This window comes from Dermacentor silvarum, chromosome 3 (genome assembly GCF_013339745.2).
Source record: "Dermacentor silvarum isolate Dsil-2018 chromosome 3, BIME_Dsil_1.4, whole genome shotgun sequence".
In the NCBI taxonomy this organism is placed as follows: domain Eukaryota; kingdom Metazoa; phylum Arthropoda; class Arachnida; order Ixodida; family Ixodidae; genus Dermacentor; species Dermacentor silvarum.
The window spans coordinates 200,606,348-200,677,552 of NC_051156.1; the positions used below are offsets into that span (position 1 = coordinate 200,606,348).

Genomic DNA, 71,205 nt, shown 5'->3' on the forward strand with positions numbered 1-71,205 from the left:
ACATGAAACACCACAAGCGTCTCGTCTTATTTGAGGCATAGCATCTAGATGTGCTATGTACCAATTAGCGCAAGTAACAGTACGATGTGTTAACAGTCATCGCAAAAAAAAAAAAAAAGAAACAAAATGAAGCAATCGCGTCATGCCGCGGGAAGGACGAAATGTTGGCCATGTGGACAGGGCGCCGATGTGTAGAACGACAGCTCCGAATCTGCGCCACGCAAGCAGACGCCTGCGAAAGCATCGCACGGCTGTCGAAAAAAAAAAAAAAAAATCGCGCGACACACAACGGCGGTATCGTGTCGCCTGTCCCGTCCGCTCGCAGAAGCGCCTCAGAGGCTACAACGTACGGCTTAACAACAAAAGCAAGAAAAAGAAAGGTGAAGAGGGGGGGGGGGGGGGGGGAGAGGCAGAAAATAAAATGCCCCCAACAAGTCTACCAAGAGAAATCGTTATTTCGCATCGGATTGGTGAAAGTGATGCACGCGACAAGTGCCACAAATTAATGTGCAGCTACGAGGCATGCGGACGGACGTCGCGATTCCCGCGATTTCGCTTTCAACCCTTTCGGCGACATTGGAGGAAGAAAGAAAATATAAACGAAAAAAAAAATTAGGCTTCACATTTAGGCCTAACTGTTTTAGGCTTAGTCCACCGCTCAGCGCGAGCAAGAGAGCTCCGATCTGAACACCAGCGCTAGAACCCGTTGTGCATGTTCGATTAGGCCTAATTGCTCTGGCTGTCCGGCAGTAGCATTCCCGCCAGCTGAGCGTGTTGGCTGGCGGCTACCTTGATCGCGGGACCGGCAGAACACACCGCGAGAGAAACCCAACAAGCCGAAGAAAAAAAAAAAAAGATGAAGAAACAGCCAGCTGAACACCAATCGGGAAAAGAAAGAGAAACGGACACTAAACTATCAGAAAGCGTCATCGCTTCTCATTTCCAAATCGCGCCGAGACCTTCGCGAACTACGAAAATGCCGTGCTTTTCTTTTAAATATCAAACGGCGGCGTCGGGCTGCGGGCGACGCGGCGGCGACGGCGGCGACGAGAGAGAGAAGAACTGTTTAGGGTTGTTATCTTTGTGCGATTGCTTCTCTTTTCTCCTCGCCGCCGTCTGCGCGCTCAATGGCAGCGCGAAAAAGCGCACTAAAAAAAGAGCACAGCAAAGCGTGGCGGCGGCATAAACAACAAGAAAGCCAGCCGGCTGGCTGGCTCTCTTTATTTTATTTTTTCGCCGTTTCTTTTTTTCTTTCGCTCTCGCGCTCGCCGCTGCCGGTCGGCTGTCTGACCTACTTGGTATTATTCTCGCGTCTTGAGGAGCAGACTTCCTACATCGGAAACCCGGTGCGCTCTTGAAGCTCGTCTCTCTCGGGAACCACTCCGAACGCCTCGAACTTGGAGCGAAGAAAAATGGCCGAGAATAATAATTAAAAAGAACGCCTCGCGGTTCTTTTTTTTTTTTTTTTTTCCTCTCTCTCGCGTCGCTATGCACGCGCTCGTGCCGCTAGGCTCGTGAAATGCAGAGCCTCTCGCCGCCAAAGTCAACGACACGCGCGATTTATCTTTCTTCCCTCTATCTTATTTTTTTTTTTCTTTCGCAGATTTTTTATCGCATCGAGGATTGGTCCGTTTCCAAGCGGAGACGGACGCTTGTCAGAAATAGAGGGAAAAGAAGGGGGGTGCTGACTGACTTGCGTGCGAGGCGCGCTAAACTCTCCGCGCAGACACGCAGGCCGGCCTGGGGTCTCGCCGATAACGTGATCAAAAATAGAAAAAGACGGTCGGCTCGTGCCGTGCTACTCACCTGTTCGAAGATCGAGCGCCAATCCGTCGGTGGCAGCCAGCGGCGGGGCTGAGCAGGGCCGGGGTGGGTTGAGGCGAGTTTAAAAAAAAATAATAGCAAGACAACAAGCGTCTCTTGCTGCTCTCCTGCGACGGACGCTCGTGTGGGACGACAAACGCCGCGTTCACCTCTCGTTCCGGCACCGTTTTTTCACCATGGAGACGGTTGGAGACTTCGCACGCTGACAGATGAGTTGGCGAGCTGGGCTCGAAGCGGTAGGCCTAATCACCTCCTCGCTTTTAATCATTCGTAGCGCTTGAAGAGAAACCACTCGCGATGCACAAAAAAAGCGCCATTCCTGGCCAGGTCCGCAGACGGCATTACCACCACCGGGTCTGTCCGTCGGCAGGCGCTTCGGGAGACGCTCCATGTCGGGAGATGCTGTCACATTTTAATTCCACTCGCCGATGTCCCGCACAGGCCCGAAACACGGCTCACGTATATCGAAAACGCGAGGAAAAGCACTGAAAAGGAAAATTTTTTTCATCGATGTAGGGAAGGTAGGGGGGGCCAACCACGTTACAATCTCGACGAAGCGCGCGTCGTCGCCGGGCCCCTCTCGCGGCGCCCGCGGCTCCCTCTAGGCAGGAGCAGCCGCCGCTGCCGCGTCGTCTGCCGGCAGGAGATGCCGCCTGTGCCGACGCTGGGCGCGAACACGCCACCAGTCTCAACCATGTTTCAAAAGCTCGCACGCTGGCTGATACTGCATGCGTGTGAACAAATTGTAGCACCACCTTCGACAAAAATGAACTAAACAGGCGTATTAATTGCGCCATTATTTAAGTTTCACCTGGTAGCAGATTACACCCATAGATGGCGCAAGAATCTGTAACGTCCCAATGTTAGCTCTAAAAACGTTCATTAAAAATGTCGGACTTGAAGCGGAGTTTTGCAACTAAATAAGTAGACTCCGCAGTACGGCGCGGAGGGCGCGCCGACGTAAACGCCGACGCTGCTAGCTGCTGCTGCCACCACGGCGACCGGAACGCGCGCGCGCCAGCGGTGGGCACGGCTTGAGCTGGGCTGCAAGTGCAGGCAAAAGGAGCAATGACGCCGGGAGATAGATTAGGGAGCCGCCGGCTCCTCTTGCTTTTGCGCCGATTTGCGTCAGGGATAAGCTTCTTACGCGCTTGATCCAGGCGACTGCACTCTACGGTAGAGGCATCCCCCCTGGGGGGTTGGCCCCTGCTTTCGTTCCCCAATCTTCCGCTCGAGTTGGACACACGAAAGACCTTTTTCTTTTTCCAGAGAGCAGACAACACGACCGATTAGCGAGAAAAATTGCCTTTTTTTGCCCCCCTCTTACGACAAATAAATATAAATAAAAAAAAATAGCAGGCTAATGGAAGACGCGCGCGGATTACGGACAGCTAGGAACTTTTGCATGCCAAAGGACAAGATGTGAACTTTGTGGTAAGAGGTTTAAGATGAGGTCTCCAAACTTTCTCTCGCAGTCTATTTTCGTCTCGGCGCCCCTGATGTGGTGGTATTAAGCTTGCACTACATAATCGCATGTCACAGCGTAGCTCGTAATGGGCAAGCAACTCAAATCAACAGCCACTCTTTTCGAAGGTTGCCAGAGCACACAATCAAGAGCAGTCAGTTTTTTTAAGCCAAACTGTAAGCAGAATTCTTTGATAAGCTGACATTTGGGGAATGTTAGATGTACATGCCCCATACACACAAATTGTGTGTGAGGGGGGGACAACCTTGGATCTGTTTGTGACACTGCATACAGTTGAAAGCAGAAAATCTGTTCTATCCTATCCCTAATAACACGCAATTGTGTAGGATTTCCAGTGCTAAGGCAACCATTGCTTCTGTTCTATTATTTTTGAAACCTATAAGCAGCTGGAAATGTACCTGCCAATATGCTTTTACTTAATACAGTGCGGTCCATTGTTACAGGGAACACTCAAATGTGCAGCACTCACATTGCTGGCACCCTAGCTGCAAGTGCCCGCAGAAGCAATGTCAGTGCACTGCACAGGTGTGTCAAAAGGGGTCAGAGCTACCAACCACAAGTTATCTACTGCAAATCTAGGAGATTGTACACTTGCAAGAGATGAAAATCCAGACATGCTCTGCACTCAAGTGTTCCCTTTAACAGTGAACCGCTCTGTACATTCTTGCAGTTTGTACTGCCTAAAGGTGGTGACATTAGTTACATACAGAGAATGCCAAAGGCCACGCAATACACATTTAACAGATATTTGCTGCAAGATCTAGTTAACACAAATCACTTCACTTGAGTACAATGTTCAGCACAGATTCGTGCAGTGCTGTGCAGACTTAGCACTGCATTGCACCAATGCAAGTTAATACCCAAGAAGAGCAAGACAAGTCAACTAAACCATTACACAGAAAGAAAAAAAGTGCCAAGAGCAGTAATCTCACTGCAAAAGACCATTTTCCCAGTTCGCTTCCAGTTCCCAGTGCACTTCCCCACATTGTGAACTTGCCCAACTAATGATGGCATTGGTTGTGGCTCGTCTCTTGTGCATGGTTTTGTCACCAATGTCATGTCTTCATTTTCCATGTCATAAGACAAGCAAACAGCTTCAGTAAACGTCAAGTGCAAAAGTGACTACACCAGAGTTTGCTTGGGCAAACTGCCTCACTGGAAAGCTAGCTTTACAATTGTGAAAAGGGCCCATTACAGATATCGATCCATCCCGCCAAGGGTGTTGGTAAACTACAGAGGGTCCTTCAAGCGAAGCATGTAATGAGTTGCATTCTATGAAAACTAAATCATACAACTCTTTCGGAAATGCATTGGCTTTGTGCAACTGGCCAAGTAGCAGAGAGCTCTTGACAACACAAACGGCATTTGTGCTATCCTTTTCGTTCCTTTTGTGTTCGTGTTTTGTACTCTTGTACACCTGTCTTTTCAAATTGCAAATTTCTGCAAACTTGCTTAACTGCCATTCTGAACAATGCAACCTTTCATTTCTCGCAACTAGTCTATTCACGAAGTGGTCAGCAGATACAGGACACCACACGGTCAATAAAACATGGGCACATCCTTGCATTTATTGAAAAAGAGTTTCGCTTTACAATGATCTAGTGAAGATCACAAGTTGCTACCAACCAATGTAAAGAAAGAAAAAAAAATCATTACACGCAAAAGGATCTGTACACTGCAACACAATATTATATATAGTACTTGTAGGTCCTCAGACAACAAACCAAACAAGGTAAAATATGAGCCCTAATGGCTACATAAAAGCTAGAAGAAGAAAAGAAGGAAAGGAGGCAAAAGAATACCTGTAGCCCACGCACAAGTGTAATTTCAGTTTGCGGCACTGACGATGAAAAGAATGACATGACCCAGCTGGGAAAGTGGCGCAACAATCTTTTTGTTGTTCTCGTGGTGGGCGCACTTCCGGGCTGTGTTAAGCCAAGAAAGGAGGATCTTCGACCTTTCTATATGGGAGAGCACTGATAACTTGGGAAGGAACCGGTACAGAGACAAGCCGATGGCTGTCATCTTGCAAGAAAGGGGAGGCCATGTACTATTTTTCATGCTGATGTCGATGTGAACAAGACGTGTTGTCTTCGGTTTGAGAGAAGAAGTCTTTCTCTTATGACACAGGTGTACAACATTTGGGTGCAATAATAATAATAATAAAAAAAAAAGGAAGCCGGAAGCAGGAGTGCTTGTCACAGGAAGTAATCCGGCTGTGGTTTCTTGGTCGGGATCCCTCTGCTTTCCTGCGAGGCGAGATGATAAAGAAGGATTTGAAGGCGACCATCGCACCAAGCAATGACAACTCATCTGCAAGTTACAAGTGCTGAACTCAAGAAAAGAAGAAGAAAAAAAAAATGCAGCAGATCCAATGAGTTGGAACCTATATACAGCGAAGCGTTGTGTGAGTGCATAAAGAGTCGAAACACAAGTTCCATTATGCCAATGTAATGCCACTGCTGCAGATGTAGAAAGGCGAGCTTTCTGGTTCTTTTTTTTTCTTCTTTCCCTCGCACGGCCAGTGCTTCCACTGCCATAGATGCGAGCGCTATCTATTTATTGGTGGTGCAAGGACCCAGAGGTACGCGCGGCACGCGTCCTCCGCTATGATTGGTTGGCCTATTCTGCTACAGAACAGCCAGGCCGCAGTGCCCATGGTCACGAAGCCCAGCGAGGTTTGCAAAGAAAAGCTTTGCTTTTAAAAGAGTCCTGCAGTCCTGTGCTAATCTGCAGTACTGTAACAGGAACTGCCTTAACAGCACCTTACCGAACACTCAGTTGTCCTTAACTATTTTTATTTTGTGTTTAACCTGTGATCACTTATGGTAACAAGACAACATTGTCATTAGGTAATCTGTGAACACCAATGTCACTGCACCAGACCACCAACCAATTTTGGTTGCACTCACTGTCCTACCATCATTTCGGGTCAGGTGTGTGGGATCGCACGCGCATCCCGATGTCTTCGGAGCGGCCGCGCGGTTATCATGCGATGATCACGTGCTCGCTCGCGGAGGGTAGCGGGGAAAGAGCACGTTTCGCCGCTCCCGCTGCTTTTCGCGCCTGGCCGCGAGACCGCATCCGAGGCACCCCCCCGTTCCCTCCTTTCCCCTTTCTTGGGACCGGGGATACTCCCTCTCCGTCGCTCGGGGAGAAGCGCTATTCCCCCGAGGTGTTTTTGTCTTTTGGCTGACGAGCTTGCGACTGGCCGCATCTCAATTCAGCCGCGGAGACTGCCGCACGCCGTCCCCCTGCAACGCCCGGCTTTTGTGAGCGACTGACCGCCCCAGGGCCGAGCGCGGATCCACGCTAGGTGAGCTGAACCCTTATCAGCCTCTCGTGTGTTTCCACTATTGTGTGGTTTTTGTCACCTCAGTCGTGCGGAACGCTCCGCCGCTGTGGTTGCCGTTTTATTTTGTGTACCTGTTGTTGCCTCAGTTGGTGTGTCAGCCGCGTATGCTGCCATGGTTCGTTCGTGTGGTAGCAGTCACTCACACAAACAGACTCAACCTGTCACACCTCTGGCCCCACGTTGGGCGCCAAATATAGGGGTATTTACTCAAGTTCGCTCGTGCGCACCTGACCCTTCTCTGGATCGCACCGCGCCGGCGGAGCGGCAGTCGCTCGCAAGCACTTTCACAGGCAGCCCTAACAGTCAGAGCTGTGACCCCTAACCCGCGGTTCGCACTGAGTTGCGACCACGGCGGGTTCAGGCCAGGGGGAACAGGGTGAGTCTTTGACTTAAGGTGTTTATTCACCTTGAGTTTACACACCAACTGAGGCAACAACAGGTACACAAAATAAAACGGCAACCACAGCGGCGGAGCGTTCCGCACGACTGAGGTGACAAAAACCACACAATAGTGGAAACACACGAGAGGCTGATAAGGGTTCAGCTCACCTAGCGTGGATCCGCGCTCGGCCCTGGGGCGGTCAGTCGCTCACAAAAGCCGGGCGTTCCAGGGGGACGGCGTGCGGCAGTCTCCGCGGCTGAATTGAGATGCGGCCAGTCGCAAGCTCGTCAGCCGAAAGACAAAAACACCTCGGGGGAATAGCGCTTCTCCCCGAGCGACGGAGAGGGAGTATCCCCGGTCCCAAGAAAGGGGAAAGGAGGGAACGGGGTGCCTCGGATGCGGTCTCGCGGCCAGGCGCGAAGAGCAGCGGGAGCGGCGAAACGTGCTCTCTCCCCGCTACCCTCCGCGAGCGAGCATGTGATCATCGCATGATAACCGCGCGGCCGCTCCGAAGACATCGGGATGCGCGTGCGATCCCACAGGTGGTAGAAGAGCTCGTTAACACCTACATGCAAGTAAATGGCAGTACCGTTGCCTTAGTTTGTCTAATAGGCTGGCAGTTTCCAAAACCATGTTGCACCAGTTGTGCTCAGCCACCCTTCCACTGAGGCTGCAAAAGTAAACACCCTTTAATCATGGTGACAAAGTATGATACTGAGTAGCGTATCAAAATCATACTGTCCAACCAACTAGCTCAGTCTTCTACTTTGGATGTAAATTGTTTGTAGTATTAAATAGGAAGGTCACCTCAATTTCTTTCGCAGCAGTATTTCTGTTCCTTGACTCGGCAAGAAAAAAAACCAGGCTACAACTGCCTGCCCACCAAGTGATGTGAAGTACAAATAGGACAAAATTTTACTCGAAGAAGGAAGCTTGAAGTGATTCCTTAAGGGCGCATACACACTAGCGGCAAAACGCAGCTGCGGCAGGGCGGCCACACCAACCGGCGGGGCACTGCTGCGGCAGTCACGCGACAGCATAGACCTCTCCCCCTTCTCGAACTATCCGTCCGCTTCGTCCAGGAGCTGACGCATACAGACGATAGTGCGAAACGATTTTCCAACTGACACCGACCGCGAGTACGAAACAAGCGATCGGGCGGGTCTGCATGAAACCAGTTTCCCACACGCGTGTCACGGAAGCGGCTGCTCTCATTGATGGCCTACATCTGCGGCACGCGGCAAACCGAAAAAAAAAAAAAAAAAGTCCAGGACCGATCCCTCCTGTGGCAAGAAAAAGCTGCCGTGTGACTGCTTGCGCGGCGCGCGTTTTGCTGCTAGTGTGTACGAGCCTTAAGAGTGGAAGAACACTGAATGTGTAGTCAATGTTGGACTTGTCTTCGTCAGGGCAGCAACTGCTTTCCTTAGGAATGTTTATATCTACACAGAGCTCACTCTCCCCCAACATATACGGGGGAGGAGGAGGAGAATAATAAGCTGGGGAATACGGTGAGGGAAGTGTAAGCGTTAAAAAGAATGAAAGAAAAAGAATGGAGTTCGGCATCTCACTGTTATTTGATTGGTGCTACTACGTTTCATTGAGTGGTGCTACTGATGAATTGTGATTTGGAAAAATTTTTGGAGCAGCAACATTTGCCTTTCGAAGAACCTTGGAACAGAAACGTGTGCATTTCTCTTGCATCGTGCAGCTAAGAAGAAACGAGGGTTTTGGGTGCAAGGGAAGACCATTCAGCATGAAGGGAATTTAAAACAACTTGAAACATGAAGGGAAAAAAATGAAGGAAAATAAAAAAAAAGGAGATAGAGAGAGAGAGAAAGAAAACCTTTATATCGCAAAACCTTGTCCACATGTTTTGGGGGGGGAAATGCGCTAGAAGAAATGTACAAACCAGAAAAAGCGTATGACCCGGAGTCACTAAAAAATTCGGCAGACTCTACTGTAGTTAACATCTACGTAAAGCGAAGCATTGTATGAATCGTTGCAGCATGAGATGCCAACACGCGCTGATCTGGTGGGGCCCAAGTGGTCCGAGACATGCGTTGTAACTTTTGCTGCTTCGGCAAGCTTACGTTCGCGATCCTCGAATTTGGCCTGGGTCAACTGGGCCACAATTTTGTAGCGATGCCGGGCGGAATGCCGCATTGACCACTCACGAACGCGAGGAGTGAGAAAGAGCATTAGCGCCAGAGAAAGGCATCGCTACAATATAGCAGCCCATCTTCTTCGGGTGAAATATTTTAGCGGAAAGTTTTGACGTGCCCACTCATTGAGAATCGTTGTGGCATGAGACACCAAAGCGCATTGAGCTCATGAGTGCCGAGCGGCCCGAGACGTGCATTGTCGCTTTAACACAGAGATGGAAAAACGAAACAAAATTGAACTGGTGGGCAACGCCGGAATAAAATGCCATGATGCCGCCAGAGCAAAATATGACCCTCACTTTGCGCTGCCTGCAAACTTGCAGCAGGTAACAGCCGCAAGTTTGGGTTATCGCCTATTAAAATCGCGCAGCACGCTTCCAATGGTACTATGCCACATGCGCTGTGAAACCGATGTGTGAAGATGCTCATCACAATAGGTTGGCGGCGATGGAGGGAATGGCGATGTGCGGTGACCCACGAGGAGATTTGCTGGTACTGGAATTAGGAAACTGAGTGCACGGCAGCATTTTCACATGACACGGGTGGGTGAGTACTGTGGGGAAGCTGGCATTGCTGGCACCTACTGCTCTCAATCGCGTTTGCCTGACTCCTTTTTTATTTACATGGGATCTAACGGCCGGAAAACCTATCACGTCATCGCAGTTTGGCGATATACTGAACGCTAGTGCCGAAAGACATTTTTCTGGGTACGTGCTAAATGGTAAAGAAAGAAGCGTAACTGAGTTGGATTATTTTTTAGAGCGCAGCTCTTAAGCGCCCGTTCCTGCAACAAGCGTCGGCGTTCCAGCGTAAATGAGCGAACGAGCACAGTGAAAGATGAGAGCAAACGCAGGGCACAGCAGGGGATGAAAACGGAGGAGGGTATGGCAAAAGCGTGAGAAGAAAAGCGTAGTGCGGCGATGATGGCTATGAGATGGCGCCAGAGTAGCACACGTCTTCTGGGAGGTTGGTCGGTCGGCGGCGGCTTTTGTGAATCACACCCACGCGTCACCCACGTGCTGTTGGCTCTCACCATCTCGAGATTAGTGAGGCAGTCGCGCCACACTTGCTCCGTTTGCAACGTGCCGCACAAGACCAATTGTCAGTGCCAGCCAATATATAGCGAAATGAAAACACGTATAGAGCTGCGCTCAAATTTCACACGAGGGAGTATCGTAATCATCGGTGATTTTTTTTCGCCCATTCTCGATCACGAACGTTGCCGCCGAGAAATCGATATTGTGTCAATCAAGTTCTACTGCATCTGGCCATGGAGAGTACATTAGCATAAAACATTAGCATAAAAAAGGTTATTTGAGCTATAAATTAATTAGTAAAGTAATTATGAATTCATTGGTTTGCAGAGCTATCCACAACGGAGATTCTGCTTCAGCATGTAAGGAAATGCTAATATGGGTTTTGTGGTTCCCAGCAGGTAATTTGGCATTTTGAGGTACCAAACTCAGCATATCTAAAATGATTTGTTGAGCGTTGTGGTGCTAATGAGCTTGGATGTGCCACATATCCTGCTCATTTCTTGCTGCTTCCACAAAAACTCGAAACTGAGATCAACACAGAGCACAAAGGCACCACTTCATAGCCTCCGAGATGTGTACCGGCCGTCCGTGGCTTCTGGCTGCCTATTCGGGAGTGCCAAATAATTCGAAAATATGGAACACCTGAACTCGAATCGAAGCGAATAACGAATATAGAATTATTCAATCGAATATTCAACAATACCGAATATTTGCCCATCCCTAAAAATCTTTCTAGAGTGTCATAGTACTCAATTCTAATTACAGCTGTATTGGTGAAGAAGACCAAAGCCTGCCAACCATAACCCACTGATGGACATGTTTCATTCTTTGAGCTACAGCCACATTAACCCTGTAATACCCAAACACAGTTCCACACTTGTTTACTTTATTTCTGGTCATGAAAAAAACATTTGTACAAAAAAAAAATTCACCGACGATTACGATACTTCCTAATGCGAAATTTGAGCACAGCTCTATATGTGTTTTAATTTCGTTATATTATTGGCTGGCGTGGACTGTCTGTCTCGTGCGGCACAATGCAAAAGGAGCGAAGTGTGGCGCGACTGCCTCGCTAATCAGGAGAGGTCACGCGTGGGCGCGATTCACAGCAGCCACCGCTGACAGACCTCCCAGACGACGCACACTACTCTGGCAACATCTCGCAGCCATCGCCACCACAGCGTGCGTCTTGCGCGGCACTAGGCTTTTTTTCTCACGCTTTCGCCATACCCTCCTCCTACGCTTTCCTCCTTGTGCTCTTGCCGCTTTTTTTCCTCCCCCGCTGTGCTCGGCGTTCGCTTTCATTTGCGCAATTAACCTGATGCTTGCCGCAGGAACGGGAGCCTAAGAGCTGCGCTCTAAAAAAAAAAATTCCGAGTTTAACTTAGGGCAATAATTAACCCATTAGTAATTGATTCACTGAACTACCCACAATTGAAGACTCTCTCCAGCGTATCAAAAACGCACAGACAGGCTTATGCTTTATGTTTTCTCTTCTTCGTTATGTTTTCCAAATCATGTTTGCTGATTCCCGGCTATCTGCTGTTTCCCAAATCAGAATTTCGAGGCGCCAAAATGGCATATAGCACACATGTTGGGCATTGCAGGGTTTTAAGTACAGATTCATATTAGCGAGAAAGCTGTTGCAAGTGCAGTGCCATGTTTGCTGCGGCAAGCAGTGCACGTCTGACGTTTCGCTGCCCGACGAAGATGCACAATGTCGCTCCTTCAGTTCCACTGTCATGGAGACTCCTCACAGCAGCTTTATACACAGGCACAAGTTCAAGCAAGCTGCTGAGCTAACATCATGCATCACTGCCACAAACTCTACGCCTGATACACAAGGAAACCAACCTGGGGTGCAGCTTCAAATATAGTAAAGTCCCGTTGTAAATGCTCGTCCAGTTCCAAGATGGCGGCGACGTTACCGCACCTATGGGAAAGTAAGAACATTTCAGGTGTGAATGCACAGTAGTAGTGTGGAGAAAGAGGTCTTAAGGATCGACTGCAACATACTCTTTGTGTCAAAAGTTTTAAGGCCACTAAGTGCACTAGTACTAGAGCTGTAGGCAGGCTGCATATTCATTCATTAATTGGGTTTTAACAACGCAGGCATTAAGAGATGTAGTAGGGAGCTCTGGATAAATTTTTGACCACTTGGGGGGGGGGGGTCTCTTAGAGTTCGGATGCACGAATCATCCACATCCATGGAGCATATATAGTTACACTTCTCGAGAGGAGATGGCTCTCCAAAAGTGAAGCCAGTTGCCGCCATTTTCCTAGAGGCAATAAGCCCGAAGGCGGGCATGGCGATGGGTGGCAAACACCGCCGGGGCAAGTTTGCCACTTACTGGTGATCAGGCCTGACATCATGTGTGGGGGGCTAAACTGAGGACTGCAAAAGCGGGGAGCGTAAAAATTGTAAAGATTCGTCCATGTGGAAGTTGGGGTTGGATTCGTTTTGGCCGCTTGCAGAACTTTAAAATCCCGTTCGCAGAAAGCCCTTGTCTACAAGAAGACAAACCCGGTGGTGCAGCATCTCCAGTTCAGCATCCCATGTTCAGTGCCACTTAGTGAAAAAGATAGAGTGTCATCCAGGCTTTCTAGTGGAGCGCGTATCGGACTGGGAGGCCTTCCGCGTTCTTGGAGCAGAGTGACGATCTGCTCTTGCCAATAACAAACGACCGCAGCTTTCACGAGCCATCCATATATATGCAACGAACAAAACTAAAGCACCCTGCTGCTCATTTTCTCTCCCTGGCATGTAGTACCCTTTAGATTCAATCCCTTGTTTGACAGCATCTGCCAAAACAGTGTTGTTTCAAATATGTTGGCATTAAATATTTCTGACGGCACGAGAAGTGCACTTTCAGGGGCGAGGCACAGAGCAGCGCTCAATATTTTGAATGTGGCGGTGAATGCGAGTTCGATGTACACATAGTAAATTGCCATACATATGCATGGGATTTTCAAGGGGATCTTACACCTGTTCGATATAGACAATTCAACATATCCGAGCTAAATATATCCAGGATCAACAGTATATATGAAAGCTCTTTCAAGGTCTCCCACATTGGCAAAAAGGATATAGAAGTTATACTTCAGAAAGTACGAGTACATCTGATTATCTTTTAAATAAGAAGAACAAATGTCTACATTTGTGTTTGGACCAAGTTCAGAACCAGTGGATGAATTGTAATGTCCAAAGAGGCAGAATGTGATCAGTCACCTGTAGCAGTAGTTTGGTGCAGACCAGACGGTGAGGACGGTCTCGTTGAAGTGCCACTTGTAACCTTCCATGACAAGTTGGTGGGCGCGGCAGATCATGTCGATGTGGTTGGTCGCATTGAATTGCGAGACCACGTCGCTGCCGAACAGGTAGCCTGCACCTCGCGGGCTCACTCCCCAGCCCTGCGTGTCTGCGAGCAAAAATAGTTCATTCATTATTTCAATCAAGAAACCAAGATTGTTGCTTACAGTTACATAAAAATACTTATTATTTATTATTATTATTTACAGGCAGTACCTCAGAACACTTCCGAGGTTTGCAACAGGTATCCATTTATTAGCATATAGGACTGTCAAGGCACTGCAAGAGAAATACCATATTTACTGTAATGTAACGCGACCACGACTGTAACACGAGGGTAGACTTTTCAATCAGCGAAAAAAAAAAAAAAAACACACAACCTCAAATGCAACGCAAGATAAACGGTAAGGGAAATGGTACCTTTATTCAAGGAATTCATTTGGAAACGAGTTCTCTTCACTTATCCTCGTCGTCTCAGAAGGAGACTGAGCTTTCCTTGGGTGGTATTCTCGTGTGATTGCTTTGGTCGATAGTTTCACTTTCACAAAATTTTGCTCGACTCGGCACCGAAAGCATCCCCGACAAGTGGTTCTGGTGCTGTGCCAAGTTCGTTATCAGTGCCAAGAGCATTGTCAGCCGTATACCGCGATAGGTTAGGTGCGGAAACGAGCCAAGTCGCGTGAAAGCGAAACCATTTCCGAAAGCGATTGCCTGAGAATCAAGCCATCCGTGCCGTCGAGCTCATTTAATATTGAGCACTTCTTAAAAGACCGCACAACCATTTCATTCAGGAACAGTACTAGTCTACTACGAGGCCCTTCCAACCGGCCCTGCATTTATAAAGGGCCTCCTGCCACCATCCAAGAGTAGTTGACTCATTGACGTCGAGCTGCCGAGGAGTTTCCCAGTTCCTCGGCCATCAAAATTAATTGTTTCTCGAAGTAGCCGTCATACTGAACGCTCTGCATGAAAGGCTGCAGGGTAATGAAGCACCGTAACCACATCAGTCACAAGAACAGCGAAAATGCCGTCGATTCTAAAAAAAAGAAGTTTTGACTTCGGTTGACATGCCTATGGATTGAGTCGCGACATACAGTTACAGGTTGACAATGTAACGTTAAAAACAGTGGAATTTAGAATATTTGTTTTCAAATTGTAAATTTTGCCATTACTCGAATGTAACGAGTGTAATGTAAGGTTAAATGTTTGACCCAGGAAAAGAAAGTGTTTGATGGCATGGGACAAGAACACATTACCTAATATTTCTACGCGGCTCTCTTCGGTAATGTAGCCAAATCTACAGAAGAGGGTGCCCACATGCGAGGATGGTTGCACAACTGCTATAGTTATGCCTCTTGTTTTCTGTGATTTGAAACTGAGACAATAAAAGGGATACGGCGGCATGCACTCTACCTTCAGTTGTGCTTCAGGAATGTGCTTCACTGTTCGCATTTCATTTGATGCCATTGGTAAACAGGCAAACAACAATCTTCTAAAGATGTGTTCCACTACAGATGGTATCAATATTGAGCATTATTGGGTGAGCAGATAATCAGAATTCACTAAAAGGAACTTGTAACCTTGCAAACTTTATGGCATCTTGCAGTGTGTACAGTGTTTCTAGCGATGACTTTTGTACAGAAAGTATAATATAGAATGTTCTAGTAATGTATTTTCACCTTCTTGCTGATAAAAATAGCATTTATAGAGTTGTTGGCTCATCACATGCTGAAGTCGTCTGCTGCACCGATACCTGCACTTCCCAACATTTTCCACGCTGGTTAAAGCACTAATGAAGAAAACAGCATAGACACTACAGAACCCTTAGCATGCCCGAGTCGAGCCCAGATGTAACAATCCTATTTGGAGCAAATACTTGGCTACTGTGAACAGTTTTTCGAAAGCCGAAATGTTGCACAAGAAGTCTGTGAGAGAGTGGTCCACTTATAATGACCCAGTGCTCCACTCATTTTGGTTACAATGAATGGAATGAACCATAGCACAGCATCATATTGTTATGAGCTGGAAGAGGACAGCTCCCCAGCGAATGCCACATGATGCAGCCAACCATTGCAGTGCAGCACTTCCCTTGCCGACTGCAGACAAACATGGGAAGATATTTTTACTGCTGACGACGCCTTGGAGAGCATCTCTGATGACGCGTTTCTTTGAGAGGTGTGACAACTACCGAATCTGGGTCTTTACTACTTGCAACAAAAAATGCTTCAATGCGTTCAGCAGAAACAGAGTTATTAGCAATCAAACATGGCCTCCGCTGTGCTCCCATTCCTTCTTCAATGCCTTGCACTGCAGAAGCTACGCTGAGGCGTGGGCCACAACGCTCTGCCTTCTAAATGTCACCATGGTGTGCAGTTCAAATTTCATTTTGGGTGTTAACGTAAGCGCCACGACTTCCAATTGTGGTGCCTACGACGTGCTAAACGTAAGCCAAACATGGTTGTTCTCAACAAGCCGCAGTGCGCTTAGCCAGTAGACTCATGGCGGCACCTCGTGGCGGACACGGTGTGAATGCTACGTAGCCGACTGCAGCTACCAATAGAAGCCGCGTGTTGGAATGCGCTTTATTACGAAATAAAGCGTCCAGAAAAGCGTTAGGATCATGGTTTCATTTGAAAAGACAGTGTTTGAGAGAAAGGTGACTTTGTGCTCTGCTTGCGAGCACCGCGTACGACAGCAAAACTTGGCTGAGATGTTGACAACAGCGTATGCTACCCGCGGACTATGTTATTTCACCAAGCCCAAGGGTTGGTTCAGGGCCCCTTTAAGCTTCACAGCTCACTCAAGCATTTTGTATACGCCAGGGGTTCGACTTACGACCACGTCGAGAGCTTGATAAAGTTGGAGTACCATTGCCGGGTCACCATTGTTTGAAACAGACCTTAATCACAGACTTCTGCTGGTAAGAGCAGTGTGCGTCATTGTTGTAATAAACCGTCTTTTCTGCACGTTCAGTTCATTATCAGCAATTTCGAGGGTAACTTCAAATATAACAAACTTATAATATAGTGAACCGATTTTGTGCAATGAAAGTGCTCATTGTACACAGGCTCAGCTGTATACATATCACAATTCTCCAGAACACTACAGATGTAAATGACAAAAGCAATGCTAGTAGTGGCATCTTGTGATGCTGTGCTCTACCACAAAGAATTAGAAATGCTTTTGTGGAGCATAAGTATTCTTGACGAGAAGGAAAGGCAGGGGGTGGGGGGAGCCATTTTACATTCATGAAGATTATGCTGCTGCTGCCAATTCATTTATGCCAGTAATGCTATGCAGAACACTGTCATATGTTGCAGTTAGGTTCTGTGCACTCCATGCTCTGGTTCAACTCGGTCAATGCCATAGATTCTGCCACAAGTGCAGATGCCCACATCTATGTCTACAATATTTTGTAAGCCAGCATTTACTGACCAAGAATGGAGTACAGTGGAATCTCGATGATACGAACCTCACGGGGTCACGAAAAATATTCGTATTAGCCGAAATTCGTATCATCGAAACTCAATGAAATCTAGCTAAATGAAAGGGGACCCGGGGATCAGATCGCAAAAGTCGCGAGAAAAATGATTTTTCAAAACCACGCGTTTGGGTATCTGCAACACCTAATCTACACTGCATCAAAATGGTTTGGCTGAAAAAGCACAAAAAGTGCCCGAAAACGTTTAATTCGACAGTGCGCAGGGCGAGAAAACAGCTTTAAATTGCGCAAAATCACTGCAGTTCACGGAGCCATATCTCGTATTTCCCGCCACCGAGTGCCGCCATCTTGGTATCGTTCGAAAGCTCAAAGTTTGGCCGTTCCGCTTCTCAATTTGTCCGTCGTCGCCATATTGTAACAAACGCACAAACACAAAAGAAGCGCGGGTCTGCGATAAGTAGTCACACGGGCCCTCCGATGAAAGCGGGCCTCCGATTGGCTGCCGTGCTGAAAGGCGTCTCTCCATTGGTTGCTGCTCTGGCAGGGGCAAGATGGTAACCGCAGTTGTCTGCTTCGTAAACCACGCCGGCATCTTCACATGAGATACGGATTACTGAGAGCTCCCAGGTTAGTGATGGAACGATGGTGGCTAATAAACTTTGGACGAAGCACGCCTTCGGAATACGGAAGCGCTCCTACGGCAAGAAAAATACGGCGATTAGCGGAGGGGCACCGGACTGAGCGAGTGCACCCTTGCACCGTGGATTACGTGCCGCGCTATCTTGCACCGTGTGACTCCAGCAGCGAAACCGACAATCGCCCTGTGCCATCGGCACCGATAACGCAGCCGACGGAAGACACGCCAATGGAGGCTCCCGCGCCTCGGCGTACAGCCGTGCGAATCAGCCGAGATCGTATCTCGGTAGACATAGCTCGCTGCGACCAGGCAAAATGGCGCAAACACAAAGAACGCGGCCCGAAGCACGGCAGCCACTCCGTCCGATGGCACACGGAAAAGGAGGAAAAGCACAAAAGCAACAAAAGCGCCACCGCTTCGAACTCTTCGCCCCCTGTTGCAGCCTCCGCGCTGTCCGGCGTCGCGTCCATGCCTCCACACCAATCGAGAAAGGGAGAAAGCGCTTGAGTGCGCGCTGTTCTCTTTCGCGGCCGTCGGTGGGGCGGCGTTTATTCGTATCAACCGACGCGGGTCAAAAATCGATTCGTAACAACCGTTTTCTAACACGTTGCAAAGTAATGGGGCTCGGCCGGGACCGCAGAAAAATTCGTATAATCCGGAAATTCGTATTAGCCGTGTTCGTATCATCGAGATTCCACTGTACTGGGAGAGTAGGAAGAGATTTGTGACTTACAGCAGAAAAAACGGAGACGAGAAAATAGGCTTCGCTACTTTCAGTTTTGGGGAGGTGCTAGAGACAAATCAAAACAAAAACACTGTTCTTTAAGCTCAACTCGGTGGCCAAATTAGCACGCAGTAGTGTAGCCAGAGTCTGAATGATTAAATGGCACACTGTAGGGCATCTTGAAATTTGATTGTCCTTACGTTACATCTATGGTGCAAGGGGCGGTGCCGTGAAGAAAAAAAAATTTTTTCTTGTCATGTTCCAGTATTGAGTACGAAGTTTCTGGCTAAATGTCCTTGGCCAACACTTAATGACAGGCAGCAAGCTGCATTTGTTGGTTTTGAGGAGAAACACTGGACGAGAAAGAATAAGTTTGGCACGTGACTCACTTATGAAAGCAAGGTCAGAGGAAACAGGCTGATGCAAGATATCCAGCTGCAGTGGTGTCACACATCTGATGTAAAGCAAATAAAATGTACACCTCTGGTTCACATATAATGAGAGCTGTCTATACAAATTGGAAATGAAGCCATAGGTAGCTTGGGGTGAAGACCACCTCCAGTTTCCTGTCTGGAGTTTTCCCCCTATTGCTGAAAAAATTTCTGTAAATTTTTTTTTGATTATGCTTATTCTTGATGTGTTTTGCACATTTTGATAGAAAATAAACATTTCTTCTAGGCATTTATATGCCTCATCCTTATAAAGGGTTAAAAGATCTCTTATACCACAGTATTTCCCTCTGGGTTACACCAAGCTTGTACTGCGCAAGCTGCTGCCCACAGGGAATATAAGAGCTCACCTTCAGGGTCTGACCAGAGCAGATCGCACATGGGGCCATCATGAGGCACCTCCTGCTTGCGGTCAATGGTGCGAATCTGGTCCAGGGTTTGAATGGATGGAGACAGGCCCCCGTGAACGCAGAAGATCTGCACGTGTCAGGAGCGAAGAAACCGTTGAGAACACTTCACAAACCTTGTTCGACAAGCAACGTCCAAAACAGAGGCTGCCAGAAGCTAAAGGAGAGCACACAGTATAAGCAGTGTCAAAACAATTCCCCCAGAAACCATCAATGATACAGCTGTTTGCTTTAGCAAAAGAATGGCGCGCTTAAAGGCATATATTTATTGCAGCAAGGATATTTAGGTAGCATTAGTAGTTTCATTGCATCATTCCGCAGAGCACAGATCTGCTAAACAGCCCATCTGATGCGGTTTTTGTAGGTGGACAGCATGTCTGAAAGTACGTGTGTTTTAAAGAGCCATAATATGTGCTCAGCGACTAACGTTACCTGCAACACAGTTGGGTGGATCGCACACCCTGTACAAGCCATCACCACCAACCTCCGACTACAAAAACAGGCGAAAGGTCCAAACAAAGCTATTTGCTTAGAAAATCGTGCAGATACCATCGAGGATGACTGTTAATGCAAGCGAATAGCCAACTGCTTTTACAAAGCTATTCGCTTTATTATACAGAATGATGTGCTTGAAGGTGCTTAACCATAGTGGTGACAGATGGCACCAGTTCTGTTTCCGCAATATCTATGTTTCTGGAGTGGCGTCGCTGCAGATCCAAGTGTACTTTGGTTCTACAGAGATTAAAACAGGCAAGTACTGCCTGCAAATCAGCCAGCGGCTCAAAGAGTCATGTATACCCGGTGCTCCTAGTTATGCAACACTAAGTAGTATATATTGTGTGCTCTGGTTGACGTCATCCAGGCTAAAACTCTTCATCTTGCGATCCACATTAAATTTATCTCTCCAGCCAGGAATAAGTACCTCAATATTGCAGAGCCCAGTTTTTAGTCTGAATACCGAAATCACACTAGCTTGCCAATTTTCCTACGTGTGCTACTCTCTGCCGGCATTCTGGCTTCAATCTGCCGCAACGTACCTTGCCATCGATGACAGCAGACAGGGAAAGGTAGTCGAAGATCTCCGTGCAGTAGCGCCAGACGGTGATAGAGCCATACTTGCGCAGACACTCGTCATAGAAGCCGTACACCTGTGTGATTTGTCGACTCTCGTGGTTGCCCCGGATCAGCGTGATGCGGTCAGGATAGCGCACCTGCACACATCAGCACAGGCTCACAAAGGCTGAAACACACTCGCAGGTGGTCAATCATTAAGACACTAGAAACAACGGGGCGTCCTGCAGCACACGTATAACCTTGTATGTGGCCCTCTTTAGTATTTAGCAAATGCCATATCTTGCACTGTCTCATACTGCCTCACTTGTCATGGGCAATTTTAATTGCGCTGGAGGAATGCGGCTGCTTCAGTAGTGATGTCCTCTGCAACAAAGTTATTTCCTGGCCGAAAACAAGTGCTACAAGGTTTCTGCAAGAGTACTTCAACAGTGTATGTCAACTTAATGTGCACCTTTAGAGTCCCTTCAAGTATTCGATAGGATAGCAGTAGGGGGTGTGGAAAGAGGGTACGGGGGTAAACGGGATGTGCTACGTTGCGAGAAGCGACAATACAGCAGGTTTATCCAGTGTCAAATACAAAGAAACGCATACTGGAGAAGAGAATGGTCAATGTGGGGGAGCACGCTCACAACAGGGGTGGCCACTCGCGGCTGGAGATTCCCTGCAGACTCCCTAGAAGGTGCTGCTGGCACTGTTTGAAGGGAAAAGTTGGAGAGAGGGAGATGGCACTACTTTGGTTTGTCTCTGGATTTTACAGTGAATAGACGTTTCTTCAGCAACTTTGCATCATGATTGTTGCCGAGAATCTTTACGAAAACACCTCATTTGATTGGAAACATTGCCCTGTGATTGGTAAGCTTGAGGAGAAGCTTCGAGTCGTGGCGAATCTCTCGACGTGGGGGTAAGAGCTCAAAAGGGCATTTTATGAAGTACTTACCTTCAGTGCAAGGAGTAAAAGGAACGTCTCGACGCTGTAGAAGCCCCGGTCGACAAAGTCTCCCATGAAGAGGTAGTTAGTGTCGGGCACATCTCCACCCACCTTGAACAGCTCTTTTAGGTCATAGAACTGGCCGTGGATATCACCACATACCTGCAAATAATAGGCAACATGTTGCAGAAAGTGACATGGTTGAGTGACTGATCCTTTTTGTGTCTCCAAATTAAACAAGGGCTCAGGAGGTGTCATAGCAGAGGGGCCCAGATCAAACATCAATGTTAGTGGCGCAGAAGGTCAGCAGAAGAATGAAGAAACAGACAGAAAAAAGTATATCTGCATACTTGCCAAGTTCGGAGAAACTAAATCCGGGAAATCTTCCGACCTTCCGATCGGAGGGGGGTCAGTCAGTTACACAACCACCCCCCTCCCCCCACATCGATATTTTTAAGTACTGCCAGGAGAACTTATTTTATTTACATATATACAAATGACCACATGAACATCAATGTCTCACTTTTGCAGGCATTTCGTTGTTGCTAATTTTGCCTTCAAAAATTCTTTTAAAAATAATGAAATTCTTGGGTCTTAGGTCCCACAACCACCATCCGATTATGAGGCACGCCGTAGCGTGGAACTCGGGATTAATTTCGACCACTTGGGGTTCTTTAACGTGCGCCCAATGGACGGCACACGTGCGTTTTTGCATTTCGCCGCCAACGAAATGCGGCCGCCGCGGCCTAGATTTGATTCTGCGAACTCGTGCTTAGCAGCGCAATGCCAATGCCACTGCAAGCACGGCAGGTGTTCAAAAATTCTTCAGATGAAGTTTGATTGCAAGAAATTCCATTTCTTTCACATTTTGCGAGGTTGGCATTTCCCGGCATTTGAACGAGCGACACATGAATGAGCGGCACTGCGTCCTTGTATTTTTCACAATGTTAAATTGCCGCTTGCACTCTGCATTGCTCTGTGGTATCAACAAAATACCCAGCGTCACTTCGGCTGAGCACTACATTAAAAATACTTGAAGATACTTTTTGTGCTAGCGCTACTTGCTTTTAAAGCCATGACTGACCGTAGGCCTACGCAATGCCAGAGCTGCTGACGCCGAGGAGAACGATGGAGAGTCTAGTGTTGCTAGTTGCGGAAGGCGGCATTCACTGGCTCGCTTAATTGGACTGGGGCCACTATGGCACTCAACAACTCGGTCAGCGTAAGGAGCGGCTCTGCAGTTAACGAAATGGCACATGTATAGGGTTTCCCTACCACTTCCTTAACAATCTGAGTAGCCAACCGGACACTTGACCTGGTTAACCTCTCTGCCTTTCACCTCTTATTTTCCTTCCTTCCTTCCTTTGCGCGATGAACTTCTAACTGGATTAGATTGGGCTGGATTCTTTTTTGCCAATGTGGCTTGACAAAGCGCTGGACGCAGGAATGGGACACAACAGCAATTTCCGGGAGATTTTCCTGTCAACCGTACAACCGGAAGAAATGGTCCAAATCCGGGAGACTTGGCAGGTATGCACCTGCTTCGTGCCATGCAAGGTTCATTGTGTGTGGCCTCAGAAAAAGCATAGTGCCCCAGAGCGTTCTTGTGCTGTTTCAATTTGGTGTAGTGCAGGCCATCTTTAGGTCACGTGAAGCGCATCTGCAAAATTATCAAGCTCGAGCTTTGGAAGCGAGTCTGGTTCTACGTTTCCCGCAGTAGATGGTGGACTCTCAGTTGCGAACCATTTGCCGAATAGACACAACCGAGTTTTGGTGCTGTGTCTGTCCGTTTATTTCCTCTGCTAACCTTTTGCACCACAAACATTGACAGCTATGCACTAAGTAGCCCAACATCATACTGTGTTGGGCTACAGGTCAATTTTGACCACCTGTGATTCTACTGTAACACTTATTGAACATGTTAAGAAAATGTTTACGATCTGGTGACGATGCTGTCATGAGCCAAAATTTGTTTCGCTGCGTGGAGCAGGAAACCTTTGATCTTGCATAATACATTGCTCTCCTGCAGCTTTCAAAATTCCTGCATTCTTTTTTTCACACAACGCGATGTCAGACATTATGTGGGAAGCGATGGCCTGTAGACATCAGTCATGAACACACACATGCATGCACACCCTTCCAGATTTTCTAAGAAATTAGGAAGTGCTGGTTGTCAAGCAATGCGCACTGCCATCCTGTCGACACTCCTTTGTCACTCTCAAGCATCTTTGTCAGGCACCAGCCTCAAAGTTTCTGAAACAAAAAGGGAGCGATATGTAGGGCCTTGCTACTGGCATTATATTGGCTGGGGGGGAACCAATGAACAGAAGGGGATGGTGAAAAGTAAACATTTAGCTAGATGGACAAGCAGGCTAGTTGGCTGACATTCACTTTCAGAACTTACTAAAGCGCAATGAAAAGACACAAGACAGAGGAATGACAGGCACTCACTCAGTTGCGAGTACCTAAGCGCCTTGTCCTGTCGTTCCTGCCTTTCGTCTTTTTATTGCACTTTAAATTTAAAGTTCTGAAGATGAAAGTAAACATTGCACTCGTTATATCACCTTCATATCAGGTTCTTTTAAAAAAATTCTTCGGGAACATCTTCCCTGAATGACATCGCACCCATTCAAGCATGCTGCCTAGTTTCAAGAAAGAGATGCTTCAGGACCCTTTTAACAAGCAAGAATATTTCAATATGCAAAAACACTTGCTTTCCGCCTCCACCAGAATGGCGCCATGGCATCTAGGTGTCGGAACAGTGAGTTTGTGCTTCACAGCAGTTTGCCATCGCCAACTGTAACCCAGACACTATGACTATGGCAAGACACCATGGCCGAAATCAAAAAATGCTTGCAAAAATAACTGAACACACTTTCAGAAAGTTGGTCTAGCTGAAAAAACTAAGTGTTACCCTGGCACGTACAATAATTCTTTTTTTTTTAATCATACAGTCAATTATGCTTAGGGGCTAAGCAATTTTAAGTTTCATTGCACCGAAAGAGAACAGCCTTGCGTGGAATTGGCATGCAGTAATGTTGAACTATCAAGAGTACATTTTCACTTTAGCAATCATAACATGGTTATGACGGGGGTGAAAGCAGTGACATCACAGGAGTGCTGGCGTCGTGGCAAAGCGAAGCCTTAGCTTTATATTGCATTCTGCACGTATATAAACCGCCTGTATGTTTGTATAACTGAAACGCATTTTTAAGAAATTGCCTGTGGTAGGCAGTCAAATTTCATGCTTGCATATCACTTAGCTGCGATCGATGGTTTGATGCCTGAACAGTGCTGCGTATATCATGTGCCCAAACACGCTAAGAAAATGCCCTACTACCTTTTGTATGTAGTGCACCTGATTAGATTGACTTTCAAAGAGATTGTCACTCGAAGTAGCAATCTACTTCACTTGCGACCAATGCGCTCAAATTAAAAAAGTATTGCGAGCTACTACGTAGTTTCTGTGGATCGCGGCACATGAACACAACATTGGGAGTAGCCCGGCCATAACTTTGATCCTAGCGCAATGTTTTCTTATGAAAGAGATGGGGAGCATACGCAAATTTCTTCCTTTAAAAAAAATTTTTTTTTTTTTAGACATAAGAATACATGAGCACCCAGCCTATGAGCAACCAACCGCTGAGCACCCTTGGCCCACTTCTAAAACCTCATAACATATATGCACTACTCTTATCAGACCACTGTGGCAGCAGAAGAGGCAGAAACACAGTTTCTTTTAGAAAGCCATGGTCTCTGTTTACGCGCTGCGTCGTAAAAAGAGACAATGCGGCATTTTGTAAAAGATGGAGGCAATAAGTTTACGGCAAAGCTTAGCTCTCCGCGAAAGGGCGGCAGCTCGGTGATAACTGCACGGACTGCATGATTTCTTTCCAATTTCTTGCTAGAGATACATATGTACGAGATGCTTGTGGACGTGTCGTAGTTATGTCGTGAGGAGCGTCAAGAAAGAAGCGGCGCTTTGTTCTCTCTCTCTGTCTTTTTTTGTTTTGTATTCCCACGGCGCCAACGCGGCAGCCGGTCGAGCCTACTTGCTCGCTCGACGTACACTCTTTCCCCATAGCACACCGCCTGCCCACGCGGCACTGTGGGATTGCTTGAAAAAGGTCTATTGGTTGTTCAATAATGTGAACAGCGTAGATATGGGACAGTGACATACGAACAGAATAAATATGCTGATTAGTATCAAGTGAATTTTATTTGTAGTCACACAGTATATTAACAAACAGGAAAGACAAAAAAAAAAAATTTTTTTAAAGCATGCTATATGTCTGTCCCTCATATATACTCTGATTCCTAATAAACCTCAGTGCAACTGTCCTGTTTGTATATCCCTGTTCGATAATCTGTTCGCCATACTGGACATTGTTATTCGTTGTGCAAGTAACATCTGCCTCTTTAAGTAGTAATCTATTTGCAGTGGTGGAATAGTGCTATCTGCGACAGACCTCTGAACAATCACAACTAACTGCTGTGGTAGCTTAGTGGCTAGGGCATTGTACTGCTAAGATAAGCACAGGGTCATGGCATCAAATCCCGGCCACGGCGGCCACATTTCGATGTGGGTGGAATGTAAAAACATTCGTGTACCGTGTCTTGGGCACACGTTACGGAACCCCAGGTGGTCAAAATTAATCCAGAGTCCCCCACTACAGCGTATCTTATAATCAGATTGTGGTTTTGCCAAGATGAATCCCAGCATTTAATTTTTCTTTAACAATCACAACATATTTTTTGGAGCTTATGAGGGCAGTGCGCACCTTTCATTCTCACCAAACACTGTCTCCTAGTAAGTGGCAGAGTTCGTTCACACTTCAGCGACAGAGCATGTTAACAGCTTGTCTGAGTGCAAGAGAATGAATGACACAAAGAGCTGAAAAAGATTTCCATTATGAGTGTGAACATTTAAAGGTAACACAGGGTGAACTGCGTTAAGAAATCTAGTTAATGTTGATTTCGTGGTAATAGGTTGATCATTGAAACAGAAAATTAATGACAAAGGCCCTTTTCTTAAATTTCGCGCCAGAACACCAGCGCTGGTAAGTCAGTGTGACGGCTGATTTCAAAGCACCTTTTCGAATTTGGGCAGTTGTGGCTCCATAAAGGATCTTAAAACTTTCTAAGCTCAGTTTTTTCTGACAAAGGATTAACCAAGCTCGAGCAGACGCCTTCAAAATTCATGACGTCACAGCAAGCTTAGGTGGAAACTTTACGACGGCAGCGCCACCTGCCTTTTGTTTTTGCATCTTATTTGGCTTACCGAGCATCTTCTTGCAGTAAGAGTGGCTTTTTTGGTATTGTTGATGAGTGATCTACTAATACAGATAAAAAAAAGTTTTCGCTTCAATGTACTTTTAATTTTGGCACACATCTAGTTCTTTAATGTGCTCACAAAGTATGGTACACGAGCGTCTTTGCACTCAGCCACTGGTGAAATGCAGTTCCCACGACGAAAGTCAGACCGGTCAACACATTTCCTTGGTAATGAGTAACATGCTCAATACAGATGCATTGCAGAAGGATATGCTACAGAGTCCCTGGTCACTACGGACAGTAGTGCATACCTTTTGCTAGGTATCCATCCGAAAATACAGACTCAACCAGAACACACTGAATTTGTAAGCCAAGGACACTTCAATGTGTGAAGATTGCAAACAAACATCCTCCTTTTTGCATTTACAATCTTACTATCTGCATACTTAAAGGTGACTGCTAAGGCACAAAAAAGTTGCTTCACAAGAATGTGCAACATGTGGGACATAAAGTAAAAATGCTCTTAGATTCTTCTTTTTACGAAACATTGCCAGCTACTTACCCTCATAAATTTACACCTCCGGTGTAATCGCTATGCGAGATATACGCCTATACATAAGCTGAAACACTTAGGCACTGCATTAGAGTAAGTCGCGAGTATTCAAGTCACGATTTAACTCAGAGCTCGACCCGATGCAGAACATCCTGAAAGCAATCTTAAGCTTGTTCACATACAATGAAACGGGAGGTCACTCTCCCCTCAACCAAAACGTGTTTACCTACTTGGCGCGTTAAAGACTCTTTCTGGAGTATACACAGGCCACCGCGTGTATAATCCAGAAGGAAGATCCAGAATACGAGGACAGCACCGAAGGAAAGCAAATCACCACATGCATCCCACTTTCCACGGGAACACAGTAATCAGGAGATTCGGGGTGACTCAAAAACACAAAAGATACTGACGCAGAGTAACAGGCCAGTGGCGGTATCAAAACCACTGAAGTGAAACTCACGGTGACCGGAGAGTCCACCCTCTGGACGTTGCTCTCTTCGACGAGGATTTCCCGGGCTTTTGCGCAGAGTGACTTGACTTCCGACTCCTTGATGATTTCGCACCTTCGCAGCTGCTCGATCTGGCGATCGAGATCGCTGCAATCGCCCATGCCTCCATCCTGAGATTACGCGAGAATGCGAAACATAATTAGAGCAACCGAACGGTTCCGAGGTAAGAGGCGATCGCCGACTTCCCGGCGCAATGCATACGCGAGTCATCGGATGTTCCGCCCGCAGGAAGACCAGATACATCACTGCCTTTCAGTACTTGATTATCGCCAACTTGATATTCTCGAGTAGATAAGAAACGACGCAACTTAGTGAAAGAAAGTCTAGACACACGAGTAAACCAGCGCGAAAGGGCTCCCGTAACGCTACACCAACTTAGCTGCACGGTTGACAGGCACTGGTGGCTACTGTGCTGGCATCGCTGCCACATTCCAGCAAGGCGTTACGAACACAAGCTGCTAACTGTAGACAAAACAGGCGCGTATTGGGCAGGAAGAGACTTGCCATTTCGTCCACAGCGTGCTTGAAGTCAGCTTGCCGGGTGAAGAGAGAGAAAAAAAATTACAAATATCGATTCTGGACCATCGTCGCACCGCCTCGGCGCCTGGACGCACCACGAAACAAGGGACGGAAGAATAACGACACGTGACCAGATTCGGCCGATTCTAGTGAGCACGCAGTTGCGGAGTTGTGTAAAAAACAGAACTTTACAGCCTGCTAGTTGGCTTTTCACAAAATAAAGCGGTTATTCGCGACAAAGAACAAAATAACAGCGGCCTTAAGCTGTAATGCATACACTAACGTGGGATGGTGCTTGCCTAACAACCGTTGCTACCGTACGCCGGTCCACACGCACGTAAGCCAGCGCACCCCTCGCCCGCGCGCTCTCTCGCCGGAGTGGGAGTTGTCCTGGCGCTTGCGACCACCGCTATCATCTTTGGGAAATACCTGCAGGAACGCCCATTAGCGCCCTTTCGCCGCATCGGACACGCAAACGAACGAGTGCTTAATCGACACGCTCAACTCGCGGCGCATTTCGACGCCGGATTACTCCATGGTGGGATTCGGCAAAGCGCGTTTCCACTGGCTCCACTGAGTGGCGGCGACGGCGTCTTTTGTCCCTTCACTGCAACACGATCCCTGCTGCACGCGGCGTGCGACTAGTTCGAAGGATAAGCGGATAAATCATGGGCAACATACAGACTGTTGGCCCCAACGAGGCCCTCATAGTGTCCGGTGAGTGCGCTTATTCATTATTACTTTCTTTTTTTCTTGCACTGGTTCGGCCCGCGGTGCTGCCCGCTCGTTCTCCGTGCCTCCGATGCTCCGGGGAACCGCATAGCCGCATCCACACACACGAAAACAGCCGCTCCGCCTAGGCCTACTCGTAAAATAAACAGCATATTTCGGTTTCGCTCTTGCTTTTGCTTCATTCTGTCGCTTGTTTTTCCCTCGTCGAGACGTCGCGGTGACGAAAGCGCGGTACGTCAGAGCAGGCGCTGACCGAGCATGACCGACACCGGCGCCAACAAAAAACGGGCGCAGAGCGCGCGCCCGGCAAATCGCACGGGCACTCAGCACGCGCTGATAATCTTGCGCCCCTGTTTTGCCCTACATGTATTTTGTTTCGCACGCGTCGCGCAGCTTTACAGAGAAATAGGGAGATAGAAACCTTGCTCGCCGTAGCACTAAACTGCTGTACAAGCGGATTCTCAATATGTTGTTTGAGTATTGATGATCTGTTTGTACGGCGAAATGTAGGACTTCGTTGTAGGAAAATAACAAAAATGTGCTTTTTCGCTTGCAACGAAACTTGGCGAAACGCTGTTTGATCCCGAGATAGACCGGCCGAAGCTCTAGTTTCGAAGTTTTACAACTTCCCAAAACTACCGACATTAAGCTTTCCCTTTTATTTGCCCACCTGCTGGGTGCACATTCACCTGGATCGACCGTCGTCACGCCCCGCTCACAGCTTGCACGATTAGCAGTTGCGGTTCTCTTTCTTTTTTGCCTGTAACGTGATGCGCAATTACAAAGAAAAAATGTCGGTGAAGGACGCGCGCGCGCGGGCGAAAACACACTAGAGGCTATCAAGGCGGAGCCGGGCTGCCGGGCCTCGGCACGTGGACGTATTTTTGTTGTGCTTTTCCTTTCCGACTCGCGTTAGCACACGGCGAAGCTGGTACGCCGTTTAAAAAAAAAACGCACCCCAGGAAATATTTGTCGCGTTGTATTTATTCGATGAAGTGCAGATGACCAACATTAGACTCGGCAGACTTTGAGCATGAAATGCACTTCATTCGAAGGACCTCACTAGCAGACTGTCCGTTCATCACACGGTTCCAGAAGTACACTATCACAGTTGAAGCTCTGTCTGGAGCTTTAAATAGATGGCATGTCAAAGAGGCTTTGTGGCATGATTTCATTATTTGATCAGTTTCATCTAAGGAGTGGTGTAAATAACTGTTCCGTATAACTTATTCTGCTACAGCATGTGATTTTTCTGCAGCGTCTGTGTGGCTGCACAACTCTTGACTGGGGTTATTTAGGTGCAGTAGCACTGAGATGTATGGATAACTGCGCAAGAACTCTGCCCTTGAAATAAAGGATGTTGTTTAAATCGTGGATGTGTAGTAGTGCACCTATAATTTTGTGCATGCACATGTTTGCAGGAATGAGATTTACCGTAGTTTTTGTCTTTTTAATTAACTGTGTGTAGAGGGCTTCAGTGAAAACTTGGCTGATGTAAGCAAAATAAATGTTCTCGGGCCTACATCTAGAGCAGGCAAAAAATGTAGGGTGACTTAGCTTCTCACACTGTGTACTGCTCCTTTGACTGTTTCATTCCTTGCTGTAGTGCTAATGTGTTATGCAAGACTTTAACCTGCGACAGCCCCAGATGTCGAATGCTCCGACATTGTTCTTGGCGTTCTGCCCGAGTGAAGCCATACAGACAATGGCTGCATTCATTTTGCTGTCATACCTGCCCTCTTCAAAGTCACATGAAAGGAACCAATTAGTGAAAAATGCTAAAATTTCGAACTTTGGAAAAATTCTGAAGTACAGATCCCATGTACTGCTGAAGCGCAGATGGCCCTTTTATGAGAAGCTACCTGCCAACCTCTATAGTTGCTTCTAGCACAATACCATGATCTGTGCTATGTTTAGGTGGAGTAGTATCTAACTGGCTTACTATTAAAATGATTCAGTACAGAAGAAAAAAAAATGAGCATGTCGACATATGCTTAAAACGAAAAACGGGAATGTGTTTACTGTCGAGTAAGAATTTCTCGGCGAGCACAAGTATGCAGATGAGTAGACATAAGGGAACAAGTTCTGGATCTTGCTCCTGCCTTCCTTTTTTTTTCATGTTCTTAATGGTGAAGTTGAAGATGCAGGTTCAATTTGAAACACAGCCTCAAGGTTGCACCACATGGTCTTTTTGCAACTTAGTATGTTGCTCCATTATAGCTTAGACTTAGTTGCTTCCCGCTGGGATTTTCTTATACTGAAGCAAGAAGTGCATTCCACTGGTCTTGAAAGGCGGGTTTCGCTGGTCTTGTCATTGATTTGCTCTTCTTTGAACAATATATGTTGAACTAGGGCATGTGCTTGTTCTACAGCTATGTTGGTTTGTGTTAGGTGGATGCTGTGGGAATGCTGGCAAAAAGATGGTCGTTGGTGGCTGGGCTTGGGCATGGTGGCTGGTCACTGACGTACAAAGGTGAGTACTGTAAACTACAAAAATCTGTCGTTGTCATAGGTTGGCACGATAAACCGGTACTGACTCGACAATATTTTTGCAGGCTTTGTGCTCACTCACACTCGTTCGCACTAGCTACAGCTACGTTCCTACAGACGCCTTTTGATAATCACCAACACTCGCTTGCATTCATAGTCACTTCCATTCACACTTACTGACAGCCGCTCATACTCTTGTTCACTCAAAATCTGTCCGTGATTTTCGTTCGTACTTGCATTAATCAGGACGATGCGTTATGCTTTATTCTATGCTAGTCTTATCATCCACCGCTCATGGCCGGCTGATCCGGTTGATAATGTCAGCGGACCGTCGCTCTGACCACTGACCAAGCGCGAAAAGGCATTGGCATCGGAAAGGAATCGCTAAAAAATACTGGCCCAGAACTCACTTCTGTTCACACTTGCATGAACTCGCTCATTGACACTCAGTCCCTTTCATACTCTTGTCCACTCACACACTTTCTCACTAACTAATGCTCTTTCTCCCGCCTGTGAAACCAGTGTATAGCGAGCATGAGTCAGTGTATTCATGAGTGAGTATGCCGATCTATGGCACTTGTGGATCAATATGTGAACTTCTGGGGAAAATTGGCATTTTGGTAACCTTGCCTTTTATTAAAAATTGTTGCTGTTTTTACAAAATAACACAGTATACATTATCCATCATGTCATCAACACTAAAATGGAGAGTTGTGAATAATGTGGGTGTGTTGGCATTTTGCGCCCCATTTGTCAGAGGGAGACAGAAGAGAAATGCCAAGTTAAGCTACATTAGTGGACGTCCTAAATTGCTGGAAAATCTGTCTTATTGCGAGTCAAGACTTGATAAGCCAGCAGATACTCAGAAGTGAACACAGGTGTCGCACTCCCCGATGGAGGTTCTGCACTAGTTTCCCGTAACATCACCGATTCTGACAACACCTTGTATTGTGTCATGTTTATCAACAAGGTAGGATTAGTGCATTGCATTCTAAGAGAATGGAAGACAACTTGGAAAGTTTGAATAGCCTTTGCTGTGCTAAAGTGGTTTAAATACAAGAAAACATTTTAAATCTGCCAAGTCACTTTGACACAGTGGCGCTGCCATTCAGGCACGGAATTTAAGGAAGGCAAGTTTGGTCTTCATTTTATGTACTACTAACCAATATTTTGCTTCATGGGAAAGAAAAAAATATCACTTTGGCGTAAGTTTATTGATTGGAAAATGGAGAGAGGTTGGCCGGAAAATCGAGTATCTGTCCTGCTACTCTACATAAGGGAAGGGGAAGAAAGAGGGTCGCAATGGGGGATGATGATGAGAGAAATGAGGTAACAGAACACAACGCATAAGTGATACAATCACAAGCATGAGTCCGGGCCTGTGTCGCCTGAGAAACGTGACAAAGCATGCATTGCCTCTATCATCTGCCAACTCTCTGGCCATGCACCTAACAGGAGGTCATCTGACAGTGGTCTATTGTGTAAATGCCTCATGCCTAGTGCCAGTCTTTTGCATGCATATACAGGGCACACCATGAGCACATGGTCTATAGTCTCAACAACACCACACGCTGAACAGTCCGAGGAGTCTGCCAGTCCAATGATGCGCAAGTACTTACGCGTGAAAGCGATGCCTAATCGTAGTCTGTGTATCAGGCAGATATGAGGGCCTGGAATTCCACGCAGAACAGAAACATGCATAGCGAGATTCTGCCTTTTAAGGTGGACGTGGCGAGCATCTGGCTGGGCCCAATAGCTTCTCATCGCACTCCTCATTAATTCCTACAGGAGGCACGTGATGTCCGGTCCAGAGAACGGCACAACAGCTCGCAGGCCATTGCTGAGGCCGTGCTTTACTTTGCCACTATATATGGGCTTATTGTTTCTTTTAGCATCCTTTTAACACGTTCACTGCAGCAGCACATTTTGAAGTCCCAATTCCTGTGCGCTGGTGACCCACCGGTGGGTCATTGCATATTCCTCTGGTGCGCAGTGACCCACTGGTGAACCACCAGGGAGTTGTGTTCCTTTGAAACTTCCTCAAGGTGCACAGAGATGGCGCCACAACGCCTCAACGCGGGGCCAGAGCTCGTGCATCGATTATGCCCATGTGTCGCTGAACCTCGGCAAAACCCTCCACGATATCCACATATCATGATGAGGAAGGCCGGTACAGTTTGGGGAGCGACCACAACCACATCAGGCTGCAGTTTAAGGCATCCCCTTGGTGCCGACAGTCGAAGAAACGTGAACTCGCAGTCCGGTTTCTTCCCGAAGCGGCATATGAAGAAGTGCCCAACGAATTTGAACTAAGTCCCAGCCGCAAAGAAGCGGAGACCTATGAGCAGTACATTGACCAGCTCCGTCGGATCATGCGGAAACACGAGAAGATTGTCAACGCGCATCAAGGGGTTAGAAGGAAAAGCTGGTGGGACGGGGAGGTCCAGGCAGCACTGAAGGCTCGCCGAGCTGCCAACCGGTACCACCGCCATGCGGTCAGTCCTCACAGCGAGGATGTCCAGGGGACATGGCAGGAATATCTGCACCGAAAATGGGAGATGCAGACTATCACGCAGCGGAAGATAGCAGCGGCCAACCACAAGACGCTCCAAGCAATCAAATCTGCAGGCAGAGGAGCAGCAGCCAAATTCTGGACGTATGTGCCTCGCCTTGATGGCAAAGCTGCGCAGCCTGAAGTTCGCACAGAGTCAACGGGGGCCAAAGAGAATGATCTCCACCGAGCCTTAACTGACCATCTCCGGCAGCTATATGCACCGCCACCACAGGGTGCACCCGCTGGGCCCCTCCCTGCCCCAGATCGCTCAGGCTTGACGGGTACCGACCATCAAACGTGGACAGTGTCGCGGAGTGCCATTGATAGGGCAATCACGAGAATAAGTGCGCGCACTGCTCGAGGCCTGGGCGGTATCCCGGCAGGGCTTGTGAAATGTCTCGGTGCTGAATCACGGTCACAGCTGGCTGATTTTTTCAACAGAATTTTGGCCGGTGGACCAATACCTATCGACTGGCACGTGGCAAGGTGATCCTGCTCCCCTAAAGAGGTGGCGACCCCGGCCTTCTATGTGATTACCGGCCACTTACAATCGCTAGCGTAGTGTATCGTGTGTTCGCCCAAGTGATAAAGGCTTGGATGACCGCGGGGGCCGAAGCAGGCGGACACCTCACTGAGTTACAGAATGGTTTTCGGCGCAACCAACGGCTCGAGGACAACTTGTTTGTCCTGAGCCAATGCATAGAGGTTGCACGAAAGGAGGAACATGGGCTGATTAGCTGCTTTCTTGATGTGACGAAGGCATACGACAGTGTCCCGCACGAGCTATTGCTGAGGCATTTTGAGGTGCTTGGGATGACGCCCACATGGACTGGGCTTATCAGATACCTGTATGCAGACAGCACAGTTATAGCTACCCTGAACGTGCATACTCGAGCGAGGTAGTGGTGGGCAAGGGGTTAAAACAGGATTACCCACTCTCGCCCCTACTCTATATGCTGTATACTGCGTGTGTAGAGCGCACGCTATTGGCCTCCAGGGTGGGCTTTGTGGTAGAGAGAACTGATGATGGGCTCAGGGAGCAGCAAGTGTTGCCGGGTCTGGTATTTGCAGGTGACATAGTGCTGCTGGCGGGGAGCACTGGCGATTTGCAGACCCTCATCACGAACTGTGTCAATGCCATGGCACCACTGGGGCTACAGTTCAATACAAAGAAATTGGCAGTGATCGTCTTCTCTGGCCCAGAGACACCAAGCTCGCTGACACTACCATGCGGGGAGGGCTATTGCCCCAGGCGGCCGAGTACAGATACCTCGGTGTGAATTTCAGCGCGCAACGCGATTATACGGCAAACCAGGAAAAGCACCTGAGAGGAGCATCCCAGCGGGCCAGCCAAATACTCCGGAGGAAGTGCCTGTGGGGATTCAATCGCTTCACTATGGTGCGAGAGCTGTGGAAAACCATCCACATGCCTGCACTGACATTTGCTAATGCAGTTGTATGCCCCACAGCGCAAACCCGAGAATGGCTGGAACGCAGCTGTAGGGAGACTGGCTGTAGGGAGACTGGCTGTAGGGAGACAGCTGTAGGGAGACTGGCTCTGGGCTGCCATGGCAACGTGGCAAACGAGGCAATACAAGGTGACCTCGGTTGGTCCCGTTTTGAAGCGCGCGAGGCACGCAGCAAGCTGGCGTACGAGGGCAGGTTGCGCCTGATGCAGCCACATCGCTGGGCACAGCGTATGTTCGATTATACACCGCAATGGCATCCGCACCAGGTGGACAAAAAGGCTCCAGCAGCTCTCCAAAAAATACGGCTTCTTCGCGAGCCCTGTGCAGGAGACCGAACGAAAGTGGGCCAAAGCAGTCGAGACCCTGGTGCGACAGACTGAGGCGGACACTTGGCGGCGAGACATGGAGGGGAAGTCCACACTGAAACTCTATAGGGAACACAAGCAATAGATCCGTGTAGAACCCCTCTACGACAACAGTGTAGCCAGCAGCCTCCTCTTCGAGGCACAGGCCGGAGCTCTCAGAACTCTGGTTTACCGCTGGCGCTTTGATGGCAACGTGGGAAGCGTCATGTGCAGAGTGTGCAATGTGGACCAAGAGACAATTGAACATTTGGTCCTGCATTGCGCGAGCCTCACACCAACGCCCATAGATGGCACAACGCTACCGCTAGCGCTTGGCTTCTCCCCCCGCGTTCCATCTGGCGGTGGCGGCGGTGACCTTGTCAACCAAGTGGCCACAACCAAGAGTCGGCTTCAGGAGTGGTGGGCCATAGTGCGCGCACATTAACGGCCAAACTTGGCGTGTGCTTGATATTGATAGTGTGTGTGAATGCATTTGTGACTCTGCGTATGTGTGCATGTAGCTTATATTTGTTACCTACTAAGGCCATGGCATCCCTACTTTTTCACGGCGATGCCCACCCATTACAAAGGTTGAGGCCAATAAATCCAATCCAATCCAATTAAAAGCAGCCAGAATTTTTTCTCTCTGTTGATTCCTAGCAAAGACATCGCTTGTGCACTGCAAGGAAGCCCTGCACAGTCGCACTGTGGGAATAAGTGCCATGACCCACGTCACAGTGAACATGTTAAGCAGACTCTTTCCTGAAAGGTGCTGTCTAGTACTTCCCTAAATGCACTTGATTCCAGAGGGATGAGAACCAGAGCCACAGCGATGGATCTTTGCCTTTTGTTATTGCGTTTGAGGAGACCATTGCTTGGCATCTTCTTTTTCAGGTTGTCGCTACAAGTGATGACACTGACACCCCGTTGTGAACATGTGGAGACATCGCAAGGTGTGCCCCTCACTGTGACTGGAGTGGCACAGTGCAAGGTGATGACGGAGAAAGAGTTCCTCTCAACAGCTGCCGAGCAGTTTCTGGGCAAGGACGTTGACCACATCAAGTCAGTTATCCTGCAGACGCTTGAAGGTCATCTGCGTGCAATCTTGGGTGTGTGTTTTCCTGTTGTTGCTGTTATAACAGAGAATGAAAGGAGATGGAGAAACAGCAATACCTAGTGTTACATTGGGCTGTGAAAACGTGATGATTCAATTCAGATTATCAACATCTGCTGTTGGATTCAGATTTTCTTGCGTATACCCTTTGTTAGTGGGTCAGTCGGTACTCTATTTACGTTGCCAATTAATCCATCTTACTTATAATAGTAATAATAATAATAATAATAATAATAATGGTTACACATAGAATATTCAGGCAGTAACGTGTTTAGAAACGAGGTAGAACCTTCTGCATTAATATAATTAGAAAAGTAACATGGCAAACAAAAACTCAAACTACAATCAAGGTTTTTGCAGCTGCAAAAACAACTTAGCAAATTTCAGTGGCTGGCACGAAAAGCACCATCATTGGCCGATTGGTATTGTTGTCATGATTGGCCAGTCATAAGTGGTGAATAAGAAAGGAATACAATCAATCAAAAGAAATTGCTATATTATGCCACAACCACATATTTCCACAACCTTGTTCCAGTCACGAAGAAGTGTGACCATCGTTTTTTGGTTTTACAGTAGATGCAGGCACCAGGAGTGTTCCCTTGGCAGCTAGCTCCTTATTACAGTGATAAGAACCTGTATTCAGACATATTTAGTTGTGCCCAGTATTTTGGGGGGGCAAGTACACTAGCACAGCTTCCACTTACTGTTCTGCTTTCCTTCACATTTTGTGAGATAACGGTTGCAAAGACAAAATGTGCTAAACTTTTGCTTTGAATAACTGCTGGGCTTATCTTTTAAAATGATCTGCTCCACCAGGGCACCTTGAGCTAGCCAGGACATTTCTACTGCTTATTTAAAATGAAGTTTAAAAGGGAAGCTTGTTCACAGAGGCGATGTATTGGACAAAACAAGTCTCCACACATGAGTGACACAGGCTTGTGACAGTCTCACGGGACACAGCGTCTCCATCAACCCTCATATTCTGAATGAAATTTGGCCCGGAGGCTTACAATAATTGTATAAACGTGCCCTTTAAACTTTATTCAGGTGTGACCATTGCTTCAAAACTAATTTTTATGCCATCATGTCCCTTCTTAACATTGAAATGCTCCTTGGCTATTTACATCAACAAACATTCATATTAAGCGCTCTATTATTTTTATCCCTGCTGTCTGGTTTGCTCTTTTATTTATTGTTTTTTCTTGCTGTGGTATTTACCTTTCGAGGTTAATAAAACAGCTTGAGAAGGTGACGATTGTACAGCGAGCAATCGCCAATCGTCAGAAAAATTATAGGCTTAATGTAAACTGGGGTAGCTGATATTATAGTTGGCATTAACAGGAAGAAATGAAGTTGGGTGGGACATCTGACACGTATAGCTGATAATTGGTGGTCTATCAGAGTTACAGAATGGGTGCCACGAGAAGAGAAGCACAGTTGAGGACGACAGAGAACTAGGTATTGTGATGAAATTAGGAAATTTTTAAGCATAAGATGGGGTCAAGTGGTAAAAGCCAGGGGTAAATGGAGATCGTTATGAGAGGCCGTTGTCCTGCAGTGAACGTAAACAGGCTGCTGCTGCTGCTGACAGTGATATATTACATCGCTCCCACCTTACTCATAGAAAGACCTTGTATAAAGGCTTCAGTTGAGCAAACATCCACTTGCGTGAATATATTCACGGTTCCTTTAAGTTGGTTCAAGTGTTAGCTCAAGTTCTCTGTATTTTTGCACGCTCGTGTTCAGTCAGTGTTGGTCACACCTGTCTCTGTGGCGTGCAGGCACACTCACAGTGGAAGAGGTGTACCGGGACAGGGACCAGTTCGCCTCGCTTGTTCGGGAGGTTGCTGCACCAGACATTGGCCGCATGGGCATCGAGATTCTCAGCTTCACCATCAAGGATGTCTTCGACCGGGTCGAGTACCTCACCTCGCTGGGACGTGCCCGCACTGCGGCCGTCAAGCGAGACGCCGACATCGGCGTGGCCCAGGCTGAGCGGGACGCTGGCATTAGGGTGCGTCGTTGCATTGTCTTGCATCCCTTGGCTTTGTGCTAACGCGTTCATCTGGGGCTTGTGTAAACTAGTGCTATGAAAAATCTGTTCTCGGAAAACAATCTTTCAGTATGTCTCCAAACTGTGATCATTTGAAATGTCTTACGGCCGGCCGCTTGTTCCTATGTGTACAAGAAAACGTGCAAGGCAAGAGCTTCCCCGCAGTACTCACTCACCCGTGTCACGTGAAAACGCCAGCACGCACCCAGTTCTCTATTCCGTTACTAGCAAATCTCCTCACTGGCCATTGCACGCCACATTCAATGTTATCACCGCTAACCCTATCACGATAAACATCTTCACTTATCTGTTTGACAGCACGTGTTTCTGTGCGGCAAAGCGCCGTTGGAAGCATACTGCACGCTTTTAATAGGTGATAACCCTAACGCTCCCCCATTCCCTGCTGCAGGAGATGCGAAATGAGCATGTTTCCTTCTGGTGACATCATATTTCAGCTCGATTTCATTTTGGTTTTCTCGTCGCCGCCTTAAAACAATACGTGGTAGGAAAATGACATAGCATGTCTCGGGCCACTCGGACGACCCCACCTGCTTGACACGCATTTGCATCTTGTGCCTCAGTGATTCTTGCCCAACGGGCACGTTAAAACTTCTTGCCAGAATGCCCCACTCTAAGAAGCTGCTGACCGAGGCCGAATTCAAGGAATGCGAATGTAAGCCAGCCGAAGCCGCAAAAATGACAATGTACTTCTTGAGTCACTCGGAACCCACCCGTCGTCTCGTGCTGCAACTATTCATGCAACGCTCCGCATTACATGGATGTCAACTACCGTTGAGTCTGCCAAATTTTTTAGTGACTAGGCGTATCTTATGTTTTTCTGGTTAGTATGTTTTTTTTTTGTTTTTTTCACGCTTTTTCCCACAACGAAGAAAGAGTTTCTACTGTAAATGTCTTAAGCTGGTTTGGTAGGCTAACCACTTATTGAACTTGACTGGTTACTCCATTCTTTTCTTTCTTGTTATTTTCTATTGCAGGAGGCGGAATGTGAGAAGTCTGCCATGGATGTGAAGTATGGGGCCAACACCAAAATTGAGGACTCCAACCGGATGTACTCACTGCAGAAGGCCAATTTTGACGGTGAAGTCAATGCACGGGTAAGAGGGAGCTAGCTGCCTGTTTCATTCTACACGTCTCTGTTGTACAGTCAGTTAATAATTTTTGAAATGTTCTGTTTGTTTTATTTGTGTATCTCTTGTGCCTTGGCTTGTTTGTCTAACATCATTGGATTTATTGTCCACATCGTAGATTCCTGTGTGACTTTATTGAAGAAAGCCAGCTGTACATGTTTATATGAGAGGCCCCACTCAAGTTATTCTGCAGCCCAACCATTGAATTAAAATATATATATCCTCTATATTAAATGGGAGAAAATCACTTCTGAAGCCTGCGCCTAACAGCGTTGTACATATTCATGACATCTCTCCTGGTCTTTGTTTATTTTCAAAGATGTTGTACTTTAGTTTTGGGTTGGAGAAGCATGCTAGGTGGGATGATTGGGAGCTTTCATGGTTAAAATATGCTCAGTACAGAATAGAGTAGTCGGCACTCGTTCATACAGCCTACGTTCATAAATTGTTGAGTAGATGTGGCATTTTTCTCTCTATACAAGGCCTCATTAAACTTCATGAAGAAGCTGGGCTATTTTTCAGATTTTTCTTTATTCTGATAGAAGGCCGGAGAAGGCCATGTTTAAGATCTCTTCAATTTTTTCATCCCGAACTGCCCAAGAACACGGCTTTAACCAATGAGTGTTGCTGTATGCAGTATCTCGGGCAGTTCTGAGCTTTCCAGAACGACAAATCAAAGAGACCCCTAGTCACTTTTTAAAATATTGCTACATTTTGCTCCACTGCTGTGTTTAACCATGGCACTTTATTCCACAGCGTGTTTTAAATGGTTGTGTGTGCCTTTTTTTTTTTTTTTGTCTTGTTTTTGCAGAAAGCAGAGGCGCAGTTAGCATATGAGCTCCAGGCAGCCAAGATGAAGCAGAAGATTCGTAACGAGGAAATCGAGATCGACGTTGTGGAGCGGCGCAAGCAAATCACTATTGAGGAGAAAGAGATATTGCGTCGAGAAAAGGAGCTCACTGCCACTATCCGGTTGCCTGCCGAGGCTGAAGCCTATCGTATGGAAATGATAGCCCAAGGAAAGAGGTGTAGTACCTGCTGTTACTGTGCTCTCATCATGGGGCCTTTCGCGGTCAACTTGGGTGACCTTGAAAGTCCCATGGCAATCTTGTAGCCTTTGCAGATGAGGACGTTCGCCTTGTTGCGCTTTAAGGTGCACGGATTTAAACAAAATTGGTAGCATAACTTCTGGGAACTTTGGTCATGTGCATCAAACGGCGTGACAGAGTTACGTAGTTTTTCTGTGAATTGGTAACCTTGGAAGATCAGCACGCTTACCTGCAGTACTTTTCCTTGAAAGTAGGATTTATAACCATGACGACCCTATGCTTGCTGTTTGTTATGTCGGCACAAAAGCAGCAGCAATGGTGCCGACATCTTGCGAAGCTGTCTTTAAAAAGCACTTTTAAGGACTCTTATCCTAACTCATCATAACAGCTGGCATATAAAATTTCTTAATGATGTGGCTCTTACAGAACAGTCTTTCTCTACTTTTTTTTTCCCCCGGTAAGAATTGCGTGGCAGGAAAACTTTAAATAAAATTATTTATAATTGAGCGCATTGCTTAGTATCACTTTTGTTTTGGTGCATTCCTACTTCAACATTGCCACCGATGCCACCAGAATCAGTGCTCTGTGTTGCCCAGTCCAGTTTCAGGTTTGATGTGTTTTTTGCTTCTTAAAAGTTGTGGGCTCTCAAGCGCTCTATGAACGAAGGGCGCAGTACACAGCTGTGCAAGCAAACAAAAGGGCATTTATTGCACCTTCTGTACAATAAGCCAGGTAGCCTTAAAGATACCGGACGAATATGTTGGCCCTATGTCGGACACCCCCTAAATCATTCGCGGGTGCAGTCATGCAAACAGACGCATTCGAACGATCTGGAAGGCCTTTGCGGGTCAGCCCCGCAAAACGGATGACTGTGCAGTTGGTCTGTGCACACCAATGTCCTGCAGCGAAAGCGGAGTAAACAAGTTCCTCTAGCGACTGAATATCCACACCGTCAGGTGCCACTAGCATCGGAACACTAGTGCAATCTCTCTCGCTATACTCCACAACTACACTGACCCCTGGCGCAGCAGGTACCACGTGGGGAAGCTGGATTCCAGAAGACATGATAGCCACGAGGGGCAAACATTAGGGAACGGAGGAGTGGAGCATTCCTGCAAAGTATTTGTGCATTTTTGTATGGTTTGGACTCTCTTATGCCTGACAGGAGGCACAAGAAACCTAGAAACACTTCTCCAACGTGACAAAATTGCCAGTGTTGCCCTGTTAATCATGTTTTGACATATAATGCTTTTTTATTGGCACTTCTAAAGCGGCCATCGAATTAGCTGTTAGAAATTCTTTAAAGGGTAATTTTAGAATAATGCTTTGTGATGCAGATTCACGGTGGTGTGCTTCAGTTCAAAAATTAGCACTGAGAGTAGTGTTGCTGACCGAGTACGCGAAACAAAAAATAGTCTTTGGAGATCTGTGTGTCAAATGCGCATTATGCAGACATCTTCATCGTGGCAGGGTACCTTCATTTCTGCTTTCATTGTGTGGCATGTCTACATTCAAAGCTGTAGCAGTTTCACGTGTTGTCATCGCTGACATCACGGTGTTCCTTGCAAAAACTAGCAGCATGCTGTATCACTGATGTCAGTCGCATACACTCGCAACATTGCCAATGGCAAATTGGGGGACGGAGGGCTTGTTTGATTGCTCTGCACGAACATTTCAAAGTGTTGTGTTGAGTGACATTTGGGGTGGCCAGGCAAATCTCCAGACTGTCCTTGTCTCTTCAAATTGTCCTACCTTGCTTATGGCCTCTCCAGAAGTTTTATCTGAGATCTCCCCTAAATTTTTTTTTTTTCGACAGAGCTGGCTTCTGGTCTCTATTATATTCATTTGTAGCTGTCATTTGCTGCCAGCAGATGTAGTGCTACCACAGCATTCAACTGCTCGCTTGTGCATGTCACGCACTTCCCTCATCAGAACCATCACTCGACCACGATTCATTGGTGTTCGGTACATTCCTGTTCAGCCATAGTTGTGGTTCAGTGGCTATAGTTTTCTGCTGTTTAGCCCGAGGTTGCAGGTTTGATTCTCGGGAACCGCAGCCACACACTAATTTGGGTGGAATGCGATAACGGTCGCGTACTACACTTTGTGTGTATCTAAAGAACCCATTGGTCCAATGCATTCCTGTTTAAATGTTTTAAATGCTCTTGCATTTCCTGACTGCAGAACACAGACAGTCGATGTGGCTCGTGCCGACGCAGAGCGGATCAAGATGATTGGTGCCGCGGAAGGGTACGCCATTGAAGCCGTGGGAAAGGCTGACGCCGAGCGGATGCGTATGAAGGCTGCTGCATACAAGCAGTTTGGAGATGCTGCCATCCTGAGTCTTGTGCTGGACACCTTACCAAAGGTGAGTTGCCGTCCAGATGTCTGCACTGGAGGTGCCCAGCTGTAATGGTCATTACCGCAGTACATTGCTGTATTTTCGCATGTATTACGCACGTTGGAAATTGAAATAGTTGCAACTACAATGTAGGTAATAAGGAAATTTTTCTTTGCTGCGCGACTTCGCTACAGTGCGCAACGCACTGCTGTGATGCCGAAGCATACTTGACACATTGTAATAAACAGATCAGCAGAGAATGTGCTGGTGAAAATAGTTACTGGGATTTTGCTCAGTGCAAAGGATGGTTCAAGGTTGGTTTTAGAGATGAGCTTTATCAGTGTTTATCTGGGTACAATTTACATTAGATTTTTTTTCTTTTCTTTCAAGGGGGCGTGGAAGGGTCCTTGTTTGAACCCATTATTTTTTTCACTGTGATCTTATTGGCACCATATCTGTAATTTAATTTTCCATGCCTTTTGAATTTTTGATGCATTATCAGAATCCTTTTTCTGGTTTGAAATTTAAGAATATCATTTGTTAGTGCTTGATCTTTTGACATGTTTATCAAATGATTGAGAGGTAATAAAAGAAAAAGTCACCTAGCATGGTTATGTGCGAGGCAACAGAAATGGAGGAAGCTGTTCCTCCAAACGAAACTTCAATTGCCCTATAGTAGAACCTGATAGGTAATGAAGCAGTAGTTGTACCAGCTGTTGTTGGGAAACCTTTGTTTTTAGACTTGCCTGTATTGCTGTTGTTGAGCTGCCTGTCATCGGCCATGTTTGTTTACACATGCAGCTTGCAGCAGAAGTGGCAGCACCACTGGCGAAGACTGAGGAGATTGTGATGACCAGTGGAGAAGACCGCACCACTGCCGAGGTGACCAAGCTGGTCAGCCAGATACCTCCCACCGTCCAAGCCCTTACGGGCATAGACCTCACCAAGGTGAGCAGCTTGGTGGTACTGCTGCTTGGCTGTAGCAATGCTCTTGCAGAACGAGACACTAAATTAGGGGCACCAACGAGGAAGGCTGAGTCAGGTAGACGTAAAGATAATTATTTCAAGGTCCATTTGCTTTTTGGTAGAAAAAGGTTGACTTGTTAGTGGGCAATATGGTTTGCCTTTTAGACTTCATAATGCTTACATGTTGGTGAAACATCTAACATTTTGTGGTATTTTTGCATATTCATTTGGTTTTACTTCATAGGGAAAGTGCACCAACGCTTTCAGGCTGAGCCTTTTTTTAAACAATTTAAAATAAAGCCTGTAATATTACGCTTTGCTTTACCTTCAAATGCACTGTCTTTCTTTTCTTTCTGATTAAGTGACCAGCACTGAGCAGGCATTGACAAAGGCTAAACTGTTGGAAAGTTGATGCATTAACTTTAAGGTGGCAGTGCCACCTGCATTTTTCTTGTTTTTGCTTGCCAAGGCTTTGGTTATGGCAAGGTAAGATAGGTTTGTTTACAGTTTGGGAAGTATGCTCTGCAAATGAAGCTTAGCTGAATACCAGATGTTGTGTAAACAATGATGAGAGATACAGCATGAGTCTTCCAGCTTAACTGCTGGCCCATTCAGTTTCGGACTTTGCACCGGTGTGGCATTTTGTAGTGGATTCTGTTTAATGTGGCAAAAGCTAACACTGCAGATGATGCATAGGTCTCGCTTATCGAAAAAGTCAAGTTCTGCGTACAAACATTATAATAAACAGAATGCACCACGAAGTGCCACCTCGGTGTGAAATTCGCGCATGGACAAGCTAGTGGTTGAGCTGACATATTTTGTTTCGTTGGTGTCCCTTTAAGCATTAACAGGCATCAGTTCCTACTGATCAAGACAGAAGATGCACTATGTCTTATAAAGATATCAATTATGAATTATCTGCAGGTGAGTAGTATGTTGTCCAGGACTAAGCTAGTGTTGTAGATATTGTCACATTTAATAGACAGGCGACTTCTAAAAGAGGCTGTTAAAGTAAGTCCGAGTCGTCGAAGGGGCAGCGCAGCACCGACAAAGGACCAAGGCGCTAGCTCGTGAACTAGACCGTCCTCGTCTTCATCTGGGAGCAAATGGCACAAGCGCGTGGCAATATTACTCTCAAGTTGTATGCCAGTGAACTTGTCAAGGAGAGACTATCACTTGGTAGACCTTGCATGTTCTTCTGGGGCGCATGAGTATTAAAAAAATTACAATTGTTACTACAACTGACTGCTTGGCAAACACAAGAGATCGAAGAGAATTTGAAACACGGGATTACGTTCGATTATTCTGTTGTTCTTGAGTGCAGCAGCCTCTGTATTAGGTGCAGTTTTATTGCATAATTATCTCTTCGCTATTTTCATGTTTTATTGCCTACTGCATCAACTGGACAGTAGTAGGACCGTTGTGGTACAGTCGATCTGTAAAACACGGACATAAACACTTTGTTGTCATGGAACAGCCATAACATCCATTTTAAAATTCCATGCAAAACTATGCATGGAATTTTAAAATGGATGTTGCTGTACTATGCATGTATTGAACTCCCATTCACCATCACATTCAACATATCGTATTTACTCGCCCAATGTGGGGGGTGCGAGAATTATGCATCAAAAATTAGAATTTTTTTCTTTCCTCGAGTAATTGTCACACCCTAGAAAATTTGCGCAACAACTGTCGTCTGCTTGTTTCAGCAGGTGATAATGATAGTGCATGGCAGCCGTGCACACAGTGTGCGTACACAACCCAATCCAAATCGCAAGTGGTGAGGTTTCTGCGATTTCGTGAAATTTCTGATTTGCATGTGGAAAGCTCACAGCATAGTTTGTCTTCATGATGCTTCGCCATACGGCGATATGGCAGCTACATGGCTCGTTTCAAGCTGAAGGCCATGCCAGTGTTGACAGTGGTGACACAGCTAGTGATGAGGAAGTGATAAGTAACGTCAGTGTTGACACTGACTCTAAATAGGTCAGCTCAGAATCACATTATTTATTCGTTTAGTGACTCTAGGTTCAGATACTGTTTGCAAATAAAGCGCATTTGCTATTCCTGCTAGTGTAGACTCTATGCTCTTATTACTAAGGTAAATGTTGCTGAGTGGTAATATTTCGTATGAGCTTACAATGGCTGGCACGGGAACTGCAATATACAGCCTCCTCATTTTCCATTTTTCTTCTTAGCACCTAGAACCTTCCCTCAGAAAACTTTCCCTGCGTAATTATCGCACCCCCCAACTTCAGATCAATTTTCTATGAAAAAAAGTGCGAGCATTATGCGAGTAAAGACAGTATCGAACATTGCGCCACGCCTTGCCCCTGAAAGTGCGCTTCTCCCAATGGGGCCGTGATCACCTTTTGCACCGTCGGAAATATTCAGTGCGGTAACTTAACACCATGCGCATTTCTCCCCTTTGTAGTTATAGGTGGCAAAAGCGTGTGCGCTGACGTATACGTCGGAGGACTTAAAAATAAATAATTGCGCAGAGCAGCGCATTCCAGTTGGTTCTTGTAGGATAGCTCGGCGAGTGCGGAGCACTGCAAATGCGCTATGCAAAAGGACAAACGGTTCTAGCGTTTAACCGAAACAAAGTGGCGGAGTCCACATTGCCTTGTTCAATGCCGGAACGCTTCATGCCTAATTGTGCCCTTAAAGCCTTTTATATTGCGTTTATTGCCGCGCGTAACACTGCGTTGGCACAGCGTTACGCGGCTTGCTGCGTGCGTCGCGTCGATAGCCACTACGGTTTCGTCCGCAGCTGTTGCCGCAAACATTAGTTTTGTTTTGACAGTGCGCGCGTCGGCCGCATGCCTTCAAGCATGCCTTCAAAACTGTGTAGTCGCCATCGCGTCGATAGCGACCGCGGTATTTTTTTCGTCCGCACTTGTTGCAGCAAACGGTAGTTTCATTTTGACTTGGTGCGTGAGTCAGCCGCCTGCCTTCATAACCGCATGGTCACCGTCCATGATCGGGTCAATCACGGCCGCGGTTTCGTCCACAGCGGTTGCAGCAAACAGTACTTTCACTTTGACTCGGTGCAAAGCTGTCAACGATGAAGAGCACCGGCTACATCGCGATGGACGGACGATTTGTTTGCGACCAGCTCACTGGTGAAAAAATAATCGGGATGTGCACGCGGTAGTGAAAATTCTGTCACTTCATGGCACTTGGCTGTAAAATCCTTGGCACTTCATGTAGCTTAGCATGGTCCCCTGGGACCAACATGCTTGAGAACCCCTGTGCCAGTGGGTAAGTTCTGTCACTTCATGGCACTTGGCTGTAAAATCCTTGGCACTTCATGGAGCTTAGCATGGTCGCCTGGGACCAACATGCTTGAGAACCCCTGTGCCAGTGGGTAAAATGAATCCAACTGTAACACCCACTTCGACAGATTTTTAGATTGCAGTTTGGATTTAACAAAGCCACCGCACGCCAAATCTGCGCTTCGGTAGCCGTCGCAATGACATGGCAACAGCATGCAAGACTCATTGCTGTGCAATGTACGGGTCCGTGTTGAATGCATTTCATTCCTTCTCACCGGGTTACGCATGAGTGGGAGCGGGGCACGTTCAGGCATAATTTGCAGTACAAGTGTGCTGGGCACAGCATGGTGCACATTGATATATAGGCCGATTTGCTTTTGGGATTAGTGTTGGGATCAGTAGTAGTATATTAAATACCATTCCACAGCTCGAATAATTTGGAGCATTTATCTGGCAAAATATAAATTGTTGTGCATTTGACACGGCCTTGGAGAAACAATTTGGCAAATTCCTGCTTTTCATAACCTCGGGGAACTGTCCGAGACATGCGGAGTTTTCAGATGAGCTCCAGATAGGAACATTTTATATATATAATTTGTTTATGTGAAACTATTTCGTGATGCCCTTTGAGTTCTATACGTCTGGGATCCACTGTATTAGCATACGAATCTCACTGCATCAAGACATATTGCAGGTCATACGCAGAAACTATTGCAACAGTCATACCATCTCAGTTGTGAAAGTGTTGCCAAAAAGTGAATCTTGAACTTGCCTTCGTTGGTCGTCGCCTGTTTTTGACCCTTGGCCTTCCATCCTTCCGCAGATGATGTCTAAGATCCCTGGAGTGGCGAAATAACCTCTCGGGGGCGCAAAAAGAGGCAAGGAAGGAACATAGGGTGCCGGAACACACGGAAGCTTGGGGGTTCCTGCTGTAGCATCATCTGTCACAGTGTGTTTGTGCGTGAGCGTGTGTGTATGTGCATGTGTGCACACGTGTGCTTGCAGTGTCGCTTCATTAGCTTTGCCCCCTCTTTGAGGGTGACCCAGCTAGTCAGGCTCCCCCCCACGGTCAGCTTACTATAAATCAGAGGGAGCCAAGGCGGGGGGAAGGCTAGGTGCGCATAATATACACTTCTATTTTGGACAGTGAAAAGGGAGAGTGTGAAGAAAGAAAAATGACATGGTGCGCCCCCTGCAGGCAAGTTGTCTGAAACTGCAGCGAACCAGAGAAAAAAAAACCGTCTAGTGCCTCCGAACTTTTTGATTGGAAGAAATCTTTGCCCAATCTTGTGCGTGGCTGCAGCACACGCACATAATGTGTCCGAGCAGATGCAGAATGTCATCAGAGACAGTGTTTCCTTTTGTTCTCTATTTCGAAGCTTTAAGTTTTTTATTTTTCACCTTTGTCACTTTCTTTCGAAAATGGCATTCACGACTCTGTGTTTTAGGATGTTCTCAACTTTCCATCTTTGTTTTACTAACTCTACTGTGCGGTTGTACATGCTTATTGGAGAACAGCCACGAGCTGTCTATGCAAGTCTGCGCGATGTTCTTTTCGATAGGCCACACATTCAAGAAAGGGTCACGTTTACGTTTTAACACCCCGTGTGACACTGTTGATTCCAAGCATGCAGTCTTCATGTAACATAAGCCGCAGTTTTGTCATTGAGAAGTGTTGCATCTGCCTGCTTTCGGTCGTGCCAGTAATTCGCATTGGTACGTGCTCATGTGCAAAAGAAAGTGGCAAATTGAAACACGCTGTGTGATGTACTGCAGCGACGCACACCCTTGTAGCGCTAGACGTTTCTTTCATAGCTGTGTCGTCTACGAACTGTATGCAATCATTAGAACAAAGATGTTCCTTTCAAGATAATGACGCGAGGTTGTTGCAGCGGCTTTCACGCTAATGGTAGTCGAGACTGACAATGAGCGTTTTCATCGAAAGCATAGTCATTATTCTGATACAGGCAGTTGAGTTAACACACCAGCAAATGTCAACTAGCAAAGATCACATTACCTGGATCGATTAGCGACAAGCTGTATTTTTAAGGCAAGTGTTGACAATTCGTCTATGTAAAATGATTTCCCACTCCAATGCTTTTACTTAAATACAGGAAATGGCGTGCGAGTAATATGTGAGTAATTTTACTTGTACTTTTTCGTTCATTGCAAGGATACCTGAGTAACTGAAATGCAATACTCTCGAGAGCAGCACAATGTCAAGAGTCATTTGTTAGTGCTAACGAGAGCATTGTCACAGCTTTTATTGGGGATAGCAACTCTTTTTAAGCCATAAAGACAATTGTCACAACAGAGTCGAAGCTTTTAATGCTAGCTTTGCATTATTCTTTTGAAACCAATATATTTGTAGATACAATCTGTATTCTTATTTGTATCTCGACATGTGTGTTCTCATTTTAGAAATCTCTCATCACTCTATTGCTTGTGGATAGCAGTTCAGTGATCCGCTTTTGTAACTTTGTGTTCTACATTTTAAGTTGCTGAAATTGTGGGAGTCTTTTTCTGACATTTAAGGCACTGTATAGATAGCTAGCTAGCTGTGCTGTTTTTCGCACATTCTTCACGTGTTTTACAGTACGCAATGTTTTTGTTACGTTTTGTACAACGACTTTAGAAGCATCTTTCTTGTGTTCAGCTGTGTACAGTATTGTTCTTTATAAATGCTGTCACACTTCTGTGTTTTTGCCTTCGTACCTTGATCTTGTTCCTGGTGACATCGTTTAGGAGAAAATTCCTATTTACACAACCTATTTTTGTTGCTTTTCTTTTTTTACCTCGGCAGTTCAAAGTGTTTGTACTTTTACTCGTTTGTTTTTGCATTAATTCTGAGCATTTTATTCATTTGCCAGGGACAGCAGGAAATGTAATAAAAGTATACTATAAATACAAAATATTTGCGATGAACATTTTTTGAAACCTTGAGGCATGGTGAACGTGGATGAAAAGCATTGGCGCCACGGAATTGACTTGGTACTATGGTGGACAGTGTCTTTTGTGTCTGTACTTAGAATACTCTTGGTATCATTTGGAAGTTATCGAAGAAACACTAAGGAAATATGTTACAACTAGTTAGATATGTAGATCGCACTTGTAAAACTAAAGTTTGGTCAGTATGACTGAGTGGTGGTTTGGCAAACTTGAAAGAATGCATTAATGAATGATGGGGCACTGCTGCTTCAAAATTTAAAACAAAAATCGTTCTGCAGTAGCTTTTCATAATTTCAGATTTTGTCAGTTTTTATTGCTGCTAGTCGCTTATCAGTAAAAATAGGCATTACACTGTATTCAAAAGTAAGTAAAAGAGCAATCTAACAACTTGTGCATATTCATCCTCTACTTGAAGGAGCCGCACAAGTGAAAATATACTCCTGCATAATTTGCGTTGCAGAGACATCATAGATGCCATGGTATAGCTTAAAAAATTTAAATGGGAGTTGGCCTTTACAGCTCCTCACAAAGATTAACATATTACACTGCCAAAGAAGTTAAATAGTTAGTTTTAAAGAAATCTATTAGTATAAAGCTGACATTTTTCCTTAGTGCCTCTTAAAATGTGAAAATGAATGCTTCTATGGCCACTTCAGAGCGTCTGTGCTATTGCAGTACTTTTAATGGTTCAATTTCTCTGTCAAGCGGATGTGGTTCAATTTCTATTGTAATATGAGCTTTCACAAAATTTGGGAAAAACACTAACTGTGGTGAACTGACTTCACACCTAAACCACCAGATCCTGGGCTGCTGTATAGAAAAGCAAACTAGTTCTGTCGGGCTGGCTCAATTGATCTGTGAATTGTGCAGCAAGACAATAGTATTACAAGTACTGTTCTGTATGAAGATTTGCCCAAAATATTGGAGCTCAAAGCGATCAGGTTCAAGCGTACTTGATTCGCAGCCTGGAAAGACATGGCAAGTAATGAACATTACAGCCGAGGTCAACCATTCAGGTCGGAGACATTCAAGAAACTGTCCCGCTCCTTCACTGCCAGTCATTAGTTTGATCCAGTCATTAGCTGGAGTTCCCGTCATGAATGAGTCTTGTGCCAAGTAAGAGGAAGAAATTTCTGCTAGTCTATTCATGTTCGTGGGTTTTGTTATCAAGCGGTGCTCTGGTAACTGCAATTAAATGTCTTCATCACTAGCGTTGCCACTGCCACATAGATGTGGAGGACTTGTGCACTGTTTTACAGTCAGTCTGCAAATTTGGCGAGTGTTATCACTATTCTCGCTGATCAGATCAAATTGTCCAAAGTTGTACAGCCAATGCTACTAATTTGGAACATGGAATACATGTATTTTGCAAACATTGTTTAAAAAATGCGATTCATAGTAGTATTGTAGCCGAGAGCTCTTTACTGTAACAGTGGAGAAGGCATCTTCTGCGGTGGTGGCTTGTATTGGGCCGAGAGATTTCTTTGTGGGGTGGTCTCTAAGCAGGCAGTCATCATTGTCGATATTCCTTTGTCATATGAAGCTTAGCCGCTGTGTTGGCAAAGAAAGCATTTGAAGAGCCATGGGAAAAGTTTGCACATTTAAACTTCGTAATTGCAAAGGGATGTCAGAGTATTTGACTTGTTAGGCAGGCTGAAATGTTTCTTCTACTGTTCGGGGACTGCTTTTGACAAATGTAGATTGCAATGCTTAAGCATGCTTTTTCATTATATACTTGTATGCAAAGTATAGTACAGATTCTTGCTCTTGAGTTGTCTTTGATCCTCGCTGAAATTTAGTAGGGGGAAAGAAAAGCTACCCCAAGTGACCTTGTAACAATGGTAAATGTCGTCCTTGAAATTTGACGTAATTGCACAGAATAAGTTTTTTTTAATTACCAGCTCCAGAATAGCACTGTGTGTTATATTTGTTATTATTATTAAAATCATGTAAACATATATCAAAACCACAGAGAAAAAGAAGCAGGCTAGCAATTGTCTTGTGAAAGGGACGCCATGCACGCCCACTTAAAGAGGAGAGAGAAAAAGGGAAGGGAGAAGAGGAAGAATATAAATTGCTTCAAAGTGTAAGGTATTTTTTCTCGCCATTTCGCACTTAAAAAATTCAGCAAACTTGGTAGTCGTGCAACTAAGCTTTGCGAGAAAATCAACGTATCGATGACAGTAGGTGTGAGGGTGAAACTGAAGAGGCATGCTGATATCGGTATAGAGGTGTTCAAATACAGTAAGTGGGTATTTTGGGGCTTTAATTCCAGTTGACCAATCCACCATAGCAATGTGCAGCATTCAGCATTGCAGTGTCACGGCCAACGGATAAAAAGAAAAGGTGCGGCCAGCCACGTGCATCGATAACGTTGTGATCCACCGCCGCGCCACCAGTTGGGGACTGTTTGGGATCGGCATAGAAAATGCTTCAAGAACACGCTCGGAATGCCAGCGCGTGTGGAAGCCGACGCGCCCCACCCGCGTCAGCTAGCACCGTTTGGCCCAGCCAAGCGGCCGAGAATGCAACTACGGCTCTCCCGTTCACTCCCATTGCAGCCCGCCTGACGCGGCAGGCCGCACCTTTTTTTTTTTTTTTTATCCAGTGGCTGTGGCAGTGCAAATGCAGATTTCCAAGGGACACATCTGGCCCTTTCATGTATCGCATGAAGCCTGCATGCACATATGGCTGCATTATGCACCGTTAGTTTGCATTAAAATACTAATACCGTTTCTTGGTCAAGTTTTCAGTCACCAAAAAGCTTCCTGCATTATATTCATGAAACTATGGCACAATTGTAACAATCATCTAGCAAGGGTCATGCTTTGCCCAATTGCCCAGTTGTTGCTGGATTAGTCTGCCAATGTGCTAATCGCCGCTTTATTTGAATCTTTAGCATGGCAATCTGTGAGAAAGCACTTGTGATAAATTAGTGCGCTATCGTGTGAAGAAAGTGCTCAGGTTTGTTTATTTCTCCTACAGTCGTGGTGCCTTTGTGCCATAGGCAAAAAAAAAAGAAAAAGAATGCGCCTTCTCAGTTTTGCTAGATCAGGCATTGCTGCCCACTGCGATGGAGTTTGTGAAGGACTTGTGTGCTTCTGCGATTTGTGGACGCCTGGAAATGCCTTGCATTAGTGTGACATTGGAGGTTTTCGAACTGGTAGTTGAGTACTATAGAGGCAATGGCTTGATTCACTTTTATGCATGAAATCGTAAACCTCAAGCGTTCATGTACTGTACATTATGTCGGTGGGTGATAGTGCCTGGTATTATTAGCTCTTCTAGCTAAGCTATGGGCTTTTTCGTGCTCATATTTCGCACACAATTTTAATTGCAAGGTTGGCTTTGTATAACGTAGTACTCGGATTTGTTTGCTCGGATGCATTACTTGCCTGTCTCAGGGTTAGATTAGAAGTACATGTCTGTTTGATGGGATGGAGGTACCATGTGGCTCAGGAGGGCAAAACACTAGCCACAGAGGCAACTCGATACACACAGCTAATGCGGCGGCCGTATTTTGATGCCGTGCTTGCATTGTAGTGCACGTTAAAAAACCCCAGTTGGTCAAAATAAATCCGGAGCCCTCCACTACTCCACTCATTCAGTCGCACTGCATCCAAGCACGACGATACCGAACAAAACTAGTCACGAGTTCAGCCTGAAGAGCCATTAATACGGGCTGCCTTATCGACGCGGCGCTTCATGTTGAGACATTTTCCCAAAGCGGCACACATATTGCATAGAATTTGGTTTGAAGTGTTAGAGAGAGACAGAAGGGGTGCACTGACTGACCATCGTGTGTGAAATAATTTCGTGTAAGTAAACACAGGCATGGGGTCGGGTACTTTTTGAATGTTTGTACCATAACGAAGTGGGCTTATTATGTGTGTTAACACCTAAATGAGCAAGACACTGCACTCATAATTCTCTCGAGCAGCCTCAGCCGTAGAGCACCTTGTTATATGGTGTAGCATGATGAGCATGCTCTCATCAACGCACAATAATTATGTAATGTTTCAAAGGCAGAGTTCAAAGGCAGAGTTTGTAAAGAGCCGTTCAAGGTTGTCCAGGAGTTTTTCCTTAGAAGGTTACACGAATAGAAGCACTGCAAGGAAATTTTTGGATGTTGTAAAATTATCCTGCATTTATGAGCTTGTGATTATGATGCCGCTAGCGGTGTGCTGTCAGGTTTCTAACGAAAGACAGTGTCATACAGCTGACTTGCTAAGTGGATTGTGCTTGACAAGGCTACCATGGACATGAGTGTGTGTGCATGGTTTCGGGCGTCGAAGGGCAGGAGGCAATAAGCAAACCACAGGCATGTTCACATTACCACAACATGTCGAGCTGTGACAGCTACCTGGTTTCTTTTACACCGCAGGAACCTGAATGTTGCCAAAACGGTGGCAGCAGTGCCAAAACATAGATGGGGCAACCTTGGAAAAAATTGACTTAATTCTATAGCTGTAGCAGATTTTGCTTTCAATCTAAAAAGTCCTGGTCAACCTTGAACAACTTTTATGAGTCGACATCTGTCGAGAGATTTACTGCCACCCCTGACATTTTTTAGTGGAGTTCTTTGTAAAACAAATCGTACTGAAAAATCCAAGGTATGCTGCTCTAAATCTGAACCTGTCTTCAAGAAGCTTGGTTTTATTATTTTTATTTTTTTGTCAAGCGGCAACGTGTGGTTGTTCAGTCTAGCTGGTGGATATTTTTGATTCAATGTACTTTCAGTGAAATGCACAGCTCTTCCCAATTTTGTGTATTGATAACAGTGCTACGAGTTATCTGTGCTGGTTATGTGAAAGATTTGGTGTACTTGAGTACAAAATCTGATAAAGCCATACTGAATGCAGCCATCAAACCAAAAATATGTTCCTTGACTGTTGCAATGTTTATATTAGTATGTCAACCAGATATTGGTAAGCTATTCTTGTGACTATGCCACACTTTACTGCCAGATAGTTCTAATCATCAAAAACATGCTTTTGCCCGGAAATGTATTATATTAAGGGACAGCAAGCAATGGTTTAGATACGGAAGATCTGATTGCTCTTTTTTTAGTGTCTGTACCACTTTTTTGAAATGAGTTCAGTGGGCAAGAGCTAGTTGCTTGACTCAAAAATTGAAGTGCTGTAACTTTTGTAGCTGCCTAGATTTTCTTTCAACATTTTACTCCTCTGATTTGCTAGATGTAATGACAAAACCAACGACATTTCCACAGTATCTGCACACACCTTCTGCACATGCCTCCTTTAAAGGCTCCTGCACAGTGCTGTTCAACGTGCTCGCATCAAAGTGAAGCTTTGAGATTTAGGACGCGGGAAAATGTGTACATGAGCTCTGCTGCATCGCAACTATCGCCAGTGTGAACGGACAATAAACTACATTTTTGCAGCTTTCTCTACCATTTCCCCTCATTTGTATGTTTACTTTCTTGAAGTGCAAGTAATCCAAAGAAATGTGTGCATCCTGTAAGTACTTAGGCTACGTTCACACTTGGTCTCGAAGCAGGCGGAAGCGGCAAAAACTTCTAAAAATCCGCCCGCCTAGGCGGCGAAGCGGGCGGAAAACCAGGCGGAAAGCAAAATCGGTCTCGGACCGATTTTTTCGTCATGGCGAGGCGGAATCGCGGCGGAAAGTCGTTCCGCTCGACCGGAAGCTCCACTAGCATGTAAACATCCTGTCGTGAAATTGTACATGGCACCAAAAGTGTAGGCTGCGATGGTGCTCGACGCGATTTAGATCCACCACTTTCTCTACGACTTGAGTGGTACTAAAACGTACTGTCAGCAATACTCGCGATAGTATTCAACGTCGCGCAATCGGAGGTGCAGCAACGAAGCCTTGAGGTGACCAAATTTCTCGCGTTTTTGCAAAGCTGGGCGAACCCACCACAGCCGCTTTCCGAGGTGTCCGCTCCTTCCGTTTATTCATTGTCCATTTCTAGGCAACAAGTAGGTAGAAGTATAAAAAACAATTTCTTCGCCCACTTCTGTGGCAGAAAAAAGTTGGGCAGATTCCTCGTTGGCGCTCCGCAATTCTCCTCGCACGGGTGCGGTATGATGCAAAAGTCGCAGGGCGCTTTTTTCGTTGCGCGGTGGTTTTCTCGTCGCGACAATTGATTCGGAGCAAAGGTCTCGCGTAGGACGCGCAGGCTTTGGTGAGCCCCAACACAAGGGCCAGCCCGGGTTTTAGCTTTGGTGTACTGGAGGCGCCGCCAATAATACGAAATGATGAAATGCTATTACAACCTGTAAATAAAAGCTATTAAAGAAATATAATCACGCCTAGGCACCAACCTTTGACTCAGTGCTACCGTGCCCGTATGAGGAGAATTACGGAACGCCTACGAGGAATTCACCGAAGGTCGCAGATGACACGCAAAGTTGCGCGAAATGAACACTTTTGATGACGGGTGGGACAATGAATGAACATACCGCTCGAAATGGTGCGATAATGAGCGCCACCACGCCGACAAACGTACGCAGACTAGATGGATGTGGGCGAAAGCGGCAGCGGCGGCCGCGGCGATAGCAAAACAAATGTGAACAATTTGGACATGCGCGGAAAAGATTTTCCGGCCGCTTTGGCCTTTCCGCCCGCTTGCCGCTTCCCGAGTGTGAACGTAGCCTTACGCAAACATTTAATGCACGGTTTATTGTAATGCTTCAGTTTCACACAGTCAGCCTTGTGAAAAAAACTAATCACTGAAAGTTTTCTTTCGTGTTGTACATACTAGTAAGTGGTTGTTTGTCTATTTTAAGAATAGAAAATATTGCTGGTGACCGCTGTGGGGTCTCACATGTGCTCTTGGGACAAAGGAACGACAATACAGTAGTGCAAACAATCAAAGGGGCATTTATTGCACCTTTCATACACTAATACACACTAACCGAATTACAACCAATAGAACATTCACACGGGCGCGCGACAAATCAAGGAAGTCCGACTCGCCGCGACCCGATAGCGAGCGAATATGTTCGCCCCATGCTATGACACCATCGCCTAGTCGTTCACGTGTACAGTCACGCGAACGGTGGCGCGCTCGAACGATCCGTGTTCGTCCATACGGGTGTCCTGCTCTTAGCCTCGCGCGACGGTCGCGCGAAGCGGCCCGGCGCACGCGCGAAGCGTCCGTGCGTGTTGGTCGCCGATCCCAAGCGAAAGAGAGCGCCTCCGACCTTTTTCGCCCAAGTCACCCTGCCGTTCGGTGGCGTTAGCATCGCGACTTTCGCGCCATCTCTCGCAATGCGCCGCAACCACCACGACCGCCGCTGGCACTTAGCCACGCGGTGAAGCCGGATTACAGGAGACGCGTGAGAGTCGCGCATCCCCACATCCCCCCAACCTTAAATCACTACGCATACTCCGGCGAAACATGTCACACGGTCTATCAACGCGCGCGTCGCGAACAAAAGTTAGTACATGCGACAGTGGCCGCGCCGAGAAAATGTCCACACGTTTTCCATAACATGCGAGCCGACATTGTCTCTGGGGTTCACCGCTGGCGTCCGTTGGTCACAGCATCAGCTCTGCAGATTCGATGGCACGACTCCAGCACAGGACTCCGGAAACGGCGACGCAGAAGTCGGCACGAGCAAGCATCGCTCGCGCCGACGCGCCCTGCCGGCGAGGGCCGCTGTAGCCGTTGGTAACTGCCGGCTCTTTTCCCAGCCGCCGAGGGCAACGAGCCGGACACAGGCGGCCGCCGAAATCGCTGCGCCGAACTGGCCACAGGCATCTGCATCACCTGGGGTAGCTCGTTCGTAGGCCGGGGCAGCAGCGCAGACGATGTGCAGGTGACAGTAAACCAGGGGTGACTCCGCTCACGCTGCGTACACTCAACGCACTCGACAAACACTAAAGTAGTGCAAGGGAGAGGAATTCGGCATACGCATCGCCCACGTGGTACGATGTTCAATTCGACTAGCGAAATTTCGGACGGCATTTCAGATGCTAAGTTCACGTGAACAAAGCTTGCTTTCTTGAGTCGAACGAGTAATTTCAATTCGTGCGAGGCGAACTAATGAGGGAAGCAATGTGCGACATCTCAACACCACGGTCCACCAGGTTGTGTCCCTCAACGTGCGACAGGCGGCTTTGTTAAGCCTTAGGCCTAATGCGTCGCTACTTTGACAACAACCGGCATCAAAAAAAAAAGAACACCACCCAAAATGGGCACAAGAACAGGCAGCCGCGAGGAGACGTTAGCTCTGTGAGGTGGTCCTACTCCGCTCGGTGCACACAGCATCCGAGTTGACGGAGCCCACCGTCCCAGACGGTGTCGGAGCGCCCGGTGCCAGGCCGCAATACCAGTCAGCCCGTAGCGGCACCCGTGGCCCGCGGCCACCCGGCTCCCTGAGCCTCGACTTCCGAAGTCAAAGATATAGAAGAAGCTATTTACATAAGAAATTCGGACCACCCACGAGGCTTCCGTACTCACTCGCTTCAGGCTTGCCAATGTTCCGCGGGCTCTAGGCCTCGCTCTCCCAGGATGCAGACCACGTGGCTCTCGTACCGACGAGTGTACTTCAAAACACTCGCGAAAAGGCTTAGCATGTTGAAAAGTTCAAACACGCTACAGCAACCGTCCCCTCGCTCAAGAAAGCACACCGCCGACACTAGCGATCAAAATCCACGCTAGGACTACGCTTCGGTTGAAACATCTCGAACCGAGCAAAGCTGTTAAAATTATCGTCCGATGCCCCAAGAGCCCCACGTTGGGCGCCAGATGTGGGGTCTCACATGTGCTCTTGGGACAAAGGAACGACAATACAGTAGTGCAAACAATCAAAAGGGCATTTATTTCACCTTTCATACACTAATACACACTAACCGAATTACAACCAATAGAACATTCACACGGGCGCGCGACAAATCAAGGAAGTCCGACTCACCGCGACCCGATAGCGAGCGAATATGTTCGCCCCATGCTATGACACCATCGCCTACTCGTTCACGTGTACAGTCACGCGAACGGTGGCGCGCTCGAACGATCCGTGTTCGTCCATACCGGTGTCCTCTGGGGCCGTATTCTGTAACGCTTCGGTTTTCGAAGGATTCGGTTTGCGTGCAGCGATTGGTCGCCGCCTGGGTGACGCCATCGCCTCAGGGCGCGAACGCATTTTTGATGACGTCACGCACATGTCAATCACGCGGAAACCGAATTTGTCGTCTGCTACGAAGCGAAGCCGCGCGCGCTGCTTCGGTCTGATCCGAAGCGCGGTGTGCCGTGTGCACGGGCGAGATAGCGGCACTCGGAGCAAAATGACGGCGTGTGCGGTGCCTGTGGCGCCTGTTATCGTGCTTTTAGCGAGCCTCCGTGATAGACAGCGACAACGTCGACAAGACGCCTTTGAGATGACAGACGAGGGATTCAGGCGACAATTCATATTCTCAAAAGAGACAGCGCTCCGACTGTGCGAGGAACTTGAGTGTGTATTTTGACCGCAACGCGAAGTTAGCGTACCACGTCCCACCTAGCGGCATAAATGGGTCAACCGAAGTAAACAAAATTCGTTAAGTCACTCACCGCCAGTACAACTCACACACGTTTCATGATGAAAAACGTAAACCTCATCAATACCATGAACAAATTATTTTTATTTACCAAAAAGAGCTCGTAAATTGCTATATTTTTACTCGGTTTGTGACGTTCACTGCCACAAAAAGAAACCTTCGCGCCGATTGGCGTCTGTCCTTCCACACGTTTTCAGTACGTCAACGGAACGCCCCAATGTGACGCCACCGCCAAACCGAAGCCTTCGAAAACCGAAGCGTTACAGAATACGGCCCCTGCTCTTAGCCTCGCGCGACGGTCGCGCGAAGCGGGCCGGCGCACGCGCGAAGCGTCCGTGCGTGTTGGTCGCCGATCCCAAGCCAAAGAGAGAGCTTGGGCGGAGAGGTGACTTGGGCGAAAAGGCCTCCGACCTTTTTCGCCCAAGTCACCCTGCCGTTCGGTGGCGTTAGCATCGCAACACTCGCGCCATCTCTCGGAATGCGCCGCAACCACCACGACCGCCGCTGGCACTTAGCCACGCGGTGAAGCCGGATTACAGGAGACGCGTGAGAGTCGCGCATCCCCACACCGCACTGTCTCTTTGTCTGCCGACACCTGAATGGTGGCCAGAAGAGGAGTGGGAGCGTGTTTTCTTAAAAAAAACGTGGTTGATCCCTCTTATATAGGAATCGGTATAGAACACGAAAGTGAAACGTGTCTTCACAGAAGTAGTGTAATGTTTATTGCACATTGATATATAATGTCTATTGGTGTTTTGTGGCTAAAGCGCCCTTAGGCGTTGATGCACCCACGCTGACGCCTGGTGGCACGTCTCCTCCATCACGACTACCAACGTCGATGACCATGAGCAACCGTCGTGCATATGGAAGCTGCACTACGCTGCACACGCTAGCACAACGCGAAAGACGAAGCACGTAACTGACACACTAATACAACGCGCAAGACAAAGCACGTAACTGAATCGTCACCGAGTCAAATCAGCGCGTACAGCGCGTCGTAATTGCAGCCTCCGCGATCAACTTCAGAAACATTTTCAGAGCTAATTGCGGAGGCCACGCTCCGCTGTGCTGAGTACGGTGAACGCCACCTAGGTGGCGTTGGTAGTGCTTCTTGATGCCAGCGTCCCTTCGAATGCTGGCATCGAGGCGTCGTAGTGCTGAGACCACCGAAGCGTTCACTGTCGGTGCGCGTTAGTGTCATAATAGACAGTTTTAGCAGAGCGTTCACGGTCCGCTCCGCTCAGACCGTCGTGTCCGAACGATTCGCGCAGAGCCGCTCAGCGGAACGCTAGCGGTAACCCTAATGCGCGTGCGCACAACGCTCATATCGGCAGCGGAACGAAGAACGCTGCCCACGGTCCGCTACGAAGCCATTTGAGCGGAGCGTTAGGATGCGTCTACAGGTTGCTTTGCCGTTTTACAGCCGCGCTGAGCGCGCGTGGCCGGCGTCTCTGGCAGACGCGCTTGTCAAACAAGCCAAATCAACGCAGTTCATGCAGCCAGCGGTGTGCGTGAAACGTTCGCGGAGCGGAGCGTAAGCAACGCTCTGCTAAAACTGTCTAATGCAGTACTTCTCTTTTCTGCTCGTAGGTGGCGGCACCGCCCCGAGCAAGAGCGCGGGTACACGGAGGAGTGTTAGATATATAAGGCGCGTCTGTGTAGCTCTCTGCAAATGCGTTTGTGGCGCAATGGGTTAAACGCTCGGCGATCTATCGTCGCGGACCGAGAGGTCGTGGGTTCGATTTCCAAATTTTGCATGTTTGTGGAACTTTTTCTTCTGGTTTCTTTCTTTGTATTATGTTCTATGACGTATTTCCGCGTGACGGAAATACGTCAGTGAAGTCTTGGTGGACCCCGGCATAAAACACTTTCGTGTTAAAAATATTGCTAGAGGGAACTGTGGTGCTACTGTCAAGGGCTGCAAGCATGCCCATAGCCTCCTGAGGAGGCTATGGCATGCCACTTCAGCCAGCATGGAAGTAATGGTTAAGTGGATTTGTCTAAACTTTGTCCTTCTGGCTTCAAGTGGGTTTGCGACTTTGTAAACTGATGCTTTCCAATGAAATATTTGGTTACATATGACAAAATTTGCAGCAATTATGCACATTTGCAATCTCGATGCTTCGTGTGTTTAGAAAATGGGATTGCTTTGAGATTTGGGCCAATTGAGGCCGATAAAGTGTAGTGAACAGTCGCAAGCACAAATATCCGAAATCCATGCACTAACCCTCGTTCACATGGTAGCTAAATGATTGCACGGCCCTCTAGTAATTTTAATAAAAACTCTATTGATGGGAGAGAACGCAACAGAAGATAAAGCAGGAGGTAGTAAGATTTTATAAGGGACTCCAGTGAACTGGAAGAGGCGAGAAAGATACTGGCCACAGAAAGTGGCTACACATGAAGGCTGGATTTGTTGAACGGACAAAACAACCCTAGCATGCAAGGCCTTCTCGAGCAGGTCAGGTCACTGTACGTCGTGAACAAATTTCTTTCTGCTCTGAAGCGGGGAATTGCTATTCTAAAGAAATTGTGGCAGAACCCATCTCACGATGACTGTCGATGGTAATGTGTTAGCATCAAATCACTGTAGCGGCACAACGGATTGCCACTGCCAAAAAAAAAGTATAACCTTTGTCCGTAATGTTCCGAGACTGAGTCCATTAAAAAAAATGTGGTTGATCCCTCTTATATAGGAATCGGTATAGAACACGAAAGTGAAACGTGTCTTCACAGAAGTAGTGTAATGTTTATTGCACATTGATATATAATGTCTATTGGTGTTTTGTGGCTAAAGCGCCCTTAGGCGTTGATGCATAAAGTCCCTAAAAAATATTTTTTAGGGACTTTATTGATGCACCCACGCTGACGGAAACGGTTGGAAAACGCCTCTTTTGGCAGGGCTGTCAACTCCTTTGTCGTGGCGTCTTGAATGGCCTCCACGCTCCCCATCCAACGACCTTTTAGGGCTCTCTTGCAGGGGGAGAGGTCAGGCGAGTATGGCGGATGGGGAAGTACAGTACGTAATGCTGTGCTTGGCGAGAAATTTTGTCACGTTGAGAGCAGTGTGCGGCTTTGCGTTATCGTGGAGAAGGCTCCATTATCCAGTTGCCTTAAGTCAGGGCGACGGCGCCACAGTGCATCACTGTCACAAAAGAGCGCGTAAACCAAGCGCACGCCGCGTCTCACGCAAGCCAGCGAAGGAACACGCCGGCCCCGCGGCAACTTCAACAGAGGGCGACTTCACCCGGCGAGTCGAAAGAGATAACTACAGCGTGAGCGTGCGCCAACAGCATGGGTCATCACCCCCCCTTGACAACTCTGACGGCGGCGGTCGAAGGTACAAGACGAGAAGCTTCCCAGCTTTGGCCATGCTACGAGATCACGACTCCGATAGGAAGGTTCGAGAACGCCTGTGGCAGCTATATAACCGCCGTGCGAGAATCGTTCAGTGGAGTTCAGGAGTTCAGTCCACACCGGTGAAGTGATGTATAACGTGAACACCGAGGGTCTGCGGAAGAAGGGGATTCCCTGACAAGCTAGTCGACGGGTTCATCGAGCGTCTGCATTTCCGGAAGTAGTTCTTTCTTCGAGATTTGCCCCGAGTTACGCCGAGATCGTCCGACTTCAAGACCAACACTGGTGAATACGATTGGACACTCAGTGTTCCTTTTTTTATTTTGTGCTTTACGTGTTGGACTCTTAGTGCTTGTCGTTAATTATTTTCTTGTGTTTGTTAATACCCATCTGATTTGTATTGTTGTGTCTAGCCTAAGTGTGCACGTGTGTGTGTAACTGCCTTGTGTGAAGAATATATTTTGTTGTGTTTTGACAACTCTGGGCTCTGACTCGGTCTTTGGACAGCAACCGGCGTTCGCTGGCGCACCAGAGGGCCCACTCTTGATTGTCCTTGCTTTCGTGGGATTATTTTCGGAAGCTGATAAGTCGGCTTTAGAATTTGGGCCAGCGTCTGCGCCTCGTTCACGTGAACGAGGCGCAGACGCCGGCCCAAATTGGTCTGTGACAATCACGCACGTGTTGGAGCATGCGGATATAAAACTCCTGATTCACCGTCAGCCCTTGTGGGACGAACTCGTGGTATATGACACCTCTAGCTGGCATCGAAAAAAACTATCAGCATCGTCTCTGTTTTTGTCTTCTGTCGCCACACCTTACTCGACGCCGGAGAGCTTGTGGAGCGCCATTCGGCGCTCTGCCTCTTTGTTTGAGGATCGCGTTGAAAACACTTATGTTTCGTCTTCAGCAGTGATGCTGTCGACGAATGCAGCACCATTCTCTGCCCCGGAGAGCAAATCAGCGTTCACTGATGCCCGCATGTCCTTCTGGTCCTGTGTGAGAGTGTGCGGCTAAGTCTGGCATTCAGGTTTCCCTAAGTTCTCACGCAAAATTCGGTGGCATGTTGTCTTACTAATGTCGAGAGCATCCGATAGCATGCGGGCTGTAATAGTGCGGTCTTGCTGTACGATCTCCTTGATCCGAGCCACATTGTTTTAATTCCGTGAGGTTGCAGGGCGCCCCTGCCTTGTGTCATCTTCCAAGACCATAGAATAAAGACCAACGTTCTCCTCGAAACGAACCTCTTGTGCCACTCGAAAATTCGCGCCCGCAATAATGTCTCGTTGCCGTAAGCTTCACGAAGGCGCTCATACGTCCGTGTGGCTGTCTTGCCAAGCTTCACACAGAATTTTATGTTTACACGCTGTTCGAGGTGGACGTCCATCTCTCCACATTCACTCACAGTAGTACTAGTAACTCTAGTATTTTTTCTACATGTAGGGCCATCTAGCGGTTGCCACAGCAATTAACATAAATAGCTCAGGTTAACCCGAAAAGATGGCGCAACACATACGCACCAACATTTGTTTCGGGGAATCATTTCTAGAGAAGAAAATAAATCAGTCTCGAAACTTTATGGACAAAGGTTGTATATCAGGCGTGTATACTGCAGCGGGACACCTAGCTCTTTCGCGATTTCCTAAGAACACTCGGTGCCATCTAGGATAGATAAACGCGTCAATGCGGAAACTGCGTTCCTCTAGCTGTCGTGCTTCTGGACACGTTGCGCCATCTAGTGGCACTGCCGAGGAGTCCGTGCGTGGCCTCCGAGACGAAAAGCAGGGCACGCCGGTGTCTGCCTACACTGAGAATTGTTCCCTCGCCTGCGGCACATATACTCTGCAGTGACCCAAGTTGGTCAGACGTTCATTAATTGAAGAGCGGCACATACCCATTTCATTCGTAGCACAGCCTGCTAAAGCGTACAGTTGCTGTCTTTGAGGAACACTTAAATTTTGGGATGTGGGTTCGATCCCACTGTAGAACAGCACATTCCAAGTACACCATAGCTAGTTGCCCAAGTTGGCGTCAAAGATAGGAGGTTCATTGGAGACCAGCACAGACTGACTGCCAGATATCCAGTGCTCCCAGTTGGCGTCAAAGATCGAGTTTCTTTGAACAGCAGTGCCTACCCAGTCCCGTGTCTACAGTGAACCATGGCAGCGTGAAAGAGGTTCGTTAAAGAGCGGCATGTATGTACACATATACCCAGTGACCAAAGTTGGTCCGATGGTTGTTTTTTAACCGTGTTAGCCTAGCACAGCAGCCCAATGCGCTACCCATTCTTCGACCACTGACTACCCAGGTAGGTGGAACAAAGGGTACAAACATAAACACTCGAACCTTGTTATAACCAAGTAAATGAAATTACCGTTGAAATCCCCATAGAGATCGATCTATATATCTAAAACCTCGTTTTAACGAAGTGAAATTGGCTTGCCAATGGATATAATGAACTAAATTCGTCTCCGAAACAAACAAACAAAAATCAGTCCTTCCCCTGTTGAGAAAGTGGAGGCAAGCGAAGCTTGTGGCAAGACGACGTTGTCGCGGGCGTTCCGCTTTGTTTGCCCTAATCTGAGGGTCGGCGGCTCTTCTGCAACGTTTGGCCTCAACATCGACGCATCTCGTGGTCCGCGGCTCTTCGCTGACGTTTCGCTTGCTCTTCGGAAGCCCTCACGCTAAAATCAGCACGTCGACGGCGAGCCCTTTCCCAAGCGAGTTCGCGGTGCCGTTGCTCAAACGCAGCCTGCTCCTCGGTACAACGCGACGCTTTCCCATCCGAGCGCCGAAACTGATCTCAGGCGAGGGAAGCCCGGCAGAGCGCGCGCCAACCTCCTTTCCTTTAAATGGGTCCTGAACCACTTTTTATCGAAGTGGATAAAGACGTTTGAAGTGAATACAGGCTATTTCAGAATCACTTTGCCGCAAAAAGTACTTCAATGCGTTCAGCAAAAGCGGACTTATCGGCCATCAAACACGGCCTCCGTTGTGCTCCCCTTCCTCCTCCAATGCCTTGCACTGCGAAGGCTACGGCGGAGACGTCACCGTGACGTGCGAGACGTCACCGTGGTGCTAAGTTCAAATTTCATTTTGGATATGGTGGGTGCGTGACGTCACGTGAAAGCTATCGATAGCTCAGGGGGAGTCCCCGCGTCCGGTCAATCGTGTGTGCCGTAGATTATGTGCAAAATGATTCAAGGAACAAGCGGGATGATAATTTCTTCTCCTTTTCGATAACGAAAGTCGATTTCCAATCAACACCGTGTCCTGTTTTTTCGTGATGCTCTGGCAGTGCGTTTGACACAGTGTGCCACTTGGTTACATCATTGTGGCGCTGTTGTAGCCTTCCTTTTAAGTTCCCAGTTTCGCCTATATATTTCGCATTCCGCTTTTATGCTCCACTGCTGTTGCACGAAGACTTGAGCTGAAGACTTCCTCGACAATGGCAATCACGACCAGCCTATAACGACGGAAAAAAGGCGTGCTGCTCCTGCCAGAGCAAGGACAACAAGGAAGCGGACTTCACTTCGTTAGGCACGATGGGTGAGCGAGTCATTTCAAGGATTTTCAAAGGTTAATTACGAAGTGCGAATCTGCCACATCTCTACAAACAAATAAAGCAGCAACTCGTCCGAGTTGCTGCTTCAGACCACCTCAAAAAAGAAATTACCCTGGCATCGTTCTACAAACATTCGTGCCAAGACTGCCAGGCGTGCTATAAGGCGGATCTGGGAACTTAAAAACAAGCCAACAACAGCACTCAAAAGTGGGGGTGGGGGGGGGGGGGGGGGGGGGCAAATGGCATACTTTGACCCCACACTTTTGCCAGTGGGGGGTAGACCCCCCCCCCCCCCCCCCCCCTCGGTAGATACGCCTATGGGAAAATTCCGGAAGGGGCTCGAGCCCCGGAGCCCCCTGTAGTCGGCGCCTATGCACTCGACCATAGTCTAGTACACTTTCCCTTGAATTCAGGGAGAGCAGGGCTACAGTGCCTAGAATATACTATATTCTAGGCACTGTAGCAGGGGTAAAGTCATGGAGTAAAGTAAACAATACGATTGGAGGTTTTGTAGCAGCAAAGTAGGGAGACGACAAGCAAGGAGACGTACAAAAATATAGTTCCCAGTGATGGTTAAAAACGTTTGATGCTTGGAACTCTTTACACTGTGTTTTCTTAAAAATATAGGTAGGACATTAGACAAACGTGACGCAATCCACTACCCTGTTTCAAGGAGGACGCTCAGAGCATCCGTCTACCTACACATCCCTCTATCATCGGTAGTGAAAAAGCAACAACTTTTGTTTTGTTTTCGCAGAAAAGACAAAAATAAGTGGATTCAAACGTATTATCACTCAACCAGCAGAAAATTTTAAATATCAGTAGATCTACTGATAAATCAGCAACCGTGGCACCACTGACACACATCGCACAAACGGCTGGTGGCTACATCATTATCATCATCATCTGCGCACCGTTGTTTTGTATTAGTTTTGTACATGGAGGTTTTGTATTCCGCACGTGTCTTTTGGCGCCCGATTTGGTGACGGTCACGAACTTCATTTGGTCCGATTTTGGTGTGCCGTGTTTTTCTGCTGTCTCCTAGACTAATGCCCCCTACCTCCTGTGGCAAATCACATGCGTGAGTATCAGTAGTGCTAAACGTAACACTTTCTCTCCTGACAGCAAGATCTCGATCGGCGTGGTAAAGGATGTCGCCCGATCGTTTCGGGATACCACAGAGAGCTCGCTCTCCACGATTGAAATTGAAAGATTCTATACTCTACTCGCTAAAAAAAAAAAGTACAAGTTCCCAGTGAAAGCACTTGAAACTTAACATACACTTTTACCGCCAATGGAATGTAACGGAAAAACTTCGTTATGGAAGTTAATGGTCCGTGTTTTGAAAAAGTGGGAATGGGAAAACGGGGTAAAGTTATATTCTTTCACTTCTTCCGAGTAAAAAGGAATGGGTTGGCGAGAGTACTTTGCAAAGAAGTTGCATTTCAGTGTAGCGAAATTTCGATGCAACCAAGTGCCGATTTTACCAACTCCTTTACATCGAGGTTTAACTATCGTCAATCAATGCACCTTCTATGACACTTATTCATCAGCTATTTAAATTTTAACCAATTGGTAAACATCTATTTGCTTATTTCGTTCCCTAATTGGTTGAACTGTTGCGCTGGCAGTTCTGCAGCTAGCAGTGGAGTATATTTCTCTAGTGTCGTGTATGAAAATTCAAAGCTTTCTATGATGGCTGCCCTGTGCAAAATGTTATCATGCAAGAAGATTTAGAACTCCCTTGCTCGTTTTGATTTCTGCTGGTGACCCCTTCTGCCCATCACTAGAATCCCAAAATCTCTTGCAAGAAAATTACAAAGAAAGAAATTTCCTAATTCTGCTGGAAGGACTTGAACTCACAGCTCACAGATAGGCAGTCCAGGATTGTACCTCTCAGCCACTATGGTGATGCTATAGGAGGAGAATATTGAACTTGGAGAGCAAGATTGTGCCAGTAGCTGCCATGATTGTACAAATGCCCACTCAACACCTATGTACTGGATAAAGCTGGCGTATGTGCTTTCTTCGTGTTCTAGCACATAACCTTCCCAGTTGTGGAAGTGGTTCTAAATTACCTTCATCTACATGTGATGACAATGATTGAGTGTGCCTCCTTCGTCTTCATGTTCTAGTGTTCTGCTTTTTCTAATTTTGGTTCGGTGGTGCTGACGTCATTTTGTCTTCAAGGGTAGCGCGAGGCCTCTTAATAGGGTAGCCCAAATATAAGCATTAGAAAAGCTATATGAATCCAACAGTAAGAAGCTGAAGTCTAGTTTTAGCAGAGAGCAGTGGCTCAGTCTGGACAGGTAAGAGGAGAAAGAAAAGCCGAGTCTTTCGACTTCACCACAAGAATGTGGAAATCTCAAAAATGAATAAGTCCCAACCTTCTTTTACTTCTTGTTAGGAGATTGCTCACTCACACCTGCAAATGGTCACTTTGATAATGTTTGCCGTTGACGATAATGATAATGTTGATGCAGTTTAAGGCTTACTGCAAATTAAGTTTTGCCAGCTATCACATAACTGCTTTGGCTTATTGGCGAAACTATTTTCGTTTTTTTCTTCCACTTGACCATTTCTTTCCTGCTCTACAGTTCGGAAGGAAAAAGTGGTTACCACGTCTGTTCTGTGTTTTCATCTCTTCTTGTTTGTGAATGCTCTTCTCTCAAAAGAAACATTTGAACACCCTAATCTCTTACTTTAGCTTGATTTGGTAATTTTCTTTAGTGTCTTTCTTGGAACACATGTTAATAATCTGGTCAGCATTGCACCATTTCATAGAAAAGAATGCAAAATAAAGCTGGAGTCATGTGAAAATGGAGTCATGTGAAAGCCAAGCAGCTTACCGATATTTGATTAACTTCCAATTCCGACATAATATCCCATTTTAAGCACCAAATGGCATTTGCGAACGTTAGCGCAAATGTGATCAAACCCAGCACCAATGCCATCTGTTGGGGCAACTGTGACATCTGAAAACAATTCTATACAGCTGCCCGTAACATAGTTCTTTTTTTTTCTTGCAATGTATTATATGTTTAATTCTTCGGTGAAAAATATCAAGGATGTCAGCAAGATATTGTAACGAGAAAGGAAAAATGTTGGAATACGTTTACTATAACTATATGTATTTAATGCATCGTTAATGCAATGTGTACATCTCAATTTGTACAGTCAACCGCAAAAGTATGCGGTTTCCCCTGCAAATGTAAATTCCTGCACTGTTAAGGCATGTCACTTCTAACTTAATGAATCACTGTGTAGGTGGCAAAGGCTACCGTATGCTGGAGCATTTAATTTGAGGCTGTGTGACCACGCTTCGTGAGAATTCAGCTTCTTGGCGGATCCTGCGTCTCCTAAACTTTTGCAGTTGCCAGTACCTATATCAATGTTATATCAGCCCTTAATGCAGATGTAACGCTGAAAATTAATTTTTGAACCATTGGTAATAATGTATTGAACCTGATAGGTAATAATGTATTGTGTTAATAAAAATTTCTAAATCAATATTTCAGCCCAGAAACTATATTGAAAGTAGGTTTTGGCTAAGTAGCTTGGAAATGATAGTTTTCCTAAATGTCTTGTTCGGCCAAAAAGTGCAAACTGAGAAAAGTGAGCTCAAAGATTTCAGAACACGCTATTTAAGTAAGACCAAAAATAATTAATCAAAGTGACCTGCTTCATATGTTGGACTCTCTTCTTCAACTTGAACCTGTGCTACGGCAATTGCTTCGAGTTGCTTACGCTCTTTCTCAGCATTAGAGCCGTCCAGCATCCATATCTGCATTCACAGACAAGAGTATTGTGGCCAGAATATCGTTTCTTTGTTAGTTTTTACTTTGCAGTCTGCTATGTGCTCTATGGAAGGTCTCTCATGATTAAAATGCGTGAAAAACAAAGTTTCTGATGCAGGTATTCACTCTATGTTCAGTTTTTTGACCGCTTTTTGGCCGTGTTTTAAATACAGTGTTCATTGGCGTTCTTGACAGCGAATGCGCGCGACCGTCACGATAAGAGAGTTCATTTTTTTCTGATGGCAAAGATTGCCACCAAACTTGGGGATGAGCTTCTTTATGTGTCTGGGAATCCAAAATAACCAAATATATAAAATGCATTTTTCTGGCGACAATCACGATTTTAGCTCCGCATCCCCTCTTAGGGTGTGAAATCATCGTCCTATCTCACTGACCTCA

The 71,205-nt window shown here is 46.7% G+C and overlaps 4 protein-coding genes across 12 annotated transcripts in view; 2 read left to right on the top strand and 2 right to left on the bottom strand.

The window, feature by feature from the left end:
• LOC119446479 (zinc finger protein 260) overlaps nucleotides 1–2,483 on the bottom strand; it is a 73,385-nt gene extending 70,902 nt beyond the window's left edge. Inside the window, exon 1 of one of the 2 annotated variants that reach the window (XM_037710916.2) lies at nucleotides 1,807–2,483. The gene's annotated coding sequence lies outside the window, so the exon portion shown is untranslated. Of the gene's footprint in view, nucleotides 1–1,295; nucleotides 1,765–1,806 lie in introns of those variants that run through there. The other variant, XM_037710917.2, reaches the window with a different exon arrangement.
• Nucleotides 2,484–4,853: 2,370 nt separating this feature from the next.
• Nucleotides 4,854–28,212, bottom strand: LOC119446483 (serine/threonine-protein phosphatase 4 catalytic subunit). Its single transcript, XM_037710920.2, has 8 exons — nucleotides 28,058–28,212; nucleotides 27,505–27,663; nucleotides 21,227–21,379; nucleotides 20,253–20,426; nucleotides 19,159–19,285; nucleotides 13,476–13,665; nucleotides 12,101–12,179; nucleotides 4,854–5,559 (listed from the first exon to the last, which is right to left on the bottom strand). Exons 1-8 carry the CDS (start codon nucleotides 28,058–28,060, stop codon nucleotides 5,509–5,511), a joined length of 936 nt encoding a protein of 311 aa, XP_037566848.1. The 5' UTR covers nucleotides 28,061–28,212; the 3' UTR covers nucleotides 4,854–5,508.
• Nucleotides 28,213–28,317: 105 nt separating this feature from the next.
• Nucleotides 28,318–55,971, top strand: LOC119446480 (flotillin-2). The gene is made up of 9 exons (XM_037710918.2): nucleotides 28,318–28,789; nucleotides 31,196–31,277; nucleotides 36,556–36,770; nucleotides 38,557–38,789; nucleotides 39,824–39,943; nucleotides 40,788–41,002; nucleotides 43,210–43,393; nucleotides 44,168–44,314; nucleotides 48,437–55,971. The coding sequence occupies exons 1-9, from the start codon at nucleotides 28,741–28,743 to the stop codon at nucleotides 48,467–48,469; spliced, it is 1,278 nt and encodes a 425-aa protein (XP_037566846.1). The 5' UTR covers nucleotides 28,318–28,740; the 3' UTR covers nucleotides 48,470–55,971.
• Nucleotides 55,972–67,878: 11,907 nt separating this feature from the next.
• Nucleotides 67,879–71,205, top strand: part of LOC119445147 (zinc finger protein 182-like) — a 121,371-nt gene continuing 118,044 nt past the window's right edge. The window contains exon 1 of one of the 8 annotated variants that reach the window (XM_049664169.1): nucleotides 67,879–68,090. The gene's annotated coding sequence lies outside the window, so the exon portion shown is untranslated. The remainder of the gene's footprint in view (nucleotides 68,091–71,205) is intronic. The other 7 variants (XM_049664162.1, XM_049664161.1, XM_049664159.1 and 4 more) reach the window with 7 other exon arrangements.

Excerpts from the sequence above, each read along its gene's own strand:
- LOC119446483 (XM_037710920.2), bottom strand. Across the intron at positions 20,427-21,226 it reads TTTTACTCCTTGCACTGAAG|GTGCGCTATCCTGACCGCAT; the intron begins GTAAGTACTTCA and ends TGATGTGTGCAG. Across the intron at positions 5,560-12,100 it reads TATTTGAAGCTGCACCCCAG|GAAAGCAGAGGGATCCCGAC; the intron begins GTTGGTTTCCTT and ends CTCGCCTCGCAG.
- LOC119446480 (XM_037710918.2), top strand. The coding sequence starts at position 28,741 with ATGGGCAACATACAGACTGTTGGCCCCAACGAGGCCCTCATAGTGTCC. Across the intron at positions 28,790-31,195 it reads CGAGGCCCTCATAGTGTCCG|GTGGATGCTGTGGGAATGCT; the intron begins GTGAGTGCGCTT and ends GGTTTGTGTTAG. Across the intron at positions 38,790-39,823 it reads AGCGGGACGCTGGCATTAGG|GAGGCGGAATGTGAGAAGTC; the intron begins GTGCGTCGTTGC and ends TTTCTATTGCAG.